Source organism: Protomyctophum parallelum, assembly GCF_964188405.1.
Source record: "Protomyctophum parallelum genome assembly, chromosome: 13".
Lineage (NCBI taxonomy): Eukaryota > Metazoa > Chordata > Actinopteri > Myctophiformes > Myctophidae > Protomyctophum > Protomyctophum parallelum.
In genome coordinates this window covers 47374372-47446460 of record NC_139708.1, presented here as the reverse complement: position 1 = coordinate 47446460, position 72089 = coordinate 47374372, and the positions used below count along the sequence as shown (strand labels likewise).

The window sequence follows — 72089 nt, the reverse complement described above, 5'->3', positions numbered from 1 at the left end:
ACTAGTAGCATGCCAAATTTTGTGCTATTGCCATAGAGAATGCATTGGGCGTTTAAGTTAAATAACTCATAAACTACAAAACATAAAAATAAAAAAAAAGTTCCAGCATGTGTCTCCACAGTAAGCTGAATAATAAAAAGTGTGAATGGAGTTTCCAGGTGAAAGTGACTTTTGACGTGCCTATAGAGCTGCCATTGAGCCCCATGTTAAATGTCTCAAATTTGAAAGCACTATATTTCTAAAACTATGAAACATTTCAAAGATTCATTTTCAGGCAAACATTTCCACCGTAAGATGAACCTAAGTAGGCTAGAATGGGGTTGCTAGGTGTAAGTATGTAGGACTAGTAGCATGCCAAATTTTGTGCTATTGCCATAGAGAATGCATTGGGCGTTTAAGTTAAATAACTCATAAACTACAAAACATAAAAATAAAAAAAAGTTCCAGCATGTGTCTCCACAGTAAGCTGAATAATAAAAAGTGTGAATGGAGTTTCTAGGTGAAAGTGACTTTTGACGTGCCTATAGAGCTGCCATTGAGCCCCATGTTAAATGTCTCAAATTTGAAAGCACTATATTTCTAAAACTATGAAACATTTCAAAGATTCCTTTTCAGGCAAACATGTCCACCGTAAGATGAACCTAAGTAGGCTAGAATGGGGTTGCTAGGTGTAAGTATGTAGGACTAGTAGCATGTCAAATGTTGTGCTATTGCCATAGAGAATGCATTGGGCGTTTAAGTTAAATAACTCATAAACTACAAAACATAAAAATAAAAAAAAGTTCCAGCATGTGTCTCCACAGTAAGCTGAATAATAAAAAGTGTGAATGGAGTTTCTAGGTGAAAGTGACTTTTGACGTGCCTATAGAGCTGCCATTGAGCCCCATGTTAAATGTCTCAAATTTGAAAGCACTATATTTCTAAAACTATGAAACATTTCAAAGATTCCTTTTCAGGCAAACATGTCCACCGTAAGATGAACCTAAGTAGGCTAGAATGGGGTTGCTAGGTGTAAGTATGTAGGACTAGTAGCATGCCAAATTTTGTGCTATTGCCATAGAGAATGCATTGGGCGTTTAAGTTAAATAACTCATAAACTACAAAACATAAAAATAAAAATAAGTTCCAGCATGTGTCTCCACAGTAAGCTGAATAATAAAAAGTGTGAATGGAGTTTCTAGGTGAAAGTGACTTTTGACGTGCCTATAGAGCTGCCATTGAGCCCCATGTTAAATGTCTCAAATTTGAAAGCACTATATTTCTAAAACTATGAAACATTTCAAAGATTCCTTTTCAGGCAAACATGTCCACCGTAAGATGAACCTAAGTAGGCTAGAATGGGGTTGCTAGGTGTAAGTATGTAGGACTAGTAGCATGTCAAATTTTGTGCTATTGCCATAGAGAATGCATTGGGCGTTTAAGTTAAATAACTCATAAACTACAAAACATAAAAATAAAAAAAAGTTCCAGCATGTGTCTCCACAGTAAGCTGAATAATAAAAAGTGTGAATGGAGTTTCTAGGTGAAAGTGACTTTTGACGTGCCTATAGAGCTGCCATTGAGCCCCATGTTAAATGTCTCAAATTTGAAAGCACTATATTTCTAAAACTATGAAACATTTCAAAGATTCCTTTTCAGGCAAACATGTCCACCGTAAGATGAACCTAAGTAGGCTAGAATGGGGTTGCTAGGTGTAAGTATGTAGGACTAGTAGCATGCCAAATTTTGTGCTATTGCCATAGAGAATGCATTGGGCGTTTAAGTTAAATAACTCATAAACTACAAAACATACAAATAAAAAAAAGTTCCAGCATGTGTCTCCACAGTAAGCTGAATAATAAAAAGTGTGAATGGAGTTTCTAGGTGAAAGTGACTTTTGACGTGCCTATAGAGCTGCGATTGAGCCCCATGTTAAATGTCTCAAATTTGAAAGCACTATATTTCTAAAACTATGAAACATTTCAAAGATTCCTTTTCAGGCAAACATGTCCACCGTAAGATGAACCTAAGTAGGCTAGAATGGGGTTGCTAGGTGTAAGTATGTAGGACTAGTAGCATGCCAAATTTTGTGCTATTGCCATAGAGAATGCATTGGGCGTTCAAGTTAAATAACTCATAAACTACAAAACATAAAAATAAAAAAAAGTTCCAGCATGTGTCTCCACAGTAAGCTGAATAATAAAAAGTGTGAATGGAGTTTCTAGGTGAAAGTGACTTTTGACGTGCCTATAGAGCTGCCATTGAGCCCCATGTTAAATGTCTCAAATTTGAAAGCACTATATTTCTAAAACTATGAAACATTTCAAAGATTCCTTTTCAGGCAAACATGTCCACCGTAAGATGAACCTAAGTAGGCTAGAATGGGGTTGCTAGGTGTAAGTATGTAGGACTAGTAGCATGCCAAATTTTGTGCTATTGCCATAGAGAATGCATTGGGCGTTTAAGTTAAATAACTCATAAACTACAAAACATAAAAATAAAAAAAAGTTCCAGCATGTGTCTCCACAGTAAGCTGAATAATAAAAAGTGTGAATGGAGTTTCTAGGTGAAAGTGACTTTTGACGTGCCTATAGACCGATTCCGTACCGGTTTCATGGTCGCAGCCTACGTATTTCCTGTAGGCGGACTCGACGTAGCTGCGGGGGTAAAACCCTCACCAGGCGCACCTCTTCCACTACAGTGAACGGCAGAGTGACTGATGTTAGTTTGCCTCAAACTTTACTCCTTTACCTGCTTTTTTACTAACACTAACATTACAAAGATGCCCAGAACATCGAGATGAACCTGTGTAGTTTATGGCTGCTCCAACAGTAGTGGCAACATAACAAATAAAATAAAACGGAATGTCTAATATCCACCGCGATGGCTGAGACCAGAGCCATTGAGTAATGGTTGAGACAAAGCAGTGAAGAATCCTGCAAGATACATAATTTCAGTCTTACCCAATACCCAATCTTTCTGTTTTATGAACACAAGGCTGCTGTATTTTATACCTCATACTAAGCATTTAAAGTATGAGGTATAAAGTACAGCAGCCTTGTGTTAATAAAACAGAAATATTTGGTATTGGGTGGCGTTATGTATCTTTCACTGCTTTGTCTCAACCATTACTCAATGGCTCTGGTCTCCGCCATCGCGGTGGATATTAGACATTCCGTTTTTATTTTATTTGTTATGTTGCCACTACTGTTGGAGCAGCCATAAACTACAAAGGTTCATCTCGATGTTCTGGCCATCTTTGTAATGTTAGTGTTAGTAAAAAATCAGGTAAAGGAGTAAAGTTTGAGGCAAACTAACATCAGTCACTCTGCCGTTCACTGTAGTGGAAGAGGTGCGCCTGGTGAGGGTTTTGCTCCCGCAGCTATGTCGAGTCCGCCTACAGGAAACACGTAGGCTGCGACCATGAAACCGGTACGGAATCGGTCTATAGAGCTGCCATTGAGCCCCATGTTAAATGTCTCAAATTTGAAAGCACTATATTTCTAAAACTATGAAACATTTCAAAGATTCCTTTTCAGGCAAACATGTCCACCGTAAGATGAACCTAAGTAGGCTAGAATGGGGTTGCTAGGTGTAAGTATGTAGGACTAGTAGCATGCCAAATTTTGTGCTATTGCCATAGAGAATGCATTGGGCGTTTAAGTTAAATAACTCATAAACTACAAAACATACAAATAAAAAAAAGTTCCAGCATGTGTCTCCACAGTAAGCTGAATAATAAAAAGTGTGAATGGAGTTTCTAGGTGAAAGTGACTTTTGACGTGCCTATAGAGCTGCGATTGAGCCCCATGTTAAATGTCTCAAATTTGAAAGCACTATATTTCTAAAACTATGAAACATTTCAAAGATTCCTTTTCAGGCAAACATGTCCACCGTAAGATGAACCTAAGTAGGCTAGAATGGGGTTGCTAGGTGTAAGTATGTAGGACTAGTAGCATGCCAAATTTTGTGCTATTGCCATAGAGAATGCATTGGGCGTTTAAGTTAAATAACTCATAAACTACAAAACATAAAAATAAAAAAAAGTTCCAGCATGTGTCTCCACAGTAAGCTGAATAATAAAAAGTGTGAATGGAGTTTCTAGGTGAAAGTGACTTTTGACGTGCCTATAGAGCTGCCATTGAGCCCCATGTTAAATGTCTCAAATTTGAAAGCACTATATTTCTAAAACTATGAAACATTTCAAAGATTCCTTTTCAGGCAAACATGTCCACCGTAAGATGAACCTAAGTAGGCTAGAATGGGGTTGCTAGGTGTAAGTATGTAGGACTAGTAGCATGCCAAATTTTGTGCTATTGCCATAGAGAATGCATTGGGCGTTTAAGTTAAATAACTCATAAACTACAAAACATAAAAATAAAAAAAAGTTCCAGCATGTGTCTCCACAGTAAGCTGAATAATAAAAAGTGTGAATGGAGTTTCTAGGTGAAAGTGACTTTTGACGTGCCTATAGACCGATTCCGTACCGGTTTCATGGTCGCAGCCTACGTATTTCCTGTAGGCGGACTCGACGTAGCTGCGGGGGTAAAACCCTCACCAGGCGCACCTCTTCCACTACAGTGAACGGCAGAGTGACTGATGTTAGTTTGCCTCAAACTTTACTCCTTTACCTGCTTTTTTACTAACACTAACATTACAAAGATGCCCAGAACATCGAGATGAACCTGTGTAGTTTATGGCTGCTCCAACAGTAGTGGCAACATAACAAATAAAATAAAACGGAATGTCTAATATCCACCGCGATGGCTGAGACCAGAGCCATTGAGTAATGGTTGAGACAAAGCAGTGAAGAATCCTGCAAGATACATAATTTCAGTCTTACCCAATACCCAATCTTTCTGTTTTATGAACACAAGGCTGCTGTATTTTATACCTCATACTAAGCATTTAAAGTATGAGGTATAAAGTACAGCAGCCTTGTGTTAATAAAACAGAAATATTTGGTATTGGGTGGCGTTATGTATCTTTCACTGCTTTGTCTCAACCATTACTCAATGGCTCTGGTCTCCGCCATCGCGGTGGATATTAGACATTCCGTTTTTATTTTATTTGTTATGTTGCCACTACTGTTGGAGCAGCCATAAACTACAAAGGTTCATCTCGATGTTCTGGCCATCTTTGTAATGTTAGTGTTAGTAAAAAATCAGGTAAAGGAGTAAAGTTTGAGGCAAACTAACATCAGTCACTCTGCCGTTCACTGTAGTGGAAGAGGTGCGCCTGGTGAGGGTTTTGCTCCCGCAGCTATGTCGAGTCCGCCTACAGGAAACACGTAGGCTGCGACCATGAAACCGGTACGGAATCGGTCTATAGAGCTGCCATTGAGCCCCATGTTAAATGTCTCAAATTTGAAAGCACTATATTTCTAAAACTATGAAACATTTCAAAGATTCCTTTTCAGGCAAACATGTCCACCGTAAGATGAACCTAAGTAGGCTAGAATGGGGTTGCTAGGTGTAAGTATGTAGGACTAGTAGCATGCCAAATTTTGTGCTATTGCCATAGAGAATGCATTGGGCGTTTAAGTTAAATAACTCATAAACTACAAAACATAAAAATAAAAAAAAGTTCCAGCATGTGTCTCCACAGTAAGCTGAATAATAAAAAGTGTGAATGGAGTTTCTAGGTGAAAGTGACTTTTGACGTGCCTATAGAGCTGCCATTGAGCCCCATGTTAAATGTCTCAAATTTGAAAGAACTATATTTCTAAAACTATGAAACATTTCAAAGATTCCTTTTCAGGCAAACATGTCCACCGTAAGATGAACCTAAGTAGGCTAGAATGGGGTTGCTAGGTGTAAGTATGTAGGACTAGTAGCATGCCAAATTTTGTGCTATTGCCATAGAGAATGCATTGGGCGTTTAAGTTAAATAACTCATAAACTACAAAACATAAAAATAAAAAAAAGTTCCAGCATGTGTCTCCACAGTAAGCTGAATAATAAAAAGTGTGAATGGAGTTTCTAGGTGAAAGTGACTTTTGACGTGCCTATAGAGCTGCCATTGAGCCCCATGTTAAATGTCTCAAATTTGAAAGCACTATATTTCTAAAACTATGAAACATTTCAAAGATTCCTTTTCAGGCAAACATGTCCACCGTAAGATGAACCTAAGTAGGCTAGAATGGGGTTGCTAGGTGTAAGTATGTAGGACTAGTAGCATGTCAAATGTTGTGCTATTGCCATAGAGAATGCATTGGGCGTTTAAGTTAAATAACTCATAAACTACAAAACATAAAAATAAAAAAAAGTTCCAGCATGTGTCTCCACAGTAAGCTGAATAATAAAAAGTGTGAATGGAGTTTCTAGGTGAAAGTGACTTTTGACGTGCCTATAGAGCTGCCATTGAGCCCCATGTTAAATGTCTCAAATTTGAAAGCACTATATTTCTAAAACTATGAAACATTTCAAAGATTCCTTTTCAGGCAAACATGTCCACCGTAAGATGAACCTAAGTAGGCTAGAATGGGGTTGCTAGGTGTAAGTATGTAGGACTAGTAGCATGCCAAATTTTGTGCTATTGCCATAGAGAATGCATTGGGCGTTTAAGTTAAATAACTCATAAACTACAAAACATAAAAATAAAAATAAGTTCCAGCATGTGTCTCCACAGTAAGCTGAATAATAAAAAGTGTGAATGGAGTTTCTAGGTGAAAGTGACTTTTGACGTGCCTATAGAGCTGCCATTGAGCCCCATGTTAAATGTCTCAAATTTGAAAGCACTATATTTCTAAAACTATGAAACATTTCAAAGATTCCTTTTCAGGCAAACATGTCCACCGTAAGATGAACCTAAGTAGGCTAGAATGGGGTTGCTAGGTGTAAGTATGTAGGACTAGTAGCATGCCAAATTTTGTGCTATTGCCATAGAGAATGCATTGGGCGTTTAAGTTAAATAACTCATAAACTACAAAACATACAAATAAAAAAAAGTTCCAGCATGTGTCTCCACAGTAAGCTGAATAATAAAAAGTGTGAATGGAGTTTCTAGGTGAAAGTGACTTTTGACGTGCCTATAGAGCTGCGATTGAGCCCCATGTTAAATGTCTCAAATTTGAAAGCACTATATTTCTAAAACTATGAAACATTTCAAAGATTCCTTTTCAGGTAAACATGTCCACCGTAAGATGAACCTAAGTAGGCTAGAATGGGGTTGCTAGGTGTAAGTATGTAGGACTAGTAGCATGCCAAATTTTGTGCTATTGCCATAGAGAATGCATTGGGCGTTTAAGTTAAATAACTCATAAACTACAAAACATAAAAATAAAAAAAAGTTCCAGCATGTGTCTCCACAGTAAGCTGAATAATAAAAAGTGTGAATGGAGTTTCTAGGTGAAAGTGACTTTTGACGTGCCTATAGAGCTGCCATTGAGCCCCATGTTAAATGTCTCAAATTTGAAAGAACTATATTTCTAAAACTATGAAACATTTCAAAGATTCCTTTTCAGGCAAACATGTCCACCGTAAGATGAACCTAAGTAGGCTAGAATGGGGTTGCTAGGTGTAAGTATGTAGGACTAGTAGCATGCCAAATTTTGTGCTATTGCCATAGAGAATGCATTGGGCGTTTAAGTTAAATAACTCATAAACTACAAAACATAAAAATAAAAAAAAGTTCCAGCATGTGTCTCCACAGTAAGCTGAATAATAAAAAGTGTGAATGGAGTTTCTAGGTGAAAGTGACTTTTGACGTGCCTATAGAGCTGCCATTGAGCCCCATGTTAAATGTCTCAAATTTGAAAGCACTATATTTCTAAAACTATGAAACATTTCAAAGATTCCTTTTCAGGCAAACATGTCCACCGTAAGATGAACCTAAGTAGGCTAGAATGGGGTTGCTAGGTGTAAGTATGTAGGACTAGTAGCATGTCAAATGTTGTGCTATTGCCATAGAGAATGCATTGGGCGTTTAAGTTAAATAACTCATAAACTACAAAACATAAAAATAAAAAAAAGTTCCAGCATGTGTCTCCACAGTAAGCTGAATAATAAAAAGTGTGAATGGAGTTTCTAGGTGAAAGTGACTTTTGACGTGCCTATAGAGCTGCCATTGAGCCCCATGTTAAATGTCTCAAATTTGAAAGCACTATATTTCTAAAACTATGAAACATTTCAAAGATTCCTTTTCAGGCAAACATGTCCACCGTAAGATGAACCTAAGTAGGCTAGAATGGGGTTGCTAGGTGTAAGTATGTAGGACTAGTAGCATGCCAAATTTTGTGCTATTGCCATAGAGAATGCATTGGGCGTTTAAGTTAAATAACTCATAAACTACAAAACATAAAAATAAAAATAAGTTCCAGCATGTGTCTCCACAGTAAGCTGAATAATAAAAAGTGTGAATGGAGTTTCTAGGTGAAAGTGACTTTTGACGTGCCTATAGAGCTGCCATTGAGCCCCATGTTAAATGTCTCAAATTTGAAAGCACTATATTTCTAAAACTATGAAACATTTCAAAGATTCCTTTTCAGGCAAACATGTCCACCGTAAGATGAACCTAAGTAGGCTAGAATGGGGTTGCTAGGTGTAAGTATGTAGGACTAGTAGCATGTCAAATTTTGTGCTATTGCCATAGAGAATGCATTGGGCGTTTAAGTTAAATAACTCATAAACTACAAAACATAAAAATAAAAAAAAGTTCCAGCATGTGTCTCCACAGTAAGCTGAATAATAAAAAGTGTGAATGGAGTTTCTAGGTGAAAGTGACTTTTGACGTGCCTATAGAGCTGCCATTGAGCCCCATGTTAAATGTCTCAAATTTGAAAGCACTATATTTCTAAAACTATGAAACATTTCAAAGATTCCTTTTCAGGCAAACATGTCCACCGTAAGATGAACCTAAGTAGGCTAGAATGGGGTTGCTAGGTGTAAGTATGTAGGACTAGTAGCATGCCAAATTTTGTGCTATTGCCATAGAGAATGCATTGGGCGTTTAAGTTAAATAACTCATAAACTACAAAACATACAAATAAAAAAAAGTTCCAGCATGTGTCTCCACAGTAAGCTGAATAATAAAAAGTGTGAATGGAGTTTCTAGGTGAAAGTGACTTTTGACGTGCCTATAGAGCTGCGATTGAGCCCCATGTTAAATGTCTCAAATTTGAAAGCACTATATTTCTAAAACTATGAAACATTTCAAAGATTCCTTTTCAGGCAAACATGTCCACCGTAAGATGAACCTAAGTAGGCTAGAATGGGGTTGCTAGGTGTAAGTATGTAGGACTAGTAGCATGCCAAATTTTGTGCTATTGCCATAGAGAATGCATTGGGCGTTTAAGTTAAATAACTCATAAACTACAAAACATAAAAATAAAAAAAAGTTCCAGCATGTGTCTCCACAGTAAGCTGAATAATAAAAAGTGTGAATGGAGTTTCTAGGTGAAAGTGACTTTTGACGTGCCTATAGAGCTGCCATTGAGCCCCATGTTAAATGTCTCAAATTTGAAAGCACTATATTTCTAAAACTATGAAACATTTCAAAGATTCCTTTTCAGGCAAACATGTCCACCGTAAGATGAACCTAAGTAGGCTAGAATGGGGTTGCTAGGTGTAAGTATGTAGGACTAGTAGCATGCCAAATTTTGTGCTATTGCCATAGAGAATGCATTGGGCGTTTAAGTTAAATAACTCATAAACTACAAAACATAAAAATAAAAAAAAGTTCCAGCATGTGTCTCCACAGTAAGCTGAATAATAAAAAGTGTGAATGGAGTTTCTAGGTGAAAGTGACTTTTGACGTGCCTATAGACCGATTCCGTACCGGTTTCATGGTCGCAGCCTACGTATTTCCTGTAGGCGGACTCGACGTAGCTGCGGGGGTAAAACCCTCACCAGGCGCACCTCTTCCACTACAGTGAACGGCAGAGTGACTGATGTTAGTTTGCCTCAAACTTTACTCCTTTACCTGCTTTTTTACTAACACTAACATTACAAAGATGCCCAGAACATCGAGATGAACCTGTGTAGTTTATGGCTGCTCCAACAGTAGTGGCAACATAACAAATAAAATAAAACGGAATGTCTAATATCCACCGCGATGGCTGAGACCAGAGCCATTGAGTAATGGTTGAGACAAAGCAGTGAAGAATCCTGCAAGATACATAATTTCAGTCTTACCCAATACCCAATCTTTCTGTTTTATGAACACAAGGCTGCTGTATTTTATACCTCATACTAAGCATTTAAAGTATGAGGTATAAAGTACAGCAGCCTTGTGTTAATAAAACAGAAATATTTGGTATTGGGTGGCGTTATGTATCTTTCACTGCTTTGTCTCAACCATTACTCAATGGCTCTGGTCTCCGCCATCGCGGTGGATATTAGACATTCCGTTTTTATTTTATTTGTTATGTTGCCACTACTGTTGGAGCAGCCATAAACTACAAAGGTTCATCTCGATGTTCTGGCCATCTTTGTAATGTTAGTGTTAGTAAAAAATCAGGTAAAGGAGTAAAGTTTGAGGCAAACTAACATCAGTCACTCTGCCGTTCACTGTAGTGGAAGAGGTGCGCCTGGTGAGGGTTTTGCTCCCGCAGCTATGTCGAGTCCGCCTACAGGAAACACGTAGGCTGCGACCATGAAACCGGTACGGAATCGGTCTATAGAGCTGCCATTGAGCCCCATGTTAAATGTCTCAAATTTGAAAGCACTATATTTCTAAAACTATGAAACATTTCAAAGATTCCTTTTCAGGCAAACATGTCCACCGTAAGATGAACCTAAGTAGGCTAGAATGGGGTTGCTAGGTGTAAGTATGTAGGACTAGTAGCATGCCAAATTTTGTGCTATTGCCATAGAGAATGCATTGGGCGTTTAAGTTAAATAACTCATAAACTACAAAACATAAAAATAAAAAAAAGTTCCAGCATGTGTCTCCACAGTAAGCTGAATAATAAAAAGTGTGAATGGAGTTTCTAGGTGAAAGTGACTTTTGACGTGCCTATAGAGCTGCCATTGAGCCCCATGTTAAATGTCTCAAATTTGAAAGAACTATATTTCTAAAACTATGAAACATTTCAAAGATTCCTTTTCAGGCAAACATGTCCACCGTAAGATGAACCTAAGTAGGCTAGAATGGGGTTGCTAGGTGTAAGTATGTAGGACTAGTAGCATGCCAAATTTTGTGCTATTGCCATAGAGAATGCATTGGGCGTTTAAGTTAAATAACTCATAAACTACAAAATATAAAAATAAAAAAAAGTTCCAGCATGTGTCTCCACAGTAAGCTGAATAATAAAAAGTGTGAATGGAGTTTCTAGGTGAAAGTGACTTTTGACGTGCCTATAGAGCTGCCATTGAGCCCCATGTTAAATGTCTCAAATTTGAAAGCACTATATTTCTAAAACTCTGAAACATTTCAATGATTCCTTTTTAGGCAAACATGTCCACCGTAAGATGAACCTAAGTAGGCTAGAATGGGGTTGCTAGGTGTAAGTATGTAGGACTAGTAGCATGCCAAAGTTTGTGCTATTGCCATAGAGAATGCATTGTGTTGCGGAGGATGAGAGGAATGCTCTCATCCTCCGCAACACCCATTCTCATACACCACTATACACGCGAGGATATGGGCTATAGCCCATATCGTAAGATGAACCTAAGTAGGCTAGAATGGGGTTGCTAGGTGTAAGTATGTAGGACTAGTAGCATGCCAAATGTTGTGCTATTGCCATAGAGAATGCATTGGGCGTTTAAGTTAAATAACTCATAAACTACAAAACATAAAAATAAAAAAAAGTTCCAGCATGTGTCTCCACAGTAAGCTGAATAATAAAAAGTGTGAATGGAGTTTCTAGGTGAAAGTGACTTTTAACGTGCCTATAGAGCTGTCATTGAGCCCCATGTTAAATGTCTCAAATTTGAAAGCACTATATTTCTAAAACTATGAAACATTTCAAAGATACCTTTTCAGGCAAACATGTCCACCGTAAGATGAACCTAAGTAGGCTAGAATGGGGTTGCTAGGTGTAAGTATGTAGGACTAGTAGCATGCCAAATTTTGTGCTATTGCCATAGAGAATGCATTGGGCGTTTAAGTTAAATAACTCATAAACTACAAAACATAAAAATAAAAAAATGTTCCAGCATGTGTCTCCACAGTAAGCTGAATAATAAAAAGTGTGAATGGAGTTTCTAGGTGAAAGTGACTTTTGACGTGCCTATAGAGCTGTCATTGAGCCCCATGTTAAATGTCTCAAATTTGAAAGCACTATATTTCTAAAACTATGAAACATTTCAAAGATTCCTTTTCAGGCAAACATGTCCACCGTAAGATGAACCTAAGTAGGCTAGAATGGGGTTGCTAGGTGTAAGTATGTAGGACTAGTAGCATGCCAAATTTTGTGCTATTGCCATAGAGAATGCATTGGGCGTTTAAGTTAAATAACTCATAAACTACAAAACATAAAAATAAAAAAAAGTTCCAGCATGTGTCTCCACAGTAAGCTGAATAATAAAAAGTGTTAATGGAGTTTCTAGGTGAAAGTGACTTTTGACGTGCCTATAGAGCTGCCATTGAGCCCCATGTTAAATGTCTCAAATTTGAAAGCACTATATTTCTAAAACTATGAAACATTTCAAAGATTCCTTTTCAGGCAAACATGTCCACCGTAAGATGAACCTAAGTAGGCTAGAATGGGGTTGCTAGGTGTAAGTATGTAGGACTAGTAGCATGCCAAAGTTTGTGCTATTGCCATAGAGAATGCATTGTGTTGCGGAGGATGAGATGAATGCTCTCATCCTCCGCAACACCCATTCTCATACACCACTATACACGCGAGGATATGGGCTATAGCCCATATCGTAAGATGAACCTAAGTAGGCTAGAATGGGGTTGCTAGGTGTAAGTATGTAGGACTAGTAGCATGCCAAATTTTGTGCTATTGCCATAGAGAATGCATTGGGCATTTAAGTTAAATAACTCATAAACTACAAAACATAAAAATAAAAAAAGTTCCAGCATGTGTCTCCACAGTAAGCTGAATAATAAAAAGTGTGAATGGAGTTTCTAGGTGAAAGTGACTTTTGACGTGCCTATAGAGCTGCCATTGAGCCCCATGTTAAATGTCTCAAATTTGAAAGCACTATATTTCTAAAACTATGAAACATTTCAAAGATTCCTTTTCAGGCAAACATGTCCACCGTAAGATGAACCTAAGTAGGCTAGAATGGGGTTGGTAGGTGTAAGTATGTAGGACTAGTAGCATGCCAAATTTTGTGCTATTGCCATAGAGAATGCATTGGGCGTTTAAGTTAAATAACTCATAAACTACAAAACATAAAAATAAAAAAAAGTTCCAGCATGTGTCTCCACAGTAAGCTGAATAATAAAAAGTGTGAATGGAGTTTCTAGGTGAAAGTGACTTTTGACGTGCCTATAGAGCTGCCATTGAGCCCCATGTTAAATGTCTCAAATTTGAAAGCACTATATTTCTAAAACTATATGAAACATTTCAAAGATTCCTTTTCAGGCAAACATGTCCACCGTAAGATGAACCTAAGTAGGCTAGAATGGGGTTGGTAGGTGTAAGTATGTAGGACTAGTAGCATGCAGAATTTTGTGCTATTGCCATAGAGAATCCATTGTGTTGCGAAGGATGAGAGGAATGCTCTCATCCTCCGCAACACCCATTCTCATACACCACTATACACGCGAGGATATGGGCTATAGCCCATATCGTACGGCATACTATACTGTAGCACGTCGTTTTTCATCATTTTTGAGGATTTTGAAAAAGTTAAAATATGAAAAAAACGATGGGTTATATTATAGCCCATTGTTTTTTAATTTTTGAAAAAAATAATATCCTCGTTTTTCATCATTTTGGACCATGGGCTATAGCCCATATCGTACGGCATACTATAGCACGCCGTTTTTCATCATTTTTGAGGATTAAAAAAAAATGATAAAATGAAAAAAAAACATGGGTTATAGCCCATCGTTTTTTGAATTTTTGAATTTTGTTTTAATCCTCGTGTTTCATCATTTTGGACCATGGGCTATAGCCCATATCGTACGGCATACTATAGCACGCCGTTTTTCATCATTTTTGAGGATTTTAAAAAAATTCAAAAATTCAAAAAACATGGGTTATAGCCCATCGTTTTTTGAATAATAATAAAAAAAGATTAACCTCGTTTTTCATCATTTTTGAACATGGGCTATAGCCCCTACCGTACGGCATACTATAGCACGCCGTTTTTCATCATTTTTGAGGATTTGAACTTTTTTTTAATAAAAAAAAAAAAAGGTTATAGCCCATCGTTTTTTGAATTTTTGAAAAAAAAGATTAACCTCGTTTTTCATCATTTTTGAACATGGGCTATAGCCCCTACCGTACGGCATACTATAGCACGCCATTTTTCAACATTTTTGAGGATTTGAAAAAAATGAAGAAAAAAAAACATGGGTTATAGCCCATCGTTTTTTGAATTTTTGAATGTTTTTTTAACCTCGTTTTTCATCATTTTTGAACATGGGCTATAGCCCCTACCGTACGGCATACTATAGCATGCCGTTTTTCATCATTTTTGAGGATTTGATTATTATTATTATTTTTTTTTAAAGGGTTATAGCCCATCGTTTTTTGAATTTTTGAAAAAAAAGATTAACCTCGTTTTTCATCATTTTTGAACATGGGCTATAGCCCCTACCGTACGGCATACTATAGCACGCAGTTTTTCATCATTTTTGGGGATTTGAAAAAAAATCAAAAATTCAAAAAACATGGGTTATAGCCCATCGTTTTTTGAATTTTTGATTTTTCTTTTTATCCTCGTTTTTCATCATTTTTGACCATGGGCTATAGCCCATACCGTACGGCATACTATAGCACGCCGTTTTTCATCATTTTTGAGGATTTGAACTTAAAAAAAAAAAAAAAAAAAAAAGGTTATAGCCCATCGTTTTTTGAATTTTTGAAAAAAAAGATTAACCTCGTTTTTCATCATTTTTGAACATGGGCTATAGCCCCTACCGTACAGCATACTATAGCACGCCATTTTTCAACATTTTTGAGGATTTGAAAAAAATGAAGAAAAAAAAAAACATGGGTTATAGCACATCGTTTTCTGAATTTTTGAATTTTTTTTAACCTCGTTTTTCATCATTTTTGAACATGGGCTATAGCCCCTACCGTACGGCATACTATAGCACGCCGTTTTTCATCATTTTTGAGGATTTGATTTTTTTTTTTTTTTTTTTTTTTAAGGGTTATAGCCCATCGTTTTTGAATTTTTGAAAAAAAAGATTAACCTCGTTTTTCATCATTTTTGAACATGGGCTATAGCCCATACCGTACGGCATACTATAGCACGCCGTTTTTCATCATTTTTGAGGATTTGAATTTTTTTTAATAAAAAAAAAATATATTAAAAAAGGGTTATAGCCCATCGTTTTTTGAATTTTTGAAAAAAAAAGATTAACCTCGTTTTTCATCATTTTTGAACATGGGCTATAGCCCCTACCGTACGGCATACTATAGCACGCCGTTTTTCAACATTTTTGAGGATTTGAAAAAAATGAAAAAAAAAAAAACATGGGTTATAGCCCATCGTTTTTTGAATTTTAGATTTTTTTTTTTACCTCGTTTTTCATCATTTTTGAACATGGGCTATAGCCCCTACCGTACGGCATACTATAGCACGCCGTTTTTCATCATTTTTGAGGATTTGAATTTTTTTTAACAAAAAAAAAAAGGGTTATAGCCCATCGTTTTTTGAACTTAAAAAAAAAAAGATTAACCTCGTTTTTCATCATTTTTGAACATGGGCTATAGCCCCTACCGTACGGCATACTATAGCACGCCATTTTTCATCATTTTTGAGGATTTGAAAAAAAAAAAATAATAATCAAAAAACATGGGTTATAGCCCATCGTTTTTTGAATTTTTGAATTTTCTTTTTATCCTCGTTTTTCATCATTTTTGAACATGGGCTATAGCCCCTACCGTACGGCATACTATAGCACGCCGTTTTTCATCATTTTTGAGGATTTGAAGAAAATTCAAAAATTCAAAAAACATGGGTTATAGCCCATAGTTTTTTGAATTTTTGATTTTTCTTTTTATCCTCGTTTTTCATCATTTTTGAACATGGGCTATAGCCCCTACCGTACGGCATACTATAGCACGCCGTTTTTCAACATTTTTGAGGATTTGAAAAAAAATAACAAAATAAAAAACATGGGTTATAGCCCATCGTTTTTTGAATTTTTGAATTTTTTTTTAACCTCGTTTTTCATCATTTTTGAACAAGGGCTATAGCCCCTACCGTACAGCATACTATAGCACGCCGTTTTTCATCATTTTTGAGGATTTGAAAAAAAAAAAAAAGAATAAAAAAAAAGGGTTATAGCCCATCGTTTTTTGAATTTTTGAAAAAAAAGATTAACCTCGTTTTTCATCATTTTTGAACATGGGCTATAGCCCCTACCGTACGGCATACTATAGCACGCCGTTTTTCATCATTTTTGAGGATTTGAAAAAAATTCAAAAAACATGGGTTATAGCCCATCGTTTTTAAAATTTTTGATTTTTCTTTTTATCCTAATTTTTCATCATTTTTTACCATGGGCTATAGCCCATACCGTACGTCATTTTTGAGGATTTAAAAAAAAAAAAAAAAAAAACATGGGTTATCGTTATCGTTTTTTTTAATTTTTTATTTTTTTTAACCTAGTTTTTCATCATTTTTGAACATGGTCTATAGCCCCTACCGTACGGCATACTATAGCATGCCGTTTTTCATCATTTTTGAGGATTTGATTTTTTTTTTTTAAGATTTAAAAAAGGGTTATAGCCCATCGTTTTTGAATTTTTGAAAAAAAAGATTAACCCCGTTTTTCATCATTTTTGAACATGGGCTACAGCCCCTACCGTATGGCATACTATAGCACGCCGTTTTTCATCATTTTTGAGGATTTGAAAAAAATTCAAAAATTCAAAAAACATGGGTTATAGCCCATCGTTTTTTTAATTTTAGATTTTTCTTTTTATCCTCATTTTTCATCATTTTTGACCATGGGCTATAGCCCATACCGTACGTCATTTTTGAGGATTAAAAAAAAAAAAAAAACATGGGTTATAGCCCATCGTTTTTTGAATTTTAGAATTTTTTTTTTACCTTGTTTTTCATCATTTTTGAACATGGGCTATAGCCCCTACCGTACGGAATACTATAGCACGCCGTTTTTCATCATTTTTGAGGATTTTAATTTTTTTTAACAAAAAAAAAAAGGGTTATAGCCCATCGTTTTTTGAACTTAAAAAAAAAAAGATTAACCTCGTTTTTCATCATTTTTGAACATGGGCTATAGCCCCTACCGTACGGCATACTATAGCACGCCATTTTTCATCATTTTTGAGGATTTGAAAAAAAAATAATAATAATCAAAAAACATGGGTTATAGCCCATCGTTTTTTAAATTTTTGATTTTTCTTTTTATCCTCATTTTTCATCATTTTTGACCATGGGCTATAGCCCATACCGTACGTCATTTTTGAGGATTAAAAAAAAAAAAAAAAAAAAACATGGGTTATCGTTATCGTTTTTTTAATTTTTAATTTTTTTAACCTAGTTTTTCATCATTTTTGAACATGGTCTATAGCCCCTACCGTACGGCATACTATAGCATGCCGTTTTTCATCATTTTTGAGGATTTGATTTTTTTTTTTTAAGATTAAAAAAAGGGTTATAGCCCATCGTTTTTGAATTAAAAAAAAAAAGATTAACCTCGTTTTTCATCATTTTTGAACATGGGCTACAGCCCCTACCGTATGGCATACTATAGCACGCCGTTTTTCATCATTTTTGAGGATTTGAAAAAAAATCTAAAATTCAAAAAACATGGGTTATAGCCCATCGTTTTTTGATTAAAAAAAATCCTCGTTTTTCATCATTTTTGACCATCCCACTGAGCATTAGCCGGCTATTAGACGTGCGTCTAAAAATGGGATAAAAAACGTCTAAAAATAGATGTCTAAAAAACGTCTATTTTTAGACGTGTTTTAGACGTCTATATCGTAGGGCATACTATAGCACGCCGTTTTTCTTCATTTTTGAGGATTTGAAAAAAAATCAAAAATTCAAAAAACATTGGTTATAGCCGATCGTTTTTTGATTTAAAAAAAAAAGGTACGGTATGGGCTATAGCCCATACCGTACGGCCCATCGTTTTTTTAATTTTAGATTTTTCTTTTTATCCTCATTTTTCATCATTTTTGACCATGGGCTATAGCCCATACCGTACGTCATTTTTGAGGATTAAAAAAAAAAAAAAAACATGGGTTATAGCCCATCGTTTTTTGAATTTTAGAATTTTTTTTTTACCTTGTTTTTCATCATTTTTGAACATGGGCTATAGCCCCTACCGTACGGCATACTATAGCACGCCGTTTTTCATCATTTTTGAGGATTTTAATTTTTTTTAACAAAAAAAAAAAGGGTTATAGCCCATCGTTTTTTGAACTTAAAAAAAAAAAGATTAACCTCGTTTTTCATCATTTTTGAACATGGGCTATAGCCCCTACCGTACGGCATACTATAGCACGCCATTTTTCATCATTTTTGAGGATTTGAAAAAAAATAATAATAATCAAAAAACATGGGTTATAGCCCATCGTTTTTTAAATTTTTGATTTTTCTTTTTATCCTCATTTTTCATCATTTTTGACCATGGGCTATAGCCCATACCGTACGTCATTTTTGAGGATTAAAAAAAAAAAAAAAAAAAAACATGGGTTATCGTTATCGTTTTTTTAATTTTTAATTTTTTTAACCTAGTTTTTCATCATTTTTGAACATGGTCTATAGCCCCTACCGTACGGCATACTATAGCATGCCGTTTTTCATAATTTTTGAGGATTTGATTTTTTTTTTTTAAGATTAAAAAAAGGGTTATAGCCCATCGTTTTTGAATTTAAAAAAAAAAAGATTAACCTCGTTTTTCATCATTTTTGAACATGGGCTACAGCCCCTACCGTATGGCATACTATAGCACGCCGTTTTTCATCATTTTTGAGGATTTGAAAAAAAATCTAAAATTCAAAAAACATGGGTTATAGCCCATCGTTTTTTGATTAAAAAAAATCCTCGTTTTTCATCATTTTTGACCATCCCACTGAGCATTAGCCGGCTATTAGACGTGCGTCTAAAAATGGGATAAAAAACGTCTAAAAATAGATGTCTAAAAAACGTCTATTTTTAGACGTGTTTTAGACGTCTATATCGTAGGGCATACTATAGCACGCCGTTTTTCTTCATTTTTGAGGATTTGAAAAAAAATCAAAAATTCAAAAAACATTGGTTATAGCCGATCGTTTTTTGATTTAAAAAAAAAAAGGTACGGTATGGGCTATAGCCCATACCGTACGGCATACTATAGCACGCCATTTTGGGTTATAGCCCATCGTTTTTTTGATTTTTTGATTTTTTTTTTAATCCTCATTTTTCATCATTTTTGACCATCCCACTGAGCAATAGCCGGCTATTAGACGTGCGTCTAAAAATGGGATAAAAAACGTCTAAAAATAGACGTCTAAAAAACGGCTAAAAATAGGCAAAGGCCTTCAGGCAAACATGTCCACCGTAAGATGAACCTAAGTAGGCTAGAATGGGGTTGGTAGGTTTAAGTATGTAGGACTAGTAGCATGCCAAAGTTTGTGCTATTGCCATAGAGAATGTATTTTTTCATTTTTTTTTTTCGAATCGTCAAAAATGATGAAAAACGGTGTGCTATAGTATGCCGTACAATATGGGCTATAGCCCATGGTCAAAAATGATGAAAAACGAGGATTAAAAATAATGAAAAAATGAAAAAAACGATGGGCTATAGCCCATCGTTTTTTTCATTTTTTTCAAATCCTCAAAAATTATGAAAAACGGCATGCTATAGTATGCCGTACGATATGGGCTATAGCCCATGGTCAAAAATAATAAAAAACGAGGATAAAAAAAAAAAAATGAAAAAAACGATGGTAGCCCATCTTTTTTTCCTTTTTTTTTCAAATCCTCAAAAATGATGAAAAACGGCATGCTATAGTATGCCGTACGATATGGGCTATAGCCCATGGTCAAAAATGATGAAAAACGAGGATAAAAAAAATGAAAACATGAAAAAAACGATGGGCTATAGCTCATCATTTTTTTCAAAACCTTAAAAAAAAATGTTTAAAAATGGCGTGCTATAGTATGCCGTACGATATGGGCTATAGCCCATGGTAACCAGTATAAATGACCTTGACAAGTATAAATGACCTTGACCAGTATAAATGACCTTCACCAGTATGCGGTCAGTGACCATGGACTATAGCCTTTCGCTTTTCCTTGATTTTCACCTTTTTTCAAATCCTCAACAATGATGAAGAATCGCGCACAATAGCGCGCCGCTCAATGACCTTGTCCAATATCAATGACCTTGAGCAGTATAAATGACCTTCATAAGACTAGTAAATGACCTTGACCAGTATAAATGACCTTGACAAGTATAAATGACCTTGACCACTATAAATGACCTTTTTTTCAAATCCTCCAAAATCGTAAAAACGACGGATTATAGCCTTTCGCTTTTCCGCGATTTTCACCTTTTTTTCAAATCCTCAACAATGATGAAGAATCACGCACTATAGCGCACCGCTCAATGACCTTGACCAATATCAATGACCTTGAGCAGTATAAATGACTGTCATAAGACTAGTAAATGACCTTGACCAGTATAAATGACCTTGACCAGTATAAATGACCTTGACCAGTATAAATTACCTTGACCGGTATAAATTACCTCGACCAGTATGCGGTCCGTGACCATGGACTATAGCTTTTTTTTCAAATCCTCAGAAATCGCGAAAAACGGCATACTATAGTATGCCCTCCCACACCTATAGCCTCTCGCTTTTCCGCGATTAATTAAAAAAAAAAAGATTAAAATCCTCCGAAATCGTAAAAAATGACATTGTCTGCCCTCCGAGACCATGGACTAATGACCTTGACAAGTATAAATGACCTTGACCAGTATGCGGTCCGTGACCATGGACTATAGCCTTTCACTTTTCCACGATTTTCACCTTTTTTTAAATCCTCAACAATGATGAAGAATCGCACACTATAGCGCACCGCTCAATGACCTCTGAGACCATGGACCAATGAACCATGTAAATACAACACATTGAGCAGGGCACTGCAGGGAGTTGAACCCCGTTCCGGTAAACCAGAAGTACGACACCAGTGCCTTTGTTTTTGTGTCATTTACAGGTCCTTTCGTTGAAATTTAAATTTTACATTTCAACAGTAAAGTAATATATAAAGAAGAGAAACACAAAAGCACAAAAATAACATTTTCAAATTACCGGTATTTGCTTTGATTTTTTAAACTTTCTCTGGCCGACCTCCCACATTTCATTCGATGATTAACAAAAAACAGTGTTGGATCTGTAAGGATCCATTTGGTTACACGTGCGTGCGTGTGTGTGTGTGCACGCTTCGATAACCAGTGTTGGACCTGTAAGGGTTCATTTGGTTACATGTGTTACACTCTCAGACTTACAGACATGGACCAAATGTCACTTCCTTCCGGTGTGAGGCTCCGCCTTAAGGCCTATTCATAGTCTGGATTTTCGGTGGTGAGATGACCACCGCTCCGGTGGTGAGCTGACCACCGGAGCTGAAATAACGTTGAGCGGTGGTGAGTAAAAACAGAGCGAAGGGCTGGAGCGGTGGCGGTGGTTTGCTCTTCACCGCGGCGCGTGACGTCATGTTGTAGTTCGGTGGTCACCCCACCACCGTAAAACCAGACTATGTATGAGCCTTTATTTGCCGCGATTTTGTTGTAGTCATTTGTAGTCCTTCTACGTTACGTCCGGGTCCTAGTCAAGAATTGGTCCTAGTTGGAACCTGCTCCCGTCCGCTTCTCATTGTAAATACTAGCAACGCGTGAATCTTTTTACAATGACGTTATTTTTCCGAAAGGAAGCCATTGAGGGTTAAAATGGGTCTTAATGCTTCCAACCCGAGTAGAATTATTAATGTAACTGTACAAGTGTCCATGACAAAGAAAATATATGATGTGGAAGCTTCCTTGAGTAAGACCCGGAAGTGGTTCTGGAAGAGCGAGTTACGTCACGGCTTAAATAGTCAATACAGACATTGGTCCCAATCTTGGCAGTGTCCTCAGGGGTCTAGCGGTCTAGACACGAAAAACAACCCCCCCAACCCGTTTGTATTTGGGGTGGGGAGTGGGGGCGGGGCAGGGGTCGCGAGACATGGCTAAAGCATTTCCGAGTGTCCCCAGCCAAAAACGTTGAGAACCCCTGTGCTATAGCATACCCTCCAAATGGGGCTCAATGGCAGATAGTTGCACGTCAAAAAAAAAATCACTTTCACCTATAGAATCTCCATTGACATATAATTCAGCTTACTGTGGAGACACATGCTGGAACTTTTTACTTTTAAATGTTTAGTAGCTTCTGAGTTATTTAACTTAAATGCCCAATGCATTCTCAATGGCAATAGCATGGCTCCCAATTTGAGAGAGAATAAATGTGTGTGAATAAAGAGGCGTGCACAATGTTGACCTTTCTGATAAGTGTGTCACTTCAGTGTGTTAATGTACAATCCCCAGGTTACAGGTCAGTATGTATTGCTGCCGATGTCCGCAGTCGACATGCCATTTAATTGGATTCGGAACACGTGGGTGTTTAAAGCAGGCTCTACTGTATACGTGATCTGACTAACACACTACTTCTCTCTGATCTGCAACCCGTCTAGGCCAAAGCAGGGTCAACAGTATATCTGACCTAATAATTATGCAGTCTGATCCTCAGCAGTCTGTCTCTGTCAATATGTATACCAGACATGTTATAACACGTCCCCAGGGAGAGGCAGAGGGTTAAAACATGCAAAGTGAAAGAATTGTATGGTTGTAAGAAGGGCATTTGCTGGTTGTATATCACCCTTACACCAGTGTGCCTATTAGAGCACAAGGACCAGACTGGCTTGTGGTTTCACCTGGTATATATCTATTGAGGATGACATGGAGTGATGATTTTAACTGCACAAGAAAGAAACGGTATAACAGTCAGAAGTGCAAACTAAAGGTACAAACTTGGGCATAAACAAACAATACGCAAAAAGGACAACAGATAGAAAGGAGCAAACTTACATGTACATATAATGCATCAATCCGATCAAACTTGTGGCACAACTGTCAGGGTTCCCACAGTACTTCTCTGATGGAGGGCAACATGTTTGTGAGGTTACCACCTGGGCCTATATAGGCCAGCCGCAGGTGTGCCTAACTAGTAATTAGTATAGGGCCCCACCCACCACTAGAGGAGGAATGAGGTGATCAGCTCCCACTCCACCCCACTCTCAGCTAGAGAGTGAGGGGATTTCGTACACAAAGACAATAAAGAAATCACAACATAATGTTATTATTTTAACCAAATGAATGAATGAATGAATTGATTGTTTAATTGATGAATTGATGATTTGTATGTATATAGCACCTTTCCAAACATATACTTACAAAGTGCATTACGGACAGGTTAAAAACAGCAATCATAAAACACATCAAAAATATACCTGTACACATGCCTACATTTACACTAGCCCTAGGACACTAAACATATTTTTGTTACACCATCACTAAACACAGGTATACCCAATGTAAAATAGTCCATAAAATATATTTCTGATAAAGATATTGAAGTACAGTGATACGTGGCAACTTGAGGTACTCTTCTTTAATATTTCATCATGACTTTTCACAAAAAAATAGATATAATGGGGGTAGTGGGGCAAAATCTGTGAAAACTTTGCATAATAAAAACCTCTTAAACCCCAGGGGGGGTCCAGGAGGGAGTTGGAACCTGAGACCTTGACCAGCCCCATTTACCCACTGAGAGCTGTTCATGAGGTGGACAGCCGCTGCCCCCACCGGCATCAACCTCAGACATCAGCTACATTATGAAAACTACAAAAATATAATCGTCTGGGTGAAAATCACCAGTGTTTAGTGTTCTAGCCAGGGCTAGACTATAGAGACTGTGGCTTTGCCCAGTCTAGACCACTTTAAATGCGCAAAAAAAGCCCCCCGAGTTCACTGGCTGAATCTCTCAGCTGTATGCAGAGATGGAGGATAGGCCTATTAGACATACCTTCATGGATTCCACAGGTTAAATATATGCATACATAAATGCACTGTAGAGTGCATATATAGACCTCGCACAACACTTCGACTGTAGTCTACTCTAACTTAACACAACTATACACAAACGGACAGACACATGTATACGCCAGGAGGCGGAATGGAATGGCTGGAATTCAGGAGGCTCATGAAAGAGCTAATTTGTCCTCTGAAGTCATACTTGGCAGACCTTCATATAAAAGAAATATTGGGCAGTAAAACATTGCCTGTGGAACCCAGCAAGGGATACAGGCAAACACACTCACGCACGCATGCACGCACACACACACACACACACACACACACACACACACACACACACACACACACACACACACACACACACACACACACACACACACACACACACACACACACACACACACACACACACACACACACACACACACACACACGTATGAATCCATGCACACAACAGTGTCTTATAGGAGAGCAGGTCTTTGTCCATCCAGTGCCGTTTTTCCTTTTCTTTCCAGTGTTGACTCTGAGTGCCCGACTCTGCTCTAATCCCATTAGGAAGCATTAGAGCTTGTTGCACACGGACAGAAATGGGGGTGGGTCACCATGGGCATGAGAAGATTAACCTACAATCTATCTATCTAATAAGTATCTATGTAACCAGAGCCTTGTTTACACTCAGGTTCATGCAGTTCAGATCACTGTGATATCTTTATCGGAGTAAATGTGTATTAGCATATAGTCTACAGAATGCCACTATATAGGCTATATGCAAAACAGCAGATCTACAAGCTCACAATGTGTCGCAATGCGACGCACTGTGAGCTTGTAGATCAGCTATTTTCCAATTGCCGAAATGTACAGTAGGCTATATAGGGCTGAAGTTGTTTGTAAAATACATCAAAGATGCGATTACAATCCATTTCTAATGGATGAAGCCGCTTGGCCTGCAGGACGAGAGGTCACCGGGTGGGCTCCAACCAAGGTTAATTAAATAAGGTTAGGAAGCGAAGACCATACGGTGGACTCCATGTTGCTCCCTGGAAGGAAAGAAACATGCGCAATTGAGGCCAAGGAAGCTGAACGCGGAAGTGTTGGCTGCATATAGCTAGCCCATTGCGCATGTTTCTTTCCTTCCAGGGAGCAACATGGAGTCCACCGTACGGTCTTGTTTCCTTCCAGGGAGCAACATGGAGTCCACCGTACGGTCTTGTTTCCTTCCAGGGAGCAACATGGAGTCCACCGTACGGTCTTCGCTTCCTAACCTTATTTGATTAACCTTGGCTCCAACCTTCTTAGAGTGTTTCAACCCTCAACCACTACTCTCCAGTTGGCGGGCCGAGCCAATGAATGTTTAGTAGGCCTAATAATAATGCAAATCTACAAAGTAACTAGTAAGGTTTTCAAATAATTGTAATGGAGTGCAAGTATTTCTCTCTGAGATGTAGTGGAGTAAAATATTGGAAAATTGGAATGAAGTACAAATACCTCCAAATTGTACTTAAGTACAGTATTTTAGTGAATGTACTTAGTTAGGTTTACATCACTGACTAACAGCAGGTTTCAATATGTTTCTTGGAAGTTTAAACCTGCTGTTACAGTGTCATTCTGATTCATTCTGTCATTCCGAATTATAGACATGTGTGGACGTCTTCAGCACTTGAGCTTAAATTTAAGAGCGGAGCCAAGTTTAACTGTATTCATTTTTGTATTTGTTGCAATGAATGGTTAAATCTACGTGTTGTGATGCGAGTGTTCCAGACTGAAATATATTTAATTTAAATACATGTAGTCTATACTCTATACTTGTACCTTCAAAATGCACAAATTACATTTCTCAGACATTTGCAATCTGCAGGATGACAATTTGAACTAAGATTACATTTTTTAGAGGGTAGCCTATAGGGTTATACAGTAACACGGGGTTTCCGCAGCCAAGAACATATTAATTTGGGGGTCCTTGACACGATAACATTTGAGAACCACTAGATTTACACCACTGATGCATGTGCTCAATTCTGATGGATGTGTAACTCTTGTCAGGCGATGCGAACTGCGTACATTTCATAAGTAAGGCCCAGAACTTCCCTGGGGAAGAGACATACAGTACCGTACTTCCTATTGACTGTAATTCTTTTTAACTTGAAATGAACACCATTAAAGGTATATTCAGTGATTTCACTTAATTCAAATATCACTTATTTTTTTGTTTTGTTGTGATAATCCTCCCTACTATAGAGTGTGCTGGCCATATAAGGAGTTCCTCCCTGTCCCCAGTTAACCCCATGGGGGTCAAAAAACCTTAGGTTTCGTTTTTGACTCTCTATCCTGATTGGACAAAAGGCTGGGTCCCACAGCCAAAAACGAAACCTAAGGTTTTTTGAGTGAAATCACTGAATATACCTTTAACTAAATACTACTATTGCTATGAAGCTCTTTGGGTTCCTCCGAAGAGCTTAACGGCAATTTACTGAATGAGTTTGTTTTTGTTTTCTCAAGTGTTTTGTAATTTATTTTTAAATACAACAATACTGTTCTCAGGACTGTTCCAACTTAGACGGGCAATTAGGCCAATGAAATACAAATAATACTCAACATACTCAAATGTAATGCAAATACATATAACAGAAGTATTGCCTTGAGAATGGTATAGTTGAGCAGAGCAAGTGAATCTGTGAAATAACCACCCCAGGATTGAAAACTAAACCGGTTAACAAAATAATTGTACTCTTTTTGAACCTTGAAATGTATGACTTAAAAGTAGTCAAGATCATATTTGCTCTTACAGTAAGACTTCTGTACGTCTTACTGTATTTCAACCCGCTTGTGATTCAACCACTTTAGCCACATCCCAATTGTGCATGGGCATGTCGTTATAGGCTAAATAAATAAAAAGATAAAAACAACATTTCCACCATTGTGCTCAGTGTGGCACTGGCAATACACACAAGACGTCCTTTTTTTTAAATCACTCCCATACTGGCAAGAAGTTCAGGATTAATAGCATTATAACGTGTGTTTCATGTGGTGTTATATGATCAGATGTCGACCCTGCGGTTTAGCATACATAGGTAAAACTACTCTCTCTCTCTCTCTCTACGTCGTCCTCAGACGAGCCCTCCATCGGTGTCACCAGGTCATTAAGTGCTTTCTGCACCAGCATCTTTCTTTAGTACGTCCACGTAGGTCGGTGTGGGACGTCCTCTCGATCGATGCCCGTGTGTTGGTTGAGTGAATGAGTGAACATGAGAGTTCTATTCGAAGAAATGACCGTGAATATCCTGTTGTCGTTCATGTCAATGATCTTAAACATCTTCGCTTTTTTGGTAGAACAAGTCAAACTATACCAGCAAGAGGTGGTAACCATGATGTCCTTCTCAAACAACAACAACATACTGGATACACACATTACAAACCCTCCACCCTAAAGGGCTGAATGATGAACTACTATTAAATGTTATGCTATAAGTATCCATACAAAACACATTGTCATTTAATTATTGACTGAACTCCTTGACCAGGGGGTTGCTATAAGCACTATTTGTGCAGTATTTTGACATTTCCTGTCCACTCTTGTTGTTTGAGCCTTATTGTGATATGTATGATATTTATTTGCTTATACATTTTTATGTTGATTTCCGTGTGTTTTATGGGCATGACATTAATTAATATATTTCCCTGTATTCCCCTGTATATAAATAAATATAAATATAAATAAAGACTGTTGCAATGCCATATCTCACATGGACGTGAACGCGAGCGGCAGGCAGCCGGTGGGACGTTGGCGCCGGGCACCTCTCGACAGGCTAAAAGCAGGCGTGCTGAGGCTTAACGGGATCAACCCATTAAAAGAAGAAACGCCCTGGATGACCTCGCACACCTCGTACTGTCCGGCCTATATGGGCCGAGCATGCACCATAATCAGGATGGGATCAAGGGGGAGGGGGAATAAGGCACGGTGACGGAGGGAGGGAGGAAGTTTGGATGGATGGACGGAGAACATGCTATGGGTGGTCTGACCTTTTGGCTGACCACGTGACCAAGAAGAGGAGGCATCAGGGATTAAAAGGTGGACGGATAAAAGAGCAGGACACGACGGCCATCGTGTTCTATACTGATACACACCGAGACAGGAGCAGTCCTTTTGAAACATCTGCGAAGACAGGTGAGGGGGAAAGAAACTGCTTATACTTATACTTCTGTAATCTGTACTATACTACTATTTCTACTAATACTATATATTAGGGCTGTCAAATGATTAAACGATTAATCGCTGCTTAAAAATATGTATTAGTCATGAATAATCACCATTCGAACGATGTCCAAAATATGCCCATGTTTTTTTTCTGTATAGTGTTGTGGGAATGGAAAGATAAGAGGCGGATATATACATTTAAAAAGGGTATCTTTTTAAAAACAAAGAAAGGGTCCCGCACACTTTCAGACACTCGGAAAGCTTAGGGAAGATACGGTTTGAGGAGATGAAAGTGGACAGACATAGAATGTGATCTATTGGTCGCCCCCATGACTGTCTGCTCTCTAAATGATTGGGTCGACGTTTCGGTCGATTAGACCTTCATCAGGACAGACAATGTATAATGGATATATACATTTAACATAAGTATGTATGTTTTATTCTTGATTACAAATCCAGTGTGGCAGGATGGTCTCTCTCTGTCTCTCACACCGTTGTTGTGAAATGTGGTTTGAGACGCTGCCTATACAGTATGTTGACTGTGCAGCCTTTTATGGAAATCACCGACTTGTGTTTTTTCCCCATCCAGATATAGGGCTAGATAGTGCAGAGTGGATGGGATTATGGGATGTATATGGGGTGGGTCATCCAAGCATGGATTAATTGCGTTAAAAATCCTTAATCTAATTCATTTCACAATTTAATTAACTTTTGACAGCCCTACTAATACGACTGCTGCTGCTACTACTAACAGCTAACTAGTGTTATTATCATCGCAACTGCTGGAACTATACAACTTCAAATGCAATAGTTGCTTCAGTAGAACTGAATGTGCAGGTTGCGTGGATTGGCAAAGTGCTTAAAGTTTGTAAGTATAATAAAGTAAAGTATAATGGCATACCTGGAAGAATCAAATTAAATTGCAGTTCGTGCCGAGACTAACATTATAACAGGTGGTGAAACTTAATTGAAAGAAAGAAGAGAACGCCGGCCTGTAAGTGTATTCCTCTCATGCTTGGTGGATCAGTAATTTCGACAGAATTGCTCGGTAAACTGGGTTAAATAGAGAGTTTAATTGTCTCTATAAATGCCAGAGAGCTGCGAGATGGTTCAGGAATTGAACTCTTGCACACTGAGGAAAGGCCGATACAAAGAACTCGGCTCGAAAAGAACAGCTGCTGGCATTTACCAAACTAAAGCTCGGTATAGGGGAAGGAGAAAAAAAAGAAAGAGGATTGACTTGAGGGGGCAAAGAAAATCACAGAAGCAGATGGCTAATTATTTGTTGGCTGCCCTCTGGCTGCTATGGCCTGCGTGGCGCAGATCCACAGATCTATACAAGACACCAGTGTGACAGACTATACTTAAGTCCAGCCCCATGTGACTGTTAGATCTGCTGTGAGACACAGGTGGACGTGGGAGTTACATAATGTGACCCACAGGATTGCTTTCCCCTAATGGGATTACTAGTGTCACTGGTCAGGTACGGATAGAGACAGATTAGGAAGCTTTAGGAAAGATACGGTTTAAGGAGATGAAGGTGGACAGGCAGACAGAATGATCTATTGGTCGCCCCACGACTGTCTGCTCTCTAAAGCCATGATATGATGTTGTGACCTGCAGGCTGGCCATCTGGGCTTTATTATACCAGTGTTGATTTTGACAGAACGTTTTAAGTTTTAGTCATGTAGTCTCTTGAATAGTTTTCATTCAGTTTTAAGTCAGATTTTAGCCACCTGGAATGTTGTCAGTCTAGTTTTTAGTCAACTAAATATCACAATATTTAGTCTACAGTTGATTTAGTCTACTAAAATGTATTTTAGCCGGAATTTGATGTGAGCTTGTACATCTGCTATTTCCAGCCTGCAAGTGTAAAATCACTAGGTCTAGTTCTAATTTGTTGACAAAATTGTCATTATATTTACTCTTAGTTTTAGTCATCATAGCTTAGTTTTCATTTAGTTTCCATTTAGTTTTCGTCAGTGAAAAAAGTTAGTCGACGAACATTTTCTTGTCATAGTATTAGTCGACGAAATCAACCCTGTTTATTACAGCCATGCATTCCGCTGTAATAAATACACTGTTCCTGTAGAGGGAACTTAAGACTAGCAAAGCTATCCTTTTTAATTCACTCCTGGCTGTCATTTCATTTCCTAATGAAGTATACTGTCCTTAGTCACTCACAGCCACATTAACCCATTTAGGCCTGACGTAAAAATAAAAATAAAACGTTCACCCTGAAAGAATATATATTCAAAGTTTGTGCCGCCTTTTTACGATTAAAAAAAGCAGACCTACAAGCTTGTAGCACGCCGATAGCTAAAGTATAACATTAGTTAAAACACCAAAAGGGGTTCCCGTCCAATCCTGTATTATGGATTATTATCCTGTATTACGGATTTATTGTCAAATGTAAAATGTATTGCTTCTGATTTCTAAATAATAGTTAGTATTATTTCATTATAACTACCAATGAAAATATAGTTAGAATATAGTGCATAACGAGCAGGAGAATAACTCAATTGTTATATCTGTTGCTATTTCTACACTATTGACCTAGTAAACATAGTTTACCAGCATCATACTGCCTCCATATTCATTAACTAATTTAGACCTGAGGACGATTCCACAAATTCCTTTCCACAAATTTGACATTTTCATGTCAAGGACCTCCACAAATATATGTAATTGGCAGCCGACCCCCATCTGAAAATATGTTGTTCCAGGGACCCCCCCAGAAGCAAAGATTTGAGTTTCACTCTGAAAGAATATAATATTCAAATATTTGTGCCACATTTTCACGACTTTTCAGAAGAAATTGCGAGCTGTCGATCTGCTATTTTGCAATAGCTAAAGTATAACATAATGCTTAAAACACCAAAAGGGGTTAAGCCTTCCCACACCGAAACTCTCAGACATGAACGACAGAAACATCACACTCACGATTACAAATGACACTGATCACCCCCTTCAGTCATCACTTCACAATAACCATCTTCTGGATGCTAGTACTTTGAGATGGGACATCTCTCGCTTTAGCGGGAGGCTTGTCTACTGTATACATTCTGCCATATGGCAGCATTAAAGAATGGTTGTTGTCGTGTCAGGAACTGCGGATGCATTCAGGAGAGCTTCTATGTAGTGTGTTGGAAAGAGTTGTGCCCAAGAGAGTTTGACATGACTTGGCATGGAATAGGTTGAGGGACGTAGTCTACTTACTATAAACAACGCCGGAGGTTAATCTCTCATTACACAGGGCATCCCCGGTGTTTAAAAGTGGCAAATATTAATCTGCCACGAATTAAAATGGCATTAGAGCTAGCATAATCTGTCTGTTAAACCTAATCTGCGTCATCCGCACTGATTAGCTGGTGCCAGTGGCGGACTGGAAGGAGACCGGTAGAGATTAGCAGAAGGCTTTACATGGATATAAACTAAGAAAGAAAGACCCTATACAGTTGCACCGTTCGTGAAACTAGCTGTACATATATGAAAGCCCCTTTACTTGTATTGTAAATTAAATAACAGAGAGCCTATATGGCTGTGCCGTTTGCAAATAAGATGAGGGAGACCAAGCCAACGAGTGTTCTGTTATAAGAGAGACCCCCCCCCTCTTATTTCCTCTTTATCTTCCTTCACACTCTTCTCTACTCTAAAACAGTGATGTGACAATACAGCCGATTCTGAGACGAAAACAGGTGTAATAATAATAATAATTACATCTGTGTCTTTTATAGGAACAATAAGCGACAGAAATGAACGCGGCGAACCCCGCAGGGAGCGCCCTGGCCACTAACACCACCACCGTGGGTCCCACCACGCCCAAGAAGGGACCCCCCAAGTTCAAGCAGAGGCAGTCTCGTACCTTCAAGAGCAAGGCCCCCAAGCCTGGCCAGAAGGGGTAAGTACAGTAAAGCCACAACGTGCGAATTGTAGTACAATTTTGAGGTGTTCGTAACTGTATACTTTACTTGAGTATTTCCAATATCCAATACTTTTACTCCACTACAATTATTTGAAAACTTCTAGTTACTAGTTACTTAGATTACGAGTTACGTAGATTTGGATTATTATTACAAAACAATACATTATAACCACTTCAGCCCTATATCAGTGTCCTCTTTTAAATCACGTTTAAAAACCCACTTTTATAGATTAACCTTCACTGCCCATATAACATTTTAGTATATATATTTTCCTGCTTTTGTTTTCTATTGAAATGTCTTTGCTGTATATTTTCTGTTTGTTGTTCTTGTAAAGCACGTTGTAATGCAATTTGAAAGGTGCTATATATAAATAAAGTTTAATTATTATTATTATATGCATTTTTGGCCATTTGAAAATAGCAGATCTACAAGCTCACATCTACAAGCTCATTGTGAGCTTGTAGATATGCTATTTTCAAAAACATTTGGATACTTTTGAAAACTCAAGTACATTTTCAATTCCGGACTTCAAGTAACGGAGCATATATAGTTCTACATTGCAGAATAGATAGAATGAGTCTAATCACCACCATCACCACCACCATCATTCATCATCATCATCATCATCATCGCTGAGCCTGTCCGTCTATTCCCTTTTTTTCTTCTTTGCTCCGTCCAGCTTTGGCGACGACATCCCCGGCATGGAGGGTCTGGGCACCGACATCACAGTGGTCTGCCCATGGGAGGCCTTCGGCGACATGGAGCTCAGCGACCTGGCCAAATACGGAATCATCTAAACAAAGCTGCTGCCGGCTCCCTCCTTGGCCTTGCCTGCTTTGCACCTCTTCCTTTCTCCCCCTATATATAATATCTCTCTCTCTCTCTCTCTCTCTCTCTCTCTCTCTCTCTTTCTCTGTCCGGCACGCCACGAAAATAAGGCTGCCGTCTAAACCAACTCACTAATGCTCTCGCCGATCTGCTTTGGCGTCCCGCTGAAGTGCATGGAATGCATAAGAACGTTCTTATGCTTATGTTATTATTATTATATAATACTGTTTACAGTATATGATATATACTTTGAAGTGGTGTGGCGAGAAGACAAACCCTGCTCACCGCTCCTTTCCCTGTACCTCATTTTCTCTCCCCCCTCACCTCCCCTTCTTCTTCTTCCATCTATACCTCACTCCCAACAACCCACGGCAATAAGTGGACGCAAGCACACCACTAGCTGCTGTACTATATAGCCTGTATTTGCTTCTAGCTGTCTGCGGAACTGTAAATACTAAATAGGCTTGTTTTCAGCATTTATGAAAGAACGCTTTACCTCGTCTTCCTATACCCGTACCTTTTGTATTCCCCCTCGTTCGTCCCTTTAAACTAAAGCACGGTTCTGTTCTATTTTCATGCAGTGTTTTTTTTATTCCGCGTTGATGAAAATTGTTTTGAACAGACGGGGGAAAACACAAAGAATATATACAAAGAGAGTGTTTTGATGGATTGTGACGACCAACGCTACAATGTTTTGTTTTTCTTCTTTTTGTCCCCCGATCATTATGGCTGAGGAACTTCCACTTTTCTCCTCTCCCTGTTGCAAACACAACACTCACTTGAGCCAGTACTGAATGTGTATATAGCCTTCTGTGAAATAGTCAGGTCATCTTTAGCCACAATAAAAGGTGTAAATATTTTTGTACTAATCTTGTCCGGGTTGTCTTCATTTTGGAATCTATACAAAGCTGAAATATGGAGCAAATGCAAAAAGGCCGTAATGAAAATGTAAAAAGTAAGGCCAATTCATAGTGCAGTTTATAATGTCCACACTTGCCAACACTATACCTGCAGCTTCGAACTACAAGCTCACACTATTAAATATAAGGTATTTAAAGTTAAATCTGACTTGCCTAAACGAGCAAAATGACCCCAAATGATTTAGAGTCACACGGTATGATCATATCTTCATGTTTCAAAGCAAACTGTGTTTTCACCTACCTATTAATGAGTACTGAACTTTACTGATTGATTACAGTGAAGGCTATTTCTATATACAGAATGTGAGTATTTTGCCACCACTGCTGAATTCCGAACACTGTGATAGCCCACAATGACCTACATGACCTGCTGAAGAGCTGTGCACTGAGGAGCACATTTTCTACTGCTTGTTTTTATGTACAGCCCTGGCCAGGCTCTTACTATACTTCGCCTGATTCCAGAACCCACCTCACCCATGCCCATTTTAGGCTGGAATGGCTTAAGGTTGACGACAGAGTACAGCATCTTACAATGGGTCGTTACACCACAAAGATGCCCCATGTACTTTTCTACATGCAGTACTTCCTCAATGTCCACAATCAAAAACATTGTGCAAACAATTAAGGGATTAAATTCAGCAAAAGGGAGTTGAATTCCACACCGCGCCTCAAGCCTGACGTATAAACTATAGTCGGGTGCGTCTTCAGAGGCAGGACTATAGGAAGGAAGAGTGAAGACACAAGTGGAGCATCACAGTTCAATCCCTGTTTAATTCACATTCATATAAATATGCATGTATTTATAGTCTAAATGCACACTTAAATTCTCATCTGGATAAGTCTCTATACTTGAATGTTCCACGTGAAACATATATGTAGCCTATGAATCAATTACTGCTGGCCATGTGTGACATTGGTTAATTGAAGGGCCTGCCCCTGCACCATGTGTGTACTTAAAACCACTCTGGGCGGGAATTTTGGTGTTTTAAACCTTTATCTATTGAAACATAGCAGATCTACAAGCTCATAAGCTCATATAGCCGAGCTTGTAGATCTGATATTCTTTAAAATGTGGCGCAAATCTTTGAATATATTATTTCACAATGAACGTTTTAACTAAAATCTTTGCTTCTGGGGGGGGGGGGTCCCTTCCTGGAACCACATATTTTCAGATGGGGGTCTGCGGCCAATTACAGATAATTCTGTACATGGAAAAGGTTGAGCACCACTGACGAACATGTGACCGATACATCGGAACCGTGTCATGTTTTACCTGCACTCTGTGAATTAAAAAGGGCTTGAACTGTCTGTGATTAAAGGTACATTCAGTGATTTCACTAAATTAAAATATCACTCACTACTGTAGAGTGTGCTGACCATATAAGGAGTTCCTATAGGTTTCGCTTTTGCCTCATGGAGGCCACTATAGCCCTCATCCAATCAGGATGAGGAGAGGGGCCTTCCTCCAATCATGATCGAGTGGGGGCGGGCCTTGGTGCACGTGCTGTTGGCCTGTTGCATGCCCCCCCCCCCCCCCCCCCCCACTGTAGTGTGTGTTCTTGTGCAGATCTTGTTACCAAGGGGGGTTCCTTTAAATTAATTTCGCTCCAATGCCACTGAAATGTGGAATGCCAACAGGCAAAAATACATGTGAATCCCTATACTCCTTCAAAACAGCTCTCAAAGAGCACCTACGGACGGCTGCAATTCAAAACTGGCCCCTGTAAAATAGTCAAAGTCCCCCCCCCCCCCCCCCCCCCACACACACACACGCACGTCGCACGCACACATGCACGCACACATGCACGCACGCACAGAGACAGAAACATAATCTCTGCCTCCAGGCTTCTGCTTAGCAGCAGAGAATAGATAATAATAAACGACATGTGACGACTCAATTTTCTCATCAGTTGGACATTCACTTCATATAGACACATCCACTGATGCATTGGGGACGTCCAGTTCAAAATCTGTCGACTCACTCAATCAGCAAATTGAATCACTCCCAAATAAAGACATGACAAAACAAATCAAAGCTGGTTGCTATGGGGTTATTCCCACGGATAACACTGATGATCTAATATCAACTGAAAAAAAAAACTCCCATTGGCTGAGCAATCTGCACAAAGACTCCTCTATCCAGTTAATAATACTACCCAGAAAACATTGTGTGAATCATGAATATACAGTATGCGACGCCTCCGGGATTTCTTTAAAATCGTGACACCTGACCAGTATACGCATGCTTGGATTCTCACTAATGTTAAGCATCGCACAAGCTCTTTTAATGCCCCTGACACACTTTTACAGAACGAGAGGAATATGTGCATGGCACATACAGTAATATAACATTACACTCTCCCCTCCAGGCTCCAAGAAAAGCCTGTTGTAAATTATTTAGTTGAACAGCATATCCACCCCTACCTCCGGCTGTTATTCTCAGTGCACACCAGTGTTGTTTTCATATAGTCTCTTCAATAGTTCTCATTTAGTTTCAGTCACATTTTAGTCACCTGTAATGTTTTAGTGTTTAGTGACTAAATATCATAAGATTTTAGTCGACTAAATCTACAGTTGATTCAGTCGACTAAAATGTATTTTGGCGGGCCTTGATGCTGCCGTAATGGCTGATTTTACACTTGCTGAAAATAGCTCACTACAAGTGTAAAATGACTTATACTGGACCTCTTGTCCACTATAGTCCCTGATTATTCCCTCTCTCCTACAACCATCATTCCCTATACACACCCTTTTGACTGAATAAACACACCCTGTAAACTCCCGTGCCTGTACGGACAAGAGCCGAAGTGTCGCGTACAGACATGCAAGGAGGATCAGTGCGAGGCATTCTCCACTCCTGACGCAACGCTTAATTCCTCCGGGGGCTCCGCACACTGTTTCCATGGGTGGGCCGTCATGCAGACGGCAAACAGCTCACCGTGCAGTGAACTACTGTGACTACCGGTCGACGTGACTTGTGTATAGTGTTGGTGACAATAGGCTGAGTCAGGCATTCTAATCTCCACTCCCTATTCTCCAAGTCAACCTTGGGGGGGGGGGGGGGGGGGCTCTAATATGGGGCTGAACAGGCACAGTATATCGTTTTACAGATCGAGTTCAGTTTCAGTTAGATTTTCAACCCATCTCAAAAATGTACTGCGTGACAAAATGTGTGTTTTGATATACCGTCACTATGACACAGAAGATTATGATTAGGCAATGATGCACTATAGTAGTGACTGCATGTGGGAGGTTATGGGAAATGGGAGTCAAACAAATCAGGGCGTTTCTCTCCTTTCTCTCAAGCCCCCTCCCCACACCTGCGCGTGCGTGCGTGCGTGCGTGCATGCGTGCATGTGTGCGTGCGCCTTGTCATTGCCTCCAGGTCTTTGAGCCCCACCTATACCTTCCGAGAACCTTCCAAGAGAAAAAGAGAAAGGGAGAGAGAGGCACAAACACAGAGAGACAGAGAGAGAAAGAGAGAGAGACAGAGAGAGGGTGAGGGACTGAAAGGGAGCGGAGGAGGAGGAGGAGGGGGGGGGGGGGGCTTGGGGGGATGCAGTAGGCTCACCTGTTGATGTAAATCTGAGAGAGAAGTGAAAACAATCCTCTCCTCTCGCATCAACGCCCATTGGCTCAAATCTCTGCGCTCTGCATGCGCCGTTTTTCTTTTCCTCCTCGTTTGCGCTCTTCCGCTTACCTTCGGAGCTCACCGAGAGATAATGGGCACATCCTGGAGACAGGGGATCATAGGGCACATGGCTGGCTACACTCTCACGGGAGTGGCCTTTGATGCCTCGACGACTGATCAGAGTTTTATCGGGAGAACTTATTGGTAAAACTTTTAAGACGCGCTCTGAAGAAAGCAAGTGGAAGCAGTGGAAGAAGCGGTGTGTCAACTTATACCTCCCCCAGGACGGAAGGTATGTCACCTTTTATATAAGCTTAAGACATTTTTTAGGACTGATTTAGGACTTTAGGAAAAAGAAAAGTCTTCAAAATCCTTACAGTTTTCTGATAAATCTATTATTTATAGGTATCACTGGTGCTCAACCTTTTTTCATGTCAAGGACCCCCAGAGTTATCTGCATTTGGCTGTGGACCCCCATCTCAAAATATGTAGTTCCAGGGAATATAGAAGCATGCAATGTGTCGCAGATTGACATGTGTGAGCTTGTAGATCTGCCATTTTTTGATGTACGACACCCAGCATGCAACCGAGTATATATCAGGCCTTAGTCAAGTCTACTGTCTGGGCGATGGATGTGTTGGCGTGAAGTTGACGTGAACTACACAGTAGTAGTGTGTAGTACTGTAATATAAGTTGTGTAATGCTTGTGGTTCTTTATTACTGTAATAATTTGGGCACGAACCATAATGGTTACGTGGTTTGGCCTTGCAGTGTAAGGTGATGTGAACGGTAAAGCTCTAATTCCACTTAATGTAATCGACAACCAAATGTGGAGCCTATAATCAAAGGCCGGGATTTAAGTTAGAAAGTAAAAAAAACAACCCCCGTGAATATATGTTTTGATTTGTCTTTCACATTATACATTATTCTAATCTGCTATATACATTATTCTAATCTGCTATTCAAATCACAGTATGTGCCTTGTACATTTATATAAAAAAACAAAAAACAAACAAACACTATAGCCGCACTTGAGTCACACATCTTTTTTAACCCCTGTATACGTATACTGCGCTCTCCTGACCTACTATTTAAACACACACAACTGGCCCAAGGGTTAATTTCTGGGCCGGGGCCATATTTACCCATTTGATAAGCCTCTTAAATGTCATCTATTGGATCTCTGACACAGAAACAAGGGCTCTGTTATGAGCTAGAGGAAGTGACAATCAGGTATCAGGAGTGCATATCTGTGGCCTCTCTCTCTCTCTCTCTTCCCCCCCCCCCCCTCTCTCTATCTCTCTCCCCCTCCACCCCCCCCCCCCCCCTTCCAATCTGTGTACTGGTCACTACGTCCATACAGTATGTTTCTGCCATGCAGGGTCACTCTAGTCTTTATCTGTATATCTGCCTCTTTCCTGGTGTTAAGCATATATAGCTTCATGTAACAGGCAACACTTATATGTTGTCTTTACGCTGCCTATAGCTGTGTCCCAAATTCACCTCCTTGTTACTCGTTATTCCTTCCTTGTTAGCTCTTGCTCACTGCTGTTCTCTCCCTTGTTCTGGCTTGTTCAAACACTCTCCTCTCCTCTCCTCTCCTCTCCTCTCCTCTCCTCTCCTCTCCTCTCCTCTCCTCTCCTCTCCTCTCCTCTCCTCTCCTCTCCTCTCCTCTCCTCTCCTCTCCTCTCCTCTCCTCTCCTCTCCTCTCCTCTCCTCTCCTCTCCTCTCCTCTCCTCTCCTGGCTCAAATCCTCGCTCTGCATCCCATGCCTTTCGCCCCCATGCTATACAGCAGCGGTGGGCTACTTTGACAATGGAGAGGGCCACTTCCACACTCACTCCCTATAGGGCCATATATTACTGTCGTAGCAGTAATAAATGGCGCTGTGACGCGTTTTGAGCTTGTAGATCGGCTATTTTTGCTATATTCAAATTGAAATCTTGGATTTTTGCTATTTTTTTATTGGAATCCTGAAAATTTACATTTTTACGTAATTTCAAATGTCTTTAATTATACTTGTGTTGAGCAATGAGCTACTAATTTAGACTGAAGTAATTAAAGCGGGTCATGTTTGCATGTTGTGGAATTGGTAACAGCTGAAACCAATATTATATCAGTATTCTGACATTAACCTGAGGGCCCCGGGCCGCCAGTTGCCCACCCCTGCTCTACAGTATCGTGTTGTCACTCAGTCTGTTCTCTATAGTGAGCCTGTCCATATCGCTCTCCCCACACACTCCCGCGCACTGTTGATTTCATCGACTAACACGACGAAAACAAATTGGAAACTAAATTAATGGACAGTATACGTATAAGAAAAAGACCCAAGTCATTTTACAACATAGTCCAACACATAGGTATAGGTGAACACGGACATTGCTGTTCCTTGGAGTGGTCATGCACCACTCAAAAAGGTAGTCGACGAACATTTCTCGTCATAGTTTTGATGAAATCAACACTGCGAGCAAAGCTATATATCAAAGATCCATGTGAGACACGACGTTTCCATATGCTGCTTGTTTCAGGGCAACGAGGACGACCTGCCGCACCACAGGAGCAGCTTTAAGAGGACAAGCCTGAACGTAATCCTAAAGCGGGATTACCAAAACAAGGATGGGGGCCTTTCCGTCCCAAAAGCATTATAAATGCCTTCCCCTCCTCCTCCTATTGCTTAAAGTCTGCCACCAGACACGGGCTACCGGCACAACCGCCAACGACACCACCGCCAACGACACCACCGCCGACATCACCATCCCCACCACTGCGGCGGCGGCCTCACCCACAGACACGCCCGCCGCGTCCATCAACAACAACAACACTTCCTCGAACGTTTCCCACGCCGTGCCGGGCTGCGGGGCGGGGCTGGACCCCGCCTTCACCTACCTGTGCGACCGGCGGGCGGCGTGGGGCATCGTCCTGGAGAGCCTGGCCTCGCTGGGCTTCCTGGTGAGCGCCGGCCTCCTGCTGGGCCTCCTCTCCTGGACGCTGTGGGTCTGCGCGTCGGCCACGCGTCGCCGCCAGCGCGGGGGCTTCGGCGGCACGGCGGCCTCCGTGTGCCTGTTCCTGCTGGCCACGGCGGGGGTCTTCGCCGTCACCTTCGCCTTCATCGTGCGCCTCGGGCCGATGACCTGCCCCACGCGGCTCTTCCTGTTCGGCGTGCTGTTCTCCCTGGCGTTCGGCTGCCTGGCGTCGCGCGGCCTGGCCCTGCTGGGCTTCGCCACGGCGCGGGGCTGGGGCGAGCCCGCGCTGGCCCTGGGGCTCTTCGTGGTGCAGGTAAAAAAGAAATAAGAATTAGTAGATTCTCCTGATTCTATAAACAGCACGGCCACCAAGGCGTGGAATGCCCTGATCATCAACCCCCCCCCCCCTAAAAAATGCAGTTCACTTGCAGCTTTTAGGCCCGACGTCGACATTTTGAAATTGGCTTCAAAATCCTGACAGTTTTCTGAAAAACCTTATTTTTCTGTATCAGTGGTGCTCAATATTTCATGTCAAGAAATGTATATTTGGCCGTGGACCCCCCCCATCTGAAGATATGTCGTTCCAGGGACGCCCCCAGAAGCAAAGATTTTAGTTAAAAACGTTCTCTGAAAGAATATACATTCAAAGATTTGCGCCACATTTTCACGATTTTTCAGTCGCGTGGGTGGAGCTTCTTTTCCATCCACCAGCTGTCTAAAAAAAACGGAAATGACGCAAAACACAGCTTCTTCTGTCCGCGCATGGAATCTAAAGTGTGCTCAGACCCAGTGTTTGACTGTGCTCTGTAGTTGTGTTTGAGGAGCGCTATAGCCCCACTGCACAGCTTTTCGGGTTTGTGTAAACACAAACGTTGAAGGTTAAAGTGAAGACGGAAAAAAGTCAGGACGCAAATTGTGACTGGCCGGAATGAGATTACACGGGTGTGATTTTTATTGTGACATAAAAAAAAATGCTTTTTGTCATTTTTCTTATTTTATTTTTTCTGAGCTCAAGTGCACCCAAACCACCTGGACTTTTAACATTCAATAATTTTCTGTGGTCGGGGGGTTTTCTGGCTCAAACAAGTGCTCTGATTTTCCTGCTCACAGTCAACAAATCCCATAATATCACATATGAATCTGCCAGCAGATGTCACTGTTTTCACTGTTTTGCCCTGTTTTCATTGCAGCTCAAAAGGCTTCAGAAAACACAGAGAAAAACCCCTAGACCACAGACAAATCCACTGAATGTTCAAAGTTCAGGTTATGTGCGGGGCGTGTAATTCAGGTCACAAAACCGAAAAATGAGAATAAATGAAATTTAATGCCATGATGAATTAAACCTTTAACCCATTCTGACCGGGCACCCATTTTGGTGTTAGCATCATGTTATGCTTTATCTATTGAAAAATAGCAGATCTACAAGCTCATATCGCGCCACCGAGTGGCGCGATACGAGCTTGTAGGTCTGCTATTTTTGAAAAAATCGAAGAACGACTGACATTTTTAGAATCTGATCTCAGGTCAGAATGGGTTAAGAAACCTATTCAATCGATCCCAAACGCGTCCAGGTGGTGATCGCCGTGGAGTGGCTGCTCATCGTGCTGGTGCGGGACGCCAGGCCCTGCGCGTACAGCCAGGGCGAGTTCGTCATGCTGCTCATCTACGTGCTCTTCCTGCTGGCGCTGGGCGCGCTCCTCTCCCTCCGAAACCTCTGCCGCTCCTGTTTCACCTACAGCTACAGCTACACAGGTCAGCGGCTAGAGCGGTGGTAGTGGTGTTATTACAACCCATTTAGACCTTAGAGCAGATTCTACGAAATGTCTTCGGAATCATATACATGACAGTTTTCGGGGGAAATTCCCTATTATTTCTATATCGGTGGTTCTCAAAATTATGGACCCCCAGAAATCATATTGGCCGCCGACCCCCAATCTGAAAACATGTTGTTCCAGGGACCGCCCCAGAAGCAAAGATTTGAGTTTAAAACGTTCGCTCTGAAATTATATCTACGGTACAAGCGATGCGACGCATTGTGAGCTTGTAGATCTGCTATTTTCAAAAGATTTTGTATGTGTGAAAACTTGTGCAATGAGACATTCTGCATAATGAGCACTTTTACTTTTGGTACTTTTAAGTACATTTTGACACCAATACATTTGTACTTTTTACTCAAGTACATTTAAAATTTCCAGGATACTTTTACTTTAACGGCATATAGTTCTACATCGCAGCATCGATACTTTTACATAAAGTAAAAACAATGTAGTACTTTTCCCCCCCCACCCACTGCACACACACACACAACGCAGGCGTCGGAGTCATAGAGTAAGACAGAGTTACGACAACTCCGTTCACTTCATGGGGCCATGCAGTCCATTGGCGGCTCTTCTACATAGACTTCTATTGGCGAAGAGCATAGCGAACAGTGTCCAAGTCCTTGACCGGAAGTCGGCAGAATGCACTGGACTTATAGGCAACAGCCCAGCTTTAATGAAAGTAGCTTTAGCTTTAATAGTAATATCACAACATAAACATTACAGAGTACTTTAGTTGTCACTGTACAATACTTTAAAACAGTTGCCATGTTGCACATAGCTAAAATAGCGCTTACTTTCGCCGCCCTCGTTGAAAGCAATGTATTTCCAACAGCTTGTCACTCTCCAGGCTGCATGAACATCAGTTTTCTGCCCCCTCAATGTTGTATATAACTCTGTCCTATACCCTATGGCTCTGGGCACAGGCGGCGGCTCCCACCGGCAGGGCCAGGCGCAGGCCGCGCTGCTCTGCGTCACGCTGCTGCTCTCGGCCGCCATCTGGACGACGTGGATCGCCCTGCTGACGCGCGGCAACGCCGAGATGGGCCGGCGGCCCGGCTGGGACGACCCCGTGCTGAGCGTGGCGCTGGTGGCCAACGGCTGGGTGCTGCTGCTGGGCCACGGCGTGGCCCAGGTGGCCTTCCTCTGCCGCGGCGAGCGCAAGGGCAGCATGGAGGGGGGCGGTCCGCTGAGCTTCGGCGGCTGGACCAGCCCCAACACCGACATGCCGGGACTGCAGGCCAGCCATAAGAAGGAAGGCAGGGAGAACGGAAGCTTCGAGAACGACCCCGCCGACCCCAGGAGAGGTGAGAGGATGGATGGAGAACCATGCAAAGGGGGGGAGATCAGCGTCGGTTTTGACGGCACATTTTGATTTTGGCTTTTTGGTCGTATAGTTCTATTGAATCGTTTTCATTTTAGTCTTTAATCACATTTTTGTCATCTGCATGGAATGATTTAGTGCGAGTCTAGTTTTAGTCGAATAAAATCGTATGATATTTAGTCGACTAAATCTACAGTTGATTTAGTCGACTAAAATGTATCTTGGCGGGCCTTGATTCCGTCGTAATGACTGGTTTTACACTTGCTGAAAATAGCCCAGCTACAAGCTTGTTGATCTGCTATTTTCAGCATGCAACCAACTGACCAAGTGTAAAATAATAATTCAGTGTTAAAGGAGAATTCCATACTAGAAGGCTTTCTTACCTTTATTTGTAGTTGTTACGTCCCCACCAAAGACTTCCAGGTGTTATTTTGTGCAAAAGCGCATTATTGGCTATTTCCCCTAATATAAGCCCTCAATTAATTCCATTGAATTGCATTGAATTGAATGGGGCTATGGGGTGTTGTGCTAATTCGCTTATTTCCATCGCTCAAAAATCTATTGTATATATCCTTTCTTCATAATGTAAATAGTATCCCAAGCGGCACACTTTACTACTTATTTCGATGGAAACAAGCAAATTAGCACAAAAACCCAACCCTTATGATTATATTAGGGGAAATAGCCAATAATGAGCTTTTGCACAAAATAACACCTGGACCTCTTTGGTGGGGACGTAACAACTACAAATAAGGTAAGAAAGTATGGAATTCTCCTTTAAGTTAAAGGTATATTCACTTATTCAGTGATTTCACTTAATTCCAAATATCACTTATTTAGTGTTTTGTTGTGATAGTCCTCCCTACTATAGAGTGTGCTGACCGACCCTGTCCCCAGTTAACCCCTAAGGGTCTGAATGGGCTAAAAGAAATGAGCTGATGACTCAGGCCGACAAGCTGAAGACATTATGACATTTGAGACCATTCATGTTTCTGGAAGATGCTTCTAAAACTACGGATTGATTGGTTGAAGTATTTATTAACAGTTTGCAGAATGAGTACATTTCACATGTTGAAAGCACAACTCGGTACCAAGGCTGTTACTGTGGACGACACACTGATAAAGCATTATACACTTGTTTATCAGTCCACCATGTTCAATTCATCAGAACATTTAGAGACGTATAAATATACACTTCTATATATATATATATACAAAACAATTACTAGTTTGGTGTCTAGTTAAATGCCTTCTCATCTTAAAATAACGAATTGCCGAAAATAGCCGATCTACAAGCTCACAACACGTCGTGCTGCAACGTGTTGTGAGCTTGTAGACTCACGGGAGAAAACACGTTGTGGCTTCTATGGAATCCAAATGACCGAAATCAACTGTGGCGACATGATAAGTCAGAATCCATGTGAACGCTGTATGTAATGAACACAATGACTAACTGACATCATGCCTACAGAACTCAGATCCATGTGAACGCTGTATGTAATGAACACAATGACTAACTGACTACATCATGCCTACAGGCAGGAGAGCTGAGCCAGTTCTACGATCACCATATGAGTCGGGATTCTCCATGACAGTGAGTAATAAGCCATTATTAACCAATCTAACTCCATACAGTCAGTAATTAAAGACTATGACCTTCTTCTTTTTTTTTGCAACTGGAGGCAATTATGGCTATAATAAGGCATATTGGAAGGTTAATGAAAATGCAATATATCACTGTGTTAATTGCACTAACACGATAAATGCGTGCGCGTGCGCGTGTGTGTGTGTGTGTGTGTGTGTGTGTGTGTGTGTGTGTGTGTGTGTGTGTGTGTGTGTGTGTGTGTGTGTGTGTGTGTGTGTGTGTGTGCCTGTGTTTAGGAAATTGACCCGGACAAAGATTACACCATTCCTCGCCCCCAGACCACCAACATCACAGAACCTTATGATGAATACTATGGACGCCCTATCTCTGATTAGGATCACACACATTTTCCTATCTGCTCTCGCTCTCACACACACGCACACACACACACACACACACACGCACGCACGCACGCACACGGCACTGACTGATAGCACAATACCAAATCATAAGACAAACAAGAGGCAGAATCAACTCATGCACTATAAATGTAAATAATATACTTGGCTACAAAATGTGCACAAAGCTCTCTTACATTTGTTGTTGTACAAATATAAAAATGTTTAGAATATTCAGGAAATAAAATGGCATCTTAGCCTATACTCTACTTAAACAAACATCAACATTCAGACTGTAGGACGTCATATCTAATCACACCGTTGGTTCCAGTTGACGTGTACACATGTCATAGCGCTTTTTATTGATAAACAATTATAGTTTTTTTGGCCTCTCCTTCTGCACCATACTCCTTGCTGTTCGTGCATGCGCGCTTCCGTTCACTTCCTTGTTTACGGCTCAGAAAGAATGCCTTGTCTCTCCTAATCTAGGGAGCTCTCCATGGTTTTGACCAAAAGGGCATACTTCCATCTTCATTTCTGACTTCTTGGAATATTAACGCTTCTAGAGAGACTTTAGCGTGATCATCGCGAGGTAATAATGGAACATTATGCCTAGGCCTACCGGTTTTGGGGGGGAAAGGAAGGCGGGGCTTTTCAGAGTAAAATCTCCCATATATGCTGGCACTCATTGTGTACTCATTGTGTACTTGAGGATGTATCACCACAGATAGACTATAAGAGCCTAACGTTGGCATGTCAGAATCCATATAGGCTAGTCCAACATTGGCATGTCAGAATCCATATAGGCTAGTCCAACATTGGCATGTCAGAATCAGGATTAGTCCAACGTTGGCCTGTCAGAATCAGGATTAGTCCAACGTTGGCCTGTCAGAAGCGAGATATGCATTCTGAGGACGAGGCAGTGTGTGTGTGTGTGTGTGTGTGTGTGTGTGTGTGTGTGTGTGTGTGTGTGTGTGTGTGTGTGTGTGACAGAGGAGGAAGCATGAAGCCATCACTCTGAAGGTGCCAAACTGATAGGCATTGTATGAAGGGTGACGAGAGTAGGAGGAAAGCAGAGGCATGTAAAGTATGAACAGTGGTGGAACATTTACTTAAGTAGGCTACTGTACATATAAGTACAATTTTGAGCCATTTGTACTTGAGTCTCAAGAGGCAAATATTGTCTACTAGTTACTTTGATTATTATTACAAAACATACATTAAACACTTCAGCCCTATATACATTTCGGCAATTTGAAAATAGCCGATCCACAAGCTCACGATGCGACACATTGTGAGCTTGTAGATCTGCTATTTTCAAATGTTTTTATACATTTGAAAACTTGAAATAGTGAGTGCTTTCTACTTTTGGTAGGCCTACTTTAAGTACCTTTTGATTCCAATAGTCTTATACCTTTACTCAAGTACATTTTGAATTCCGGACTTTTACTTGGAACGAAGTAGTTCTAAATTGCAGTATTGATACTTCTACTTAAGTCAAGAATGTGCAGTACTTTTTTCCACCACTGGTGACGAGAGGAAGGCAGAGGCATGTTGTATGAAGGGTGACGAGAGGAAGGCAGAGGCATGTTGTATGAAGGGTGATGAGAGGAAGGCAGAGGCATGTTGTATGAAGGGTGACGAGAGGAAGGCAGAGGCATGTTGTATGAAGGGTGATGAGAGGAAGGCAGAGGCATGTTGTATGAAGGGTTACGAGAGGAAGGCAGAGGCATGTTGTATGAAGGGTGACGAGAGGAAGGCAGAGGCATGTTGTATGAAGGGTGACGAGAGGAAAGTGTTGTAAAGGAATGCTGCACAGAAGGGGAGAGCAGGAAGAGAAGACAAGCCTTCCTTAAAGATGTAGTGCCATGTTGTTTATACTTTTTCCTGTTGTGGCTATGGATATAACATTGCTCTAATAGACACCCCCCAGGCGTGGTTAGAATATTTAAATAATGTCTTCCCTGTGCATTTCTGGTTTCTTCCTGGAAGCGGAAAGCCTTTGTGTCAAAAGGACCATCAATCGAAATACACCAGATATGGTGACATCACAATATCATCCCCTCCCCTAACCCCTCCCCCTACAGTACGTTGACATACAACAACAGCAGCTGGGGGCGCGACTTCAGTTCACATGCATCACCGCCCACCTGAAAACCAGGCGTACTTAATGAACTGGCGGGTGTGGCCACATAAAAACATAATCTTAACACTTTCTGTAGGCCTACTACAGAAGTGGGACTCTGAGCCCTACCACACCCGGTCTAGTGGTTTCCCCAAATTCAAGGTACCAAAAGTTACCAAAAGTTAGCCCTGAACAAACGACATTGAAACGGACCACATTGGTTCCCTTGAGTCGTTTTAAAACCTTGGTGAGCTTACAGAGCCCCACAATATTTAACTGTTTTTAGATCGTTTTGAAATTTGTCTTAGCTTTTTATTTGTAACCTTATGTAATTCACATGTATATCTTTTGTTTTTTCTTTTCCTGATCTTCTGATGTATTGTGATATTTTTTTCTATATGATATTGTATTACTCGACGACACTGAAAATGAGTTTGATTACTCAGTGTAATTTCGAGAATAAACCAAACTTGAATGAATAAATGAAAAAAACGATTTTATGCAAAACACATAATGAATAACAGTGTAACACTAATAACTTAACCCATTTTGGGCGGGAACCCCTTTTGGTGTCTCAGAACATTATGTTATACTTTAGCTATTGAAAAATAGCAGATCTACAAGCTCATAGCCTGGGGTCCACCTATATGCTTTCTATGGCATAGGCAGCTCCCGACCGGATCCGCCGGAAGAATCTAGACACAGCTGCGCGACATGAGACAGAGAGAGAGAGGAGTGTGTGTGTGTACATGTGTGCGTGTGTGCGTCAATTTAACAAAGATGCAGACAATCCGAAATCAGCAGAGAGTGATCGACGTTTGCGCTACTCTACGCCGAATTGAAGTGGACTCGGACCCAGACTTTTTTTTCTCCTCCCTGGAAATAAAAACGTTTGGGTTTCCGAGGCGAACAAGCTCATAGCGCTACGACGCGTTGAGAGTTCCAAAAGTGCCCTCTTACGGAATTTCAGCCCCTGCCCCTCTAACACTCTCTGCACGCCCCTGGGGCCATGCGTTTCCTACTTGCATCGTTCCTAATAGGCCGGGGCCAACAACGGGCACCAGTCTAGCATTATCAATAGCTAGAATGATTAGAAATAGCCATGGTCGGACGGCATGACCCTTGCACTCCTTGAAGTAATACAATTATCTTTCATTCATCATCATATGATCATCCTAATTTAATTTCAATCGGTAACATGTCCTATAATTTTAGTGAGATAATTAGCACCCTTTGCTTTCAACCATTGCGAAAGCTATATACAGCCTTCATCAGTGTCACTGTTTGGCCTGTTCAAAAATTCTTGGTGTGTGCGATGCACTACCGTTAACAAAACAAATAATCAAATAACCAAAATAGTAAGGACAAAAACAGCAGAGGCAAAGAGCTCCTCCTAACAAAACAAAAGGACAATATTAACAATACTTATTACAATTTAAAACATGTACAAATACAATATAGGCAGCACTTTACCTGAAATTAAGAGGGCCACACTAGGCCATGACGTCAGTGCTCTGGTCCACATGCGCATGACACCAAACCGGAGCTGAAGGGCGCCGCATGCAGTCGGCATACGAGGCCATGACTCGAGGCGCCTGCATGCCACTTTACCATCAGCAGCTAGCAGACTGTAGGCTGTAAGCCTACGCCATGTGGGGGGAGAGAAGCAGCCTGGGATCTGGGATTCCCACTGTCAATGCCTGTCCTGCAAGATTAGATTAAGGAACATTCAGATTTTACTCAAAACTTACATTTATCAAAACACATGAAACCGTGGATACTGCATACCATCAATGAGTCTCTTGCACACACACACCACCAGACAACCACAACAAGCCAGCCAGCTATACTCTGATGGCCGGGTGTGGCTCCCCTTTATTCAGTCACACATGTCTAGGGAAGCTCAACTCACTACAATCATTTAAACATATAGGCCTACACAATTTGTTTCTCTACAAGGTGACAAGAGCTGACATAGGCATATGGCACCTTCGGACTAATGACAAGTTGCATGGTGACCCTATGGTGTGGTTTGGGCCATTGCATTCCATGCGTTGAATCAGTGAGTGCAAAGGGTAAGAGAGATTGTGTGTGTGTGTGTGTGTGTGTGTGTGTGTGTGTGCGTGCGTGCAAAATATAATGCTGAAGATAAAACAGGTAGAGATAGAGGGACAGCAACATATTCGGGGAAAAAATAAGATAAATGTTATCCTGTGGTGCAGCGTACTCACCATACTGTAAGACCTCTGAGGCTTTGCACAGTATCATAATAAAACAGAATTTCAAGGCTCAAGCTGAAGAGAAATTGGTTCTCTGAGTTGATGTGATTTTGCATTCTGTCCTATTTGTTTGTCTATATGTTTATGTTGTGTCCATGCAGTACCCCATGTGTCTCCGTTCTGTCTGATTTCATACTGTTGACTTTGTACTTTGTATTTCGCTCTAGACCGCAGACCTGATAAATGCTGCATTCATTTCTGAGCCCCTGACGAAAATGAAAGCCTGGGTATCGAGGCTTATTTCTGGATTGAAACAGCACGCACAGTGAGAGAGTGGGGGAGAGAGGGTGTGTGTGTGTGTGTGTGTGTGTGTGTGTGTGTGTGTGTGTGTGTGTGTGTGTGTGTGTGGGGTGCGTGTGTGAGCGTGCGTGTGTGTGTCTGAGAGAGAGAGCTGACTCTTTAAAATGGCCAATGTTACTTTCTTTTTATTTCCAGAACCAAATGTTTACGGGTAAGTATAATAACTGGATTAACCACTCATTTCAAAAGGGGCAAACCTTTTGGTTCCGTTTAGTCTCCATTCAGGTCACCAATACCATATGTTATCCATTACATTATTTATTTAAGTGATTGCACATTGGACTGTTGTGTAGCCTAAATCCAAAGACCTGTAATTGGAGTATTGGACATCTGTGTAGTTTAAACTTTAAAGTGTAGCAATGTGGTCTCTCTCTCTCTCTCTCTCTCTCTCTCTCTCTCTCTCTCTCTCTCATGCTCTCTCTGTCTTGCTCTCGCAAGCCCAGTCTTACACACACAGACACAAACAAGCAAATAAATCTGTTTGGCTCTGCATTCACATTTTACTGCAGTGTATATTTACCTCGTGTGCCCACTCTGTTTGACATGGTTTTAATCAACATAATGAAAGTGGTACTATATATTTGCAACCTTAGAGCAGGGGTTCTCAACGTTTTTGGCCGTGTCTTGCGGCCTTTAAAGACAGCTTAATTGACGACAATACAACCAAGCTGTGGGCACGTCACTGTATAACTTATTAGCAATGCAATTAATTGACTCACAAGTGCTAAAATTGTGAAATGGAGGATGTAAGAACACACTTTTGTTGGTTCAGAGCAGGGTAAATATGAATTTTTGCGCCAAGTTCTTGTGTTTATATTCCTTTACAGTCTAGGCTGTATGTTGTCGTTTTGCAACATAAAATACACATTGGTTTGAGCGAGGGGGCCAGGGGGGCTCCCAACGGCCGGGCATCGCTTACTCGCTTCCCCCTCTGTCAGTGATGGGAGGGGGGAGGATGAAGTGACGCCCGGCCGTCGGAATAAGTGGCCGGTTGGGAGGAGGAAGCGACGCGCGGCCGTCGGAAACCCCCCCAAACCGACTGCTTACTGGGGGAAAAAATCAACTGCTACGGAAACTGTCAGACGACCAAAAACACTAGCAGGGGTTCCTGTGTTGCGTTACATTTTTCACCTGTACCTATTTGAAATAGTCTCGTACAGGGCCCTGCAAGCTGCAGGCCCTCCAGTAAATTCCATTGTTAATCCGGGCCTGTGTCCACAAAGAGTGGTGAAAACCCCTTTCGCAGTATCGTTTCCAAAAAGTAAAGGTATTTCTGGCTAGCTGCTTATGAAGTTATCCATTACCATTTTCTTCCAATCATACAGAAGCAGTACTGCACATGCGGACGGGCGTTGACTGGACTACATTTTTATTTAAGCCTGATTCAAGCAGTTGTTTCCCCCCTGTCTTAGAAATGTGTGTTCCTGTCCTAAGTTTATCATCTGTAGGTCGGTTCTGATAACTTATACTTTTTGGAAACGATAATGCGAAAAGGGGTTTTGCCAGCTGTTTTTCGACGACTCAACCAATATACACAATATACTTGGAACAACTGGAAATAGCTAGAAATACACAATGAACTGACCACAACATATACGACGACGAACTGACAAGGAACTGAAAACACTGGGGCATATATATATATATATATATATATATATATATATATATATATATATATATATATATATATATATTCGAAGGTAAAAGTCTTTGTTTCGGTAGTAAATGTTTATAATAAATACATTATTAAAATACAATATGATAATTTACTGTGCTTTTATTAAATATGTGTCCCTTAGATTTGGTGCAACTTGAATATGGTCAAAGTTGTTCCAAAATAGCATACACATTTCACACCATTTCCAACTGTGAATTTGAACCAATTCGGTAGAATGGCCCATATAGCATATTAAGTTCATATTGGCAGTCCCAACACAGTTTCCTCCCTCCACCCGAAACTGGGTACGTGTGTGGTGTGTGTGTGAGTGTGAGTGTGAGTGTGTGAGTTGAGTGTGAGTGTGTGTGTTCCTATAACTATCCTTTAGCTGGGGACATCAAGGACCCCACTTTGGAAACCACTGGCGTAAGATTCTCTCAGACTGCTCTGGAAGAGAGGAGGAGGAGGAGGAGGAGGTGGTGGTGAGGAGGAGGGAGCCTCTCCCTGGTTGCCTACTGTCAAGGCTAATAGCTCATTACTAAGTCTTGGCTGTGGGGCTCTCAGGCAGTCAGGCTGAGGTCAGGAAAGCTCCAGAGAGGTAGGCTAACATACAGCTTAATAGCATAAAAGGGGAAAGGAAATGAAGGGCCTCTGAGGAATGGCCTTTGAAAGAGGAAGTTTTCATGGGCAGATCCTTTCAAAGTCCATCGCTTTAATTGTGTGAACTGTATGCGATGCTCAAATTAATATTATGTGCATTATGCAGCATATAGAATTGATTCTATAGTGCATGTGGTGCCGACTTTGGCACATGGGGAGAGGATAATTACTGGCACACATCATTTTAGAGATGACTTTTGGTTTACAATGTGCAATTATACCATAAGCTGTTGTATCACACGTTTCATGTCACAATCATTATTGTCAGCAAAAGAGGCTGAACAAACAGCCGACAGACACGCACATCCTATTGCCTATATGTATACGGCTGGGTGCCGGAGCAACGACAGTCATAGAGGATAAGAATAAAAAAGTCTGCACACCAATTTCAGCTCCCAATAATTCTTTACTTTAAAGGTGGTAATGTTTCGGGCCAAAGCACTTCTTCAGACCTTCTGAGGAATTATTAATTCCCTACAGCTGGCCTACAGCAGTGGTTCACAAACTTCTTTACGTCAAGGACCCCCACATTGACAGTAATTAGCCTGCGGACCCCCATTTGAAAAGATATGCCATGCAGGGACCCCCATAAGATAAGATTTTTGCGGCTCTATATAGCAGTGATTCTCAGTCCTTTTAATTTCAAGGACCCCCCCAGTTTGACATGCATCAGTCTACAGAACCACCATTTAATGGCATTTCTATCTCTGGGACCCCCAATTTATATTTTAAAATCAATGTTAATTTAACTCTGAGAGCAGGGACGGATTAACCGTGGGCCGGTACATTTTCTGGGGGCCCCATAGCACCCATATGCGTGCAGAATCTTCGTGTTCTTATCACATTTTTGACCTAAATTTAACAAAATCAATGGCCAATGAAGGTCCCCAGGAGCCCTGTTCAGGGTCTCAAACCCAGTACAGTGTGGTCCAATTTCCCCTAAGAGCCCCTGAGAGCCAAGGGCCCCTGGGCCACGGCCCCACTGGCCCAATGGCTAATTTGGCTACACTATCAGAGTTACAGACCCATAAGGGTCCAAACTATCATTTAGCTGGGGACCCCCTGGAACTCCCTCAAGGAACCACTGGTTTATATGACTCTGTCCATATCTATGACGCTGCATCGTAACAGTAAGTAAAATGATCACATTCACATCTCTCATTCTGTCTCATCAGATACGTAGCCCTATAAGTCATTTGTTTCATCAACCTGAATCCATCGTGCATGTGCTACTACAAGCTGTATATCGATCCAAACAAGCCTTTGCCCTGAAAAGGCAAGACAGAATTTCTGCAGGCATTCTAGAGTCAATAATGGCACCCAGTCTCATTAGCACCAGCAAACGCTCGTTTCCACCTGCAGGGGGCAGACTTCGTCCGCTTAGCTGAGCACACAGTGGCGCTTGTTGTAGTGGAAAGTAACTCATTATACATTTACTTAAGTACTGTACTTTTTCTGAGGTGTTTGTACTTTACTTGTATTTCTAATTTCAAATACTTTTACTTCTTCTACTCCACTGCATCTCAGAGCCAACATTTTTACTTTTACTCCACCACAATCATTTGAAAACTTTAGTTATACTGGTTAGGCCTATTTTGGAGATTTTCATTTGGATTTGCATTTGGTTTCAGCCATATAGACATTTAGATCATTTGAAAATAGCAAAGAGCTCAGAAAAAGCTCACAATGCCTCGTGGTGGGACACATTGTGAGCTTGTAGATCTGCTATTTTCAAAAGATTTTGTACACATTTTGAACTTTAAAGGTTTCATGACATTACTTTTCAATTATTTTTGTTTTTGTTTTATGTTTTATGACCTCAATTACACCCCCAAAAAAAACCTGAACTTTGAACATTCAGTGGATTTTCTGTGGCCTGGAGTTTTCTCTGGGGGTTTGGAAGCCTTTTGAGCTGCAATGAAAACGGGCAAAACAGTGAAAACATTGACATCTGCTGGCAAATCCCATGGACATACAATATATGGGATTTGCAGGCTGTGACATCACAATCGGAAGAAGAATCAGAGCACTTGTTTGAGCCAGAAAACCCAAGACCATAGAACATCTACTGAATGCATTAAAGTTCAGGTTTTATACCCGGAAAGCTCAGAAAACCTAAAAATAAATAAAAAATAAGAATATTACAAAAACATTATTTTATGTCACACTCCCTTTAACTTGAAAACGGAACATTCTGCAATATGACTACTTTTACTTTTAGTACATTTTGATGCTGATACTTTTGTACTTTTACTTTTAGTACATTTTAATGCTGATACTTTTGTACTTTTACTCGAGTACATTTTGAATACAGGACTTCTAATAATAATAATAAAACTTTATTTGTATAGCACCTTTCATGACATGAAATGCAGCTCAAAGTGCTTTACAGAACAATGGAGAATAAAAGAAAAGCAAGGCAACGACATTAAAAAACAAGCAGTAATGCAGTACAGTGAGGACATGAAAAATAAAAAATAAAAGATCAATTAAAGGCAATGTTGTAGAAGTGGGTCTTGAGCTGAGCTTTAAAAATGTCTACAGAGGCTGCCTGACGAAGGTACAGTGGGAGCTTGTTCCATGCCGACGGCCCGTAGAAGCAAAAAGCTGCTTCCCCGTATTTTTTAGTTGCCATTTGTTTGGGCAAAGCGAGCAGGCCAGCAGTGGAAGACCTTAGCGGGCGGTTTGGGACATATTTAGGCAGGCAGTCATGTAGGTAGGAAGGTGCGAGACCATTGAGAGCTTTATAGACAAGTAAAATAATTCTAAAATCAATCCTAAAAACAACCGGAAGCCAGTGCAGTGATGCCAAAACTGGAGTAATATGTTCTCTCATCTTAGTTCTAGTTAAAACTCTGGCTGCTGCATTTTGGACAAGTTGTAATCTGTCAGTTGTTTTCTTAGGCAGTCCTGAAAAAAGTGCATTGCAGTAATCAAGCCGAGAAAAAACAAAGGCGTGGATTAGCGTTTTTGCATCGTCCAAGGACAAATAGGCTCTGATTCGTGCAATATTTCTACTTGTAATGGACTTCATCTTCCAGTATTGATACTTAAGTAAAACAATGTGAGTATAGCCTACTCTTTCCACCAGTGCTTGTTAGCTGCCCTGCCACAGGTTGCCAAAGTCTATATAAACTCTAATTGCATCACTGTGGCAGAGAGAGGGCAAAGGAGGACACAGATTAACAGGATTTCAGTGTGTCAGATCACATGGTACCAGTGTTTTAGTTTCAGTCATAGACTTTTGAATAGTTTTCATTTAGTTTTAGTCACATTTTAGTCACCTGGAATGTTTTTCGTGTTAGTCTAGTTTAAGTCGACTAAATGCCATGCGATTTCATGCGATAGTAGATCTAAATCTACGGTTGATTTAGTCGACTAAAATGTATTTTAGCGGGCCTTGATGCTGTCGTGATGGCAGATTTTACACAACCCGTCACGCTCGTAGCTTAGTTTTTATTTAGTTGCCATTTAGTTTTCGCCAGTGGAAAAAGGTAGTCGACGAAAAAAATTTCGTCTTAGTTTTTAGTCGACAAAATCAACACTGCTCAAACTGCAAAACTGTGTCAGAGAGAGGGCAAAGGAGGACACAGGATTTCAGTGTGTCAGATGATCACATGTTACACATGGCGTCACACATCACACAGCAATACATACACCGCCACGGTCTGTGAATAAAACAAAAGCCCTGTGGCTGACATTACGAGTGGCTTTGTGGTCACACTGCGCCATACATTGAGTGAGTGTGGATTTCCTGCATGTGGAATTAACGGCACAATATAAGGACTTATACGATGCAGTGGTGAGAGTCCCTATGTTCCCTCAGCCCTACGTTTCCTCAAAACTAACCCCATACAGTGAGAACGCATAGCAGGGGTGAGGGAAAACAGGATTATGTTCATTACAGCTACACCTTTCCTTCTCAAATGTGAATCTCCATTTTTCCTCCACAAGAATCGAGATCACAATTCTCACTTTTTTGACTTATGGGAAAAAGTACAGACCCCTGTTGGAGCCTGGTCTACGATGTATACATACAGATAATAGTATTTCTTATTTGATCCTACCTCTAACATTAACCATATACCATCAAACGTCAACATCGTCCTATAGAATATAACTGTATCAGAGAAGCACTAGTCGGGGGCACGGTGGCACAGTCGGTAGTGCTGTCACCTCACAGCTAGAAGGTCCTGGGTTTAATTCCGGGCAGCACGCAGCGCCCACAGCGTCCCCAGCGGGGAGGGAGCACCCCTCTTCCACGTACTACGTCCGGCCGGGAAAACTCCCCCCCCCCCATCAGGTGAAAAGAAGCGGCTTGGACTCCTCATGCCTAGGAGGAAGCATGAGGTCAGTCCACTGCCCACCCCAGGTTGACAGAGGAAGTGTAGTGCCCAGAATTACATTAGATAATTTGACACTGTGTGAAAGAAAATAGGTTGCAAAATCGTGGGATAAAAATTAGCAAAAGAAAAAAAGAAGAGAAGAACTATGTTATTTCTCTTTTCTCATGAGGGTGAATAACATTCAAGTCCCTGAAACAAGCAGGCCGCTGGCTAAACAGAGAGGTGAGGAGAGTTGAGCGGGTTGTCGAGTGCATCATTCTGGCTGCCTGCGTGTCACTTGTCAATGGCAGCCTGTGTGTTGGTTGGTTGGTCTGCCGTGTTTTTTTTTTGCGACAACACATATAATTATACGTTGACCACTTCTGAAAACCACAAAGGCAGTGGGAGACAGGGACAGAAAGCGAGATGAAAACAGTGCGTGCGTGCGTGCATGCATGTGTGCGTGCCGTGCACACATGCGTGAGAGATAGGTGCAGAGGCAGATAGAGAGAGAGAGAGAGAGAGAGAGAGAGAGACCTATAGTGAGGACACTGAGACACTTCGATAAACAGACTGTGGGAGGTGCTGTGGTGATTGAAGTTGAGAGATCTGCTCGTGGAAGTTTAGGGTCAACAATAATGAACAGATGAAATGATCAGGCAGCAACTATAGAACAGCTTAGTAGGTTTATTCAGCAGGATGTGTAGTATAAAAGGACAGAGTATTCTCAATCTATACTAGATCTAGAAGGCACACCCTTGCCCCTCAAACCGTCCTAATTGTCTCCACAAGCCGAAGGCATGCATGGAGAGAGTATGTTTTGCACACCATCCATGTGTCCATCTGTCCGGGTGTCCGTCCGTCCGTCCGTTACCAGCTAATCTTGTACACTCTCAGAGTTAAATGATACAATACAATATACATTGGGGTCCCAGAGATAGAAATGATGATACAGACTTATAGCATGTTATGTAGACAGCACTATAATTGCATTGAATATAGTCATAGCACGCCATAGTACATATGTATAGCATAGTAGTATATAGTTTATATGTATAGTCTCATAATATAGATATTCCACTGTTACTTTCTTAGCTTACGCATGTTTAGTTTTATGATAAATGCTTTTTGTGATGTATTCCCATGCTTTTTGTTCTTGCTTAATGTAAGTCGCTCTGGATTAAGAGCGTCTGCTAAATGCCTAAATTGTAAATTGTAAATGCCATTAAATGGGGGCCCGTAACCTATTGCATATCAAACTGAGGGTTGTTGAAATTAAAATGGTTGAGAATCAATGCTAGAGCCGTAAAACAAATGTCTTATGGGGGTCCCTGGCATATCTTTTCCAAAGGGGGTCCGCGGGCTAATTACTGTCAATTTGGGGGTCCTTGAAAAGGTTGGGAACCACTGGCCTATAGTGGACTGTTTGTTTCCGTGGGAGCCCCCTTTGGACAGGCTCTTGTGTTCTGTCAGGCCTGATTTCTGCATAGAAACCCTTTTCTGCAACTACATATTATACACTCGTTAGATTAGCAAGCGTGCTACACAACCACTTTGAAACAGACTTCCAATATATGAATGAAACGCTCAGGACAGTTTTTAGAAGCATGAGCACTCCAGAAATGAATGGAAATGAGGTGCTCAGTTCACTGGCCAGAAGTGAAAGAAAAGTGTGAAATTGGTGTTTTATAAGTAGCAGCATTATATTATGACTTTTAATAAACTCAGAAACACTAACATGGAGCTGCCAACAGAGTTACATGGTCATAATGTTGAATCTTGTCCACAGTCAGCAATCAGCATGCATGGAGTGCAGCTGGGAGGTTTATGTTTAGAATATCCTAAAAAGAGACAACGAGGAGTTCAAGACTTGGTTTGGGATAATTAGTGGGAGTGCGTAGCCAAGAGGAAACCACAGAGTCGCATAAAGTTGAGAAACTAGGAAAAAGTGCACAGATCTCCGGCCTCGCGCTGCGATGCTATAATATACCATGCGCTGCATATGCATATGCAATAGGGGCGGATGAAGGTGAGGTGAGAAGAAAAGGGTACCATTTCTTCATTAAAAAAAAAGTCTGCCTCCTGGTGGCGCTATAACAGGCAGATGTGAATAATGCAGGTCAAATGTTTTTCTTTGACCTCTTTGACTGTGGATACAAAGTTTCACACAGGTCAGTGGAGTTATAGGTAAAAGTGCCAATCGGCCTGTTATAGCGCCACCATGAGGCTGATATGAATAAAGTGTGTTATTTCGTCCCCGGAACTATCGGACCTATCCTGCAAAAAGACGGACTTATCCTGCAAATTTGAACGGTAATCTTAGCCATTCGGGATGGAATATGGGAAATCGGACAAATCCGTGTTGATCACATGACTATAGAGAAAGTGTGTATCAATTTGAGTGATGGAGACATAAGGCTATATGGCTGATGCTTATTTATAGATGAGCACATTTTTGCAGTTAGTGTGTTTTGTGGTGGTGATGCATAACAATCAGTGTTGGCAACTCTGGTTGAGGAATTTCCTCCACAACAGACTACAAACGGCATATCACTGCACTGCACTGAACTCAACTCAATGTCCTTTTTTAATGAAGGCAGCCGCGTGCTAGATAGCTGTTCATTGCCCGTTTGTCCGCTCACTTTGTGCGTGCGTTGGCATGTTTGTGCGTGCGTGCACAGATGTACTGTATGCTGTTGATGTATGGTTGTTGTCTCCACCAGGCCGGAGGCATGGCTTGCCCGTGTTTGTGTGTGTGTTTCTGTGTGTATGCGTGCGTCTGCGCATGCAGGGTGTTTATCTCACATTCCTGACTGTGTAGGTGAGAACTGGCAGTCCACCCTGCCTGCTGTGGGTCAGTTTGTTAGAGTTGGCACCAGAGACGTATGTACGGGGATGGTGTAAAAGAAGACCTGCTGAGGTCATATCCACATTATTATGCGCAGATTCAACTGAGCGTTGTTACTAAATGGTAAACATGATGCATTATATATACACAACCACACACATGCATGGACACGCACTCACGCACGACACACACACACACACACACACACACACACACACACACACACACCTCCTACCAATTGAGGCCTTATCCTGAAACGACCCCAACTATTCATAAAAAAACAGACACACACACACTCGCGCGCACGCACGCTCAGTTGAATCATTTAGTCCATCCTTAAACTTTAACAGCCTGCACATACACACACGACTTAAGGATGCAGGTTTGCAACGTCATGTCTCATAAGGCCATGCAGGGCAGCATGAAGCTTACATAATCAAATCAAGATTAAAATCTAGTCCCGGCAAATGTTACGAATGATACAATAATCAACTTAAATTGTTATATGATACGACGAACATGGAGAGACACACATAGTGGAACCACATGTGCACAGAAGTTTTAATACAGGCTTTATTTGCTTTGGCTACAGAAAGAAATGTAGAGCAATCTTGCAATATCTCTCTCCCGCTGGAGATTAAAGCCAAAATGATGCAGGACTAAGTATGAGCACTTACGAGAGCTCACAATAATGACTAGGTTGGCTGTTTGAGTGAAGCGAAAGGGGTGGGGGTGGGAGGGGGGGGATTATAAGACGGAGGCAATGGGGTGAGAGAATACAAGGTGCTTGTGTTTGACAGTGTGGAGAGCCAGCTAAGCTGCAAACCTTATCCCTTCCAACAATCGACGCGACAAGTTGGACATAATTTGTTGTTTAAAAGGAGAAAACTGCAGACAACACCAAGGTGATTGTGAATTTGTGATTGACAGCGTGGAGCCAGCTAAAGCTCCCTACTTCATCCCTTCCACCAATCAACGTGACAAGTTGGACATCATTTTGTTGTTTTTAAAGAAACTGCTAGGCTTTAGATGCAGCATGTGTTATGGGAATAGTTTAGAGATTGTTGAGACGAGGGAGTGATTAAAGAAACTGCTAGGCTTTAGATGCAGCATGTGTTATGGGAATAGTTTAGAGATTGTTGAGACGAGGGGGTGAATAAATAGCTTTGGTTCCAACATGTAAGATGCATCTCCAAACAGTGAGTCACAGAGCTTCCCGAACATCATAATATCAGTAATCCAAATCCAAATACCTTGTTTCAAGCACGTGGAAAGAAATACGCGCTCAAGAGATTGTTTTTTAGATTTAGCTCAGTCATGTCCGACTTGGGCCATAAAGATATTTTCTAATATTTGAAAGAACAATGCCAAGCTGCCAAAAACGTTATAAAACATCCAGGAATAAAAGCACATCCTTTGACCACAGCTGCCATCAGGCACGCAATCCCAAATCTCCATGAATATGAATAAAGCGTCCCCCTCCAAATTCCCTATAATATGTTTATGTTTATTTATTTGATATGGACATAATCACATTGCTCATTGCACAATTGTACAACTTGTAGATGTATATATATATATATATATATATATAGATCGTTTACAGTGTGTTAGCACGAGTGCTAGTTTTCACCACTTGTCCATAGGAGACTTTTCTGAAAATACAAAGTTAAAAGAACACCCAATCTAAAAATAAGAAGTACATTCAATAAGAAGTACATTCAAGTGGAATTTACAGTACACATTACATAACCTCCAGTACAAAAGTAAACATAATCATTCTCGTGATCAGTCAGGAGCTATACATGTGAGCACAGTTGATCTGATTTCAACCATAGTTTGAGACCTCTATAGAACACATTACCATCCGTCTCTAGTTTTAAGACTGTAGGCAAGGAGTTCCACAAGTGTATTTTAGTTTGATTTCCAAAGCAATCACAAAAATAGCAAACCTGCAGACACAAGGTTTCTACGGGACACTGACGTTATGCAACAGCCATAAATCGAGATCTGCCGACTAGATTAGTTGACGTTCAAATAACAAAATTCACAGTCACTTGTCCTGGGCAGAACCATGAGCAGGACGACAGAGCCACCAGATTCTTTAGAAGAAAGCAGGGCCAGCCTTGAGTAATGTCTGCCTATCCCTCAGCCAGTCTGGTTCAGACACCCACCTCCATAAGCCCACAGTTTTGGCGCGGCCAACGAAATGACCTTGACTTACATCATTGAATGTTTTCACTTGAATCATCTGAGTCACTCACAAAATGGGCCCACACAATCCTTAATGTGTCCACTGTTTGCAAAATAGACCTCATAAAAAATGATTCATGTTGACTACTATTATGAATGATGAAACTATGCCTTAAAAATAGCAGGAATAATATCTGGGCTAGCCAGTTAAAAAAAAAAAAAAAAGGCCTAGGGGGCTCTCCTGTTTTTGCTCTACACTAAATATTTTTGCTGAGAATATCTGATCTACAAGCTCGCAATGCACCGCAAAGTGACTTGTTGTGAGCTTGGCGATGTGCTGTCTTTGCCAAAATGTTTGCCCCAGAATAGGCACACTAGGTTTCAAGCGGTTGCACCTCGGTGTGGAGCGTTATGAGTTGTTGTTGGATAGCAATTTGTCTGGATTATGTTTTCTCTGACCGACTAAGCCACAGAGCAGCCTCTGGTGCACCTGTCTGACCTGACCAGTGGCTGAAAACAAAGCAAGCCTGCTCAAAACAGGTTAGAATGTGACCATGTTATTTGCAGGCAGTGGGAAAAGTGTATACTCATTCTTTACTTAAGTAAAAGTATCAATACTGCATTATAGAAATACTTCACTACAAGTGAAAGTCCAAATTTCAAAATGTACTTTGAGTGAAAGAACGTGTTGGCGTCAAAATGTACTTAAAGTACCAAAAGTCAAAAGTATACTTATTGGGCAGAATGTCCTATCTCAAGCTATCAAAATAATGTATTAAAGATATTTTGGAGAATAGCTGATCTACAAGCTCACAATGTGTCGCGATGCATTGTGAACTTGTAGATCGGCTATTTTCAAATGGACGAAATGTGTATAGGGCTAAAGTGGTTAATGACTGTATGTTTTGTAATAATAATCTATCTACAAAGTAACTAGTAGCGAAAGTGTTCACATAATTGTAGTGTACAATATTTGCCTCTGAGATGTAGTGGAGTAGAATTAAAAGTATTGGAAATTGGAAATACTCAAGCAAAGTACAAATACCTCATATTTGTACTCAAGTACAGTACTTAAGTAAAGGTACTTAGTTACTTTCCACCACTGTGTGTGTGCAGAGGTTGAGGATCTTTTCCAGGCTTATGGTCACACAACATTATTGAGTTACATTCTCTCGCACTGTCTTGTCCTCTCACATTCCCCTCTAACAAAATGTCCAATCCTTCCCTCGATCTGTTTCTCTCTGTACTTTACTTACTTTATTTATTTATTGGGAGCGGACAGTGCATATGTTAAAAGGTGTAATACATACACATGAGTATAAGTCTAAACATGCCAGATTTTGCAAGCTATACTTTCAAACCGTATAAGTCCCCAGAAATGTGAAGACAAACAGACATCACACTAACAACACAACATAAGTTAGCAACACTACTTGCCAACACTGCAGGATGCATGAACAAGCACTCTGTTGTTCACTTTTCTCTACTCCCGGCTGTAATGATAAAAAGGACGACCATCTCTATAAGGCCTCTAGAAGTCTCCATATAATGCCATTGGGTGGTGGGTGAGGATCCATTGTGAGTTGCAGCCGCGGAGAACACATGTCAACACACAGTGATGATATGTTGCCATGCATTCATACCATGCACAGACACAAATGGTTAAAACTGGGTTAATTTTGTTCCGGTATGTTCTGGTAATGTGCTCGTAATGTTATGTAATGTTCTGGTAATGTTAACTCGTCCACTTAAAAGGCCCCGTAAAATACTCCACTCGTGTCACATGTGGTGAAAACCTGACATTCAGATTACATCGCGGTATTAAATACCCTTAGATATAATGATGCTATTTTGAGCTGTAAGGCATTTTTTTCCTTCGATAAATGCGTCCATTTGGCAATATGAGATAAAATGTCCATGCAGTCAAATCATAGATGTTGTCCCTAAAAAGTCAACTGCAGTGGTGCTGAATGCAATCCTCCATCTGTGAAAAGCGACATACTGCCATATTTGTCCAGACTTTACCATAAAAAGCCGGTAGGCTAAGAGAATATTTGACCTTCACATTCTCACATCGTACTGGGCCTTATAGAGCCGTGGTTCGACACAATGTCCCTCAGTCACGTGGTGACAGATGGAAATAAACTCCTTCTGGGAAAACAGATGCAAAAGAAAGAAAAAGTGTTCGTTACAGCGTAATATCCACAGTTCCAGAATGATTCATGAAGTACGTGTGCCCCCCCCACACACAGGCCCATTTACCACCGGTTGGTTCCCAATGGGAACCGGTTCAGTTCTTTTTGGTTCTTAAAGGTTTTATGACATTCATTTTCATTTATTTTTTCTTTTAGGTTTTATGACCTCAATTACACCCAAAAAACCTGAACTTTGAACATTCAGTGGATTTTCTGTGGTCTGAAGTTTTCTTTGGGATTCTTTGGGCCTTTTGAGCTACAATGAAAACAGGCAACACAGTGAAACAGTGACATCTGCTGGCAAATCCCATTGAAATATATGGGATTTGCAGTAAGTGATGTCACTTACTGCCGGCAAATCAGAGCACCTGTTTGAGCCAGAAAACCCCAGATCACAGAAAATCTACTGAATGTTAAAAGTTCATGTTTTTTGGGTGCAATTGAGATTAGAAAACCTAAAAAAAACAAGAACAATTCCAAAACCTTTTTTTTAATGTCACAATCCCTTTAATAGTCCATGAGCCAGAGCTCCAAAATTGTAACGTTAATTATGAATTGAGTGGGCAAAACCATACCTATATTAGATTGTTATCACCATGAAACTTCCCCCAATTGAGTACTTACACGAAGACAGTGATTTTTTGTTTTACAAATTTTACATTTTTAAATATGCAAATGAGGCATTATGTAGGAAAATATGCAAAATAATCGAAAATAGTAAATGTGGAAGGGTTGTCATGTATTAATTTGCTTGTACTGAGCCTATAAACAATTTAATATAGTTCTAGTTTTTCCCACCAATTTTGGAGCTCTGGCTCATGGAATAAGTACCAAAAAGAACTGAACCGGTTCCCATTGGGAACCAACCGGTGGAAAGGGGGTCAAAGTATATCTCCACAATAATGTTCATTTTGTGTGCGCCCAAAACACATGGTAAAATCCGCACAGGCATAATGTATTTTTGAGGCCACACTTTGCCTCAAGATTCAGTGCCCCTTGCACGTTTTGTCCTTCAGTGACAAACATTGTGAATAGTGATGAAGCCGATAGAACCCGACCACTCATTTCACACAGTTCTCGATCTCCCACTTATGTCCATCATCGCCTGTGCATTATTATGGTTGTGTCTAAAACAAGTGTAATGCTTTATGGTGTCGTCCACAGTTAACAGTTTTGTATTGAGTTGTGCTTGAAATGTACTGTAATTCTCCAATCTATCAATCAATCTTTATTTATGGCCTTCCCTTCCATCACCCTTTCCTTTTCTGCTCAATGTAGCACTTGTGTGTCATGCGTCTGTCTCAAGTTCAGACATGCAGGTGCACTCTGTTAGTGCCAACTGCTTGTTGTATACTGACTCTCTCTCATCCTGTTTTTATTTTCCTCCCCCTTTATCATTCATCTTCAGCCTAATTTGGCTCAATTTATTCCCTCGCAGACATGCGATCTGGAGCTCTGAAATACGTTCCGGGGAACATTTCTCCTGGGTTAGGTTAGAATGCTTCGAGAGTAGGCAATTACATAAGAGCAAGTGGCAACCGTGGCAGATGGAACGAAATAGGAAAAACACTGAGAGAGGGTAATAAAGTAAGAAAAGGGTGAATGCAAGGCGGGCTGCAAAACATATCACGGTGAATGAGAGAGAAGAAACAGAAAAGGAATGAAAACAGCACATATACTAGTCATTATTTCCACAGCCATCACTGTTTCCAACTTCTCTCTCTATACCTTCCTTCCTTTCCCCGGACTTTCTCCTCATCCTCTGATCCACGCAGCCCAATTTAGAGTCCATTTTAAATCAGCTTCTCTTTTCTTGGCAACCCATGGAGGCTGTCGTCTGAGTCGACTCCCAAACATCCTCAGTCAAAATAAACAACTGCAGAGCCTAGGCAAAAAACTTTTGTATACGCACCCGCCCCCCCTCCCCCCCTCCCACACACACACACACACACTCGCATTCCTTCCCTCATGTTCCCGTTTTTTCTCTCTCATCTTTCCTCTTCAGTCCTTCTCCGTTTGCGTTGGTGTTCATTTGTGGATATAGGACATTTAATATCTGCGTGTTGGAGAACCGACCCGCTGTTCAATGGCAGCGTGAGCTGTGGAAAAGCCTGACGTGTGACCACATCGCTGCCTATACTTCTGCCTCCCCACTGCCAGACTTCTAAGAGTGGCTGGCAACATGTGCCTTCTCTCTTCTTGCCTCCATCTGTATTTTGAGTGGCGCTCTACACCCCTCTCTCTCTCTCCCTCTCTCTCTATCTCTCCCCCCATGAATTCCCCCTATTCTTATCTACCTGCTGGGTTTATCTTCATAGTTATGTCTCTGTCAGTGTGTTTATCTGTCTGTCTGACTCCCGGGCCCGCTCATGCCCTCCTATTCTGGTCTATTTACTGTTTGGCTAGGCTCTGGTCCCACACAGCTATTCACAGGTTCTGGTTGAAAGCAATCTGATGTTGCATATATTGCGTAACACTGGGGAAGCGTGCTATAAAAGGTGCTGGGGATATAGACAGTATAGCTTGTACAGTCATCACACTAAACCAAGTTTGTATATGGCTTAACACACTTCAGGTGTTTAGCTGTTCACATCACATCACATCACGCAGACTTTGCGCAGACTTTGCAAATACACACTTATAAAACATATAACATAACATAGAAAACATGCCTTGTAAAAGGTGACTTTTTTGGTTTTAGATTTGGTTTTGGATTTTGTGCCTTTATTGATAGATATACGTGGAGATTGACATGAAAGAGGGAGAGAGACAGAGATGGGGGCAGACATGCAGCAACGATTGTCAAGAACAGGACTCGAACACATAACGCGTTGTCAGGCCAGACCCTATTGGCATGCGACCAGACCACAACTTATAGAGCGTTGCAGTCCTGCCCCCTTTCATGACGACATGAGACCCAGAAGTGAATTCCCCGTTCATTTTCTCCATAAGCTTTTAGGCTTTTCAAAATGTATTTATTTAAAGACGTTTACGATGCGGACAAAGCCAACTCGAGTTGTGACAAATCATGACATTTTGGACCGAACAAATAGTTACAAAGAAGAAAAACAACAACAAAAAAAGTGTTGTACTGCTGTTTTCTTCTTCTTTCTAATTATTTGTTCTGCCCGAAAAATTGTGTTTGTTGTCATGATTTGTCACAACTCGAGTTGGCTTTGTACGAGGCTCAAAAGGTCTTTAAATAAATACTTTTTGAAATGTCTTTGGGGGAAATGAACGGGGAATCATTCCCTGGGCCCTGGCAGGGGGCGGGACTGCAACACTCCATTACAGATTTGTTATTAAACCGTCCGAGGTGCTGTTCTGCATATTACCTATCAAAGTTACTGTGGCATATACAAACAAATGACATGAGAAGTGTAGTGAAATATCCTTAACAAGTATAGATAGATAATAATTATATAAATTCCTCCAAAACATTATATATTTATGCAAACAGCCCCTTGCATTACGTTGACCTCCAGCAAGGGCAAAATGAAAGCCATGTCAAATGATGTCCAACTTGTCACGTCCAGAGAAGACCCAGGACGGCTCAGTGCATGGAAGAAAACCTCCCGCAAGAAAAAATTAAGTAAATAAATAATACGTTTTAATATAGGAAACACAATGTTTCGGTCCAGAGAACTTCGTATTATCTTATGTCGTGTTTGCCATTAAAACTTTCTTTTTGCATTTGAAGGCAGTGTGCAGGGTTTTTTTTATTATCTGAGATAACCTGATCTCCACAGGTCTCCACACGGAAACCCTGTGTTTCCCCTTAAAACTGTATTGTTGCCCTTGAAGATTTTTGCGGCTCTAGCAGTGATTCTCAACCAGTTTAATTTCAAGGACCCCCAGTTTGACATGCATTAGTCTACATTACCCCCATTTAATGACATTTCTATCTCTGGGATCCCCAATTTATATTGTAAAATCAATGTTAATTTAACTCTGAGAGTGCATGGGTCAATTTGGTTCCATTTGTATACATATACACTCTCAGAGTTACAGTCCATTTGGTTCCAAACTATCTTTTAGATGGGGACCCCCTGGAAGTCCCTCAAGGCCCCCTGAGGTTAGTACAGTTCAAAATGATGTGGGGGGGGGGGGGGGGGGGGGGGGGGGGGGGTTTATGGGGAAACATGTAAGGCACTGTACTCGATCCCCTCGTACAGGGCTTAAAGCCAAAAGGAATCCCATGACTGAAAATGCTTTTTTGCAAATCTACACTGATGCCATTAAATGACCCCTATGAAATCCTCAGGACTGAAATCAGTCCCCAGGACTGAGAACTTTAAGCCCTTATGTGCTGCCATTTGCTTGTCAGGCAAGCAATACATCTGTCATGTAGTTGTTATGGTGCAGGTATATACGCATTAGCGTTCGGCTCATATGCCCCATTATTCTTCTCTGTCTCTCTCTGTTTACCCCCTGCCTGTTTTTCTCCGTTCCTGTCTCTTCCCCTCGTCTGTTTTTCATAGAGCGTGTCTAGGTGTGTGTGTGTGTGTGTGTGTGTGTGTGTGTGTGTGTGTGTGTGTGTGTGTGAGTGCGTGCTTGCACACGTGTAGAAGGGTTGGGGAGAGAGTGAGCTAATAGTTTGGTCAGATTGAATGGGTGGAAATGGCTGATAGCAAAAGAAGGGAGGAGAGTGGGCGAGAGCGGAGGATGACAGAGAGAGTTGGGGGGAAAATGGGTGGGTGGGGGTGGGTGGGGGGAAGAGAGGTGAGTATAAAAGCCTTGCAGTGAGGAATTAAGAAATATTCCCTGGGAGAAAATACACAGAGAGATATTTCCAAGACTCTTCACACTGTAATCATCCTCTTTGGGTAAGTACATTCAACGTATACTATATTCTTTATATGTTTATGAACTGACAAATGTTTAGACTATAGGACGTGGTCTCTATAGTCCATTATGATGATCATAGTTATTCCACATTTCAGTCTCCATCAAAACTGCCAAAAGAGACATTTAAGTCTGGGCGTCATAACAAATGACAATACAGAAACAACCCAATCTGCTTTTTTACAGTAGTAGAATCCAACTCCAACTCGCATGAAAAGTCCTTGTTTAACATGTTCTACTGTACACTATTGCTTTTTGTTTCTGACAAAAAAAGTTCAAGTTTAGTTTCAGGCTGACTAAGACTATAATGCTTCCTGTTCCTGCTGGGGCTTTTTCCAGTGAGGTGGGCACATTTTGGTATGGAGATGCTGGGGAGGAGGAGGGGGCGGGGGGGCTGTTGAACCTGTCGTGAACCTGGGACCCCTAGGCTCGGCTCAGACGGGAAATTAAACTCTAGACACTGTCGTCAGCATCCAACCGGAATTCGCACACAAGCTACTTTATCACCCTCTCATTTGCTCACTCTCTTCACTAACACAGATTTCCTTTTGTCCTTTGTAAACCCAATATGGAAGACCTTTTAACGGTGAGAAACCTTGCACCCTGGGCCTTATTAGACTGTAGGCCTAATGTTACTGTGCCGGCAGAGTGCTGAGTGTGTGTCTGCCACGGCTGCCAAGGCGTGCCTGAAGGCAGCGCTGGAGTTATGGGCTTCCTGAGTGCACTGGTGCGTGTGCGCGCACATGTGTGTTCTTTGATGAAAGGTGCTATTGACTGTGGAGAAGGAGGCCTGCTGAAACAGAATCCCATCCAAATCCTACAAACAGAGGGTTTGGCGTGGCAGCTTCTCTGTGGTGATGGCACACAAAATGTGTGTGTGTGAATGCGTGCATGCGTGTGTGTGTGTGTGTGTGTGTGTGTGCGTGCGCATGTGCACGTGAGTGTGCGTACTGATTGATCTCCTATAGACATATGGGACTGCTGTTTGGACAAGTGTCTTACACCTGAAGTCAGAGGATTGGCACGGCAGCTTTTCTGCGGTGATGGCACGTGCGAGTGTATGTGTGTCCGAACATGCATGAATGATGAGTTTGTGTACTTGTGCGCACGTATGGATGCATATTTGCACACTTAACCATATTATACCAGCTGCAACACAACGTGTGCGCCACATGTTTACCACTTGCAGGATACGTTCACTTTTAAATAGAAAGTTGCCCTAGGTGGTGTGTTTGCGCCGTCCCATCTAGAAATATCTCAGTATATCCCCCATATGGCTTTCGGGATGTATGGATGTGCATTGCTGGCCTGGACAGTGATGTGTGTTCAGTGGTGATAACTAATGTGTGACTGAACTCGTGCGACTGGTGCTGCAATGTGCATGGTGACCACAGACACACACACATATAGAAACGCTGCCACTTCTAAACTTCTATCTCTAGTCGCGGCTCTTTTCCTGTCTGCCCACAGACTCATAATCAGACCTCTCTCTGTGGCTGGCTGCCCCAAATACTCTCTCTTCTCTGTCTTTCTGGCACTCTCTCTCTCTCTCCCTGGCTCTAAAGCTCCCTCTGTCTTTCTCTCATTAAATGTAATCCTGCCTCCCTTCTCTCGTTTCTTAGGCTTTGAGACTTTATTAGGGAGATTCATAGCGGGAACAGTCACTGTGTCACCGGGTTGACACCTGCAGGTTTCACTATCGGCTCGACAAATTATATTACCTTTCTCCTTGTCTTTTTTGCAGACGGCGACGGACTGACGGACGAGTGCCAAAGATGAGGAATTTCCTGCAGTGTGTGGCCCTCTGTGCCTTTGTCTCTCTCTGCGTTTGCTATGGTACAGTTCCTCTCGCATTCCTCCCACCTCCCGACCAGTTCCAACATTTCAGTGATCATTTCCCCCACTCAAAGCTGCAATATATAAGTCCTATAGATAGACAAGCCACTCATGCTTCATTCATGCTTATAACCCTAACCCCATTTCATGTTTTTCCCATATAGATTCAAACGAAAGCTCAGAATCCGCTGAAGGTGATTGAAGTGCAACTTCTCATTCATGGAAAAAACATGGCATCCTGGCTAAAAACCCTGCAGTCATATAACTCATAACGCAATATATATATATATATATAGTATATCAGATATACTATTATATTTACACCATTCATTTAACTTCAACCTAGCTTAACATTAACATTCATTTTATGAGTCATGTTGGTGTGCTAGACAGGTATATGTGTCCATTTAAATCCATTAAATGTGTTTCATGTGGCCACAGATGTGTTTGTGAGTCCACACCAAGCAAACTCCTTCATCGCACCACAAAGGGGCAGTGCATACAACCCAGTATACAACCCAGTATACAACCCAGTACCACCCAGAGGGAACTTCTACAGCAGGTTCACCTTCGCAAAGTAAGACACAGACACGCGCGCACGCACGTGCATACAAACCCCTACATTCAGACTATACATGCGTTAGCCTAAACGATACGTATATGAACACAGATGTGGGCACAATTTGTACATGCACGCACACACACACACACACACACACACACACGCAACATCAGTTGAGAATAGTGATGAAAACCAAAGAAATGCAACAAACTGTATTTCGCTATAGGCTACCCCCTCTACTCTTCTGACTGTTATTATACCCCTCTTTCCAGGCCAGTGAAGTCTCCAGCTGAGAGGCGTGCGGAGACATGCGAAGACTACATTCCCTGCCGCCACTATGCTTATCGCCATGGTTACCAGCAGGCCTACCAGAGGTTCTACGGAGCAGCCCAGGTTCCAGTCGTTCACCAGAACCCACATGTGGCCCGCCGCGTCTAAACAACGTCTGCCCCGTGCTGCAAACGTGATGATTATCTCGCGCTCGTTCACTCAACGCACACCACGGCGTAATTTATGTTTTGCTT

The 72089-nt window shown here is 40.9% G+C and overlaps 3 protein-coding genes across 3 annotated transcripts in view; all 3 read left to right on the top strand.

Moving 5' to 3' along the window:
• Positions 1-28206: 28206 nt before the first annotated feature.
• pde6hb (phosphodiesterase 6H, cGMP-specific, cone, gamma, paralog b) lies at positions 28207-33081 on the top strand. Its single transcript, XM_083779829.1, has 3 exons — positions 28207-28315; positions 32083-32246; positions 32951-33081. The coding sequence occupies exons 2-3, from the start codon at positions 32101-32103 to the stop codon at positions 33066-33068; spliced, it is 264 nt and encodes an 87-aa protein (XP_083635955.1). The 5' UTR covers positions 28207-28315; positions 32083-32100; the 3' UTR covers positions 33069-33081.
• A 4510-nt stretch (positions 33082-37591) lies between these two features.
• On the top strand, positions 37592-47013 carry LOC310869730 (G-protein coupled receptor family C group 5 member D). The gene is made up of 6 exons (XM_083780604.1): positions 37592-37942; positions 40179-40926; positions 42185-42365; positions 43357-43737; positions 45293-45348; positions 45636-47013. The coding sequence occupies exons 2-6, from the start codon at positions 40267-40269 to the stop codon at positions 45732-45734; spliced, it is 1377 nt and encodes a 458-aa protein (XP_083636730.1). The 5' UTR covers positions 37592-37942; positions 40179-40266; the 3' UTR covers positions 45735-47013.
• Positions 47014-69043: 22030 nt separating this feature from the next.
• Positions 69044-72089, top strand: part of mgp (matrix Gla protein) — a 3651-nt gene continuing 605 nt past the window's right edge. The window contains exons 1-5 of the mRNA XM_083779851.1: positions 69044-69149; positions 70912-71003; positions 71168-71197; positions 71445-71580; positions 71838-72089. The exon at positions 71838-72089 is cut by the window's right edge and continues 605 nt beyond it. Of these exons, the coding sequence (XP_083635977.1) occupies positions 70943-71003; positions 71168-71197; positions 71445-71580; positions 71838-72003 (393 nt within the window). The 5' untranslated portion in view covers positions 69044-69149; positions 70912-70942 and the 3' untranslated portion in view covers positions 72004-72089. The remainder of the gene's footprint in view (positions 69150-70911; positions 71004-71167; positions 71198-71444; positions 71581-71837) is intronic.

Bases quoted from the DNA above. Each gene is read 5' to 3' on its own strand.
- LOC310869730 (XM_083780604.1), top strand. From the start codon at position 40,267: ATGGGGGCCTTTCCGTCCCAAAAGCATTATAAATGCCTTCCCCTCCTC. The intron at 40,927-42,184 runs GTAAAAAAGAAA...AAACGCGTCCAG, and splicing joins TGGGGCTCTTCGTGGTGCAG to GTGGTGATCGCCGTGGAGTG. The intron at 43,738-45,292 runs GTGAGAGGATGG...TCATGCCTACAG, and splicing joins CCCCGCCGACCCCAGGAGAG to GCAGGAGAGCTGAGCCAGTT.
- pde6hb (XM_083779829.1), top strand. From the start codon at position 32,101: ATGAACGCGGCGAACCCCGCAGGGAGCGCCCTGGCCACTAACACCACC. The intron at 32,247-32,950 runs GTAAGTACAGTA...TGCTCCGTCCAG, and splicing joins CCCAAGCCTGGCCAGAAGGG to CTTTGGCGACGACATCCCCG.